Source organism: Cricetulus griseus, chromosome 2 (assembly GCF_003668045.3).
Source record: "Cricetulus griseus strain 17A/GY chromosome 2, alternate assembly CriGri-PICRH-1.0, whole genome shotgun sequence".
NCBI lineage: Eukaryota > Metazoa > Chordata > Mammalia > Rodentia > Cricetidae > Cricetulus > Cricetulus griseus.
Genome location: NC_048595.1, coordinates 390936703 through 391000301, shown reverse-complemented (window position 1 = coordinate 391000301; position 63599 = coordinate 390936703). Strand labels below are relative to the sequence as shown.

General features: G+C 39.8%; 1 protein-coding gene across 1 annotated transcript; it reads left to right on the top strand.

Annotated features, from left to right (window-relative positions):
• Nucleotides 1-22649: 22649 nt before the first annotated feature.
• On the top strand, nt 22650-23185 carry LOC113833533 (39S ribosomal protein L30, mitochondrial-like). The gene has a single exon (XM_035439206.1). The coding sequence runs from the start codon at nt 22688-22690 to the stop codon at nt 23168-23170; it is 483 nt and encodes a 160-aa protein (XP_035295097.1). The 5' UTR covers nt 22650-22687; the 3' UTR covers nt 23171-23185.
• Nucleotides 23186-63599: the final 40414 nt, after the last annotated feature.

The following is a 63599-nucleotide window of genomic DNA, read 5'->3' as shown; positions in this document are numbered from 1 at the left end:
ATAAATAATGGCCTGTGTGGGCTGGAATTGGAAACTGAGGATTAGTGGGTGAGAGCAGGTGGAGAATCTTCTGCATTTTGTCCACAAATGTTAATTTTTTGAGAAAGGATAATGAAAATAGGGGGAAAAGTGAAAAAAGCAGATAGAAGATTGAGACCAAATGAGGGTTTGCCATAATGTCCGAAGGTCCATACATTTATAAAGAACTGACTTAAAAACACTATGTAATTGAGCTGTAGATGTTATGCTGTCAAAACACCAACATACAGACTATGCTCTTGAACAGAGCAATGCATTTATAACCCTTGTGGTGGTTTGAATGAGAATGGCCCCATTGGCTCATGTTTGAATGCTTAGTTCCAGTATAGTGGAACTCTTTGGGAGTGGCTTGTTGGAAGTGTGTCACTGGGAGTGGGATTTGAGGTTTTAAAAGCCTATGACATCCCTCCCCAGTTAGCTCTCTCTAACTCTTTCTTGTGGATCTGGATGGATCTCTCATCTACTGCTCCAGTGCCATGCTGCTTGCCTATTGCCGTGTTTCCCACCATGGTATCATGGACTTAAACCCTCTGAGACTCTGGGCCCCAAAGTAAGTGCTTTCTTTTATAGGTTTCCTTGGTCACAGTGTTTCATCAAAGCAATTGAAAAGTAACTAAGACCCCCTTGTCTAGAAATATAAGACACTCTGAACAAAGGATAGCCCGATGGTAGTAATAAGCTATAGGCTTACATCTAACATTTCTTGTGATCCAGGTAAAGTCAAGTTTTCTCCAGGTTTCATTCTCAGATGTTTCTCAATGTACCTGTGTTTTCAGAGTTCACATCTGCAGATCTGTTTGTGAAAGACTTTAAATTCTAATAAAACATTCCCAAGTAGGAAAAAGACACATTGTGAAGCTTTCATGTCAATCAAAAAGGCTACCACTAAAACGTTTAAAGTCAGAGGAAATTCACAGTATACTTTTTCCTCTCTAGTTCAGGTCTGCCTGTAGAACTTTCAGGGACATCCTTCAAATGCCAGAGTTACCAAGGAGGATACTTTCAGCCACAGGACGGAATGTCAGCACGGTAGGGTTATGCATATATCCAAATAGCATCCAATGTGCTAGCTAAGGAAACATTTTCACCCCAAATGCCAGTGCCTTTTTCTTTATTGTTGGATGGTGGCTTCAGTTCCTAAATAGTTGTTCTCTAGTTCCTTTAACATCAGAGGAGCTCAGATAGGCAAACAATTTGAAAGAGGAAATATTCATTTTGACAGCAGAATGAAACATTCCACATACAGGTGACTTTGAAAGCAACTGGTGAACCTAAGAATGAAGAGCCAGAAAGAATTGCCCCTGAAAACAAATATATGAACATGTGAGTTGATCTGTAGTTAATCTAATTTAGTAAATCTTTGTATATGAGTCCAAACCACTATTTTCCTTCATCTCTTATCCAACTATTATTTTAGAAATTATTTTCTTTAATAACCAAATTATACGTTTTATCTGAGAATTATTATAACATCTAGTTTAAGTTGTGCATAATAATTTCCAAAATAATTATTATCTATTCCTGAGCACCCATCTCAATTGTAACTTAATCTTTCTTCCAGTGGTTATTAATGTGTTTCTAATCACAGAGATCATATGCAAACAAGGACATGGTTGGTTAATTCATTATTTTTAGTACAGCATCTACCTAAACAGGTGCTTAGTAATTCTTATGAGTGAAAAAATAAGGATAAAATACAATTATACTTATGTGATTCCCTATGAACTACTATAACTGAATTTATTCTATCTAGATAAAAGAGTAACTGGAGGTAGAGAGATGCTGAGCTCATAAACTGATTAATTCATTCAACAAATATTTATTTATACTGCCCATAGTCTTCTAACACATAGTAAACACTGGTAAGGGCTGTAGACAGATGGACAGGCTTTTCCTGTACCTGAGAAGGAGCTGTCTGGTGGTAACCACTTAGGAACTTAGCAACCGTCAATTTCTGATTCTTTGTGCACAACTATAATTATATGTTCAGAGTGGTCACTGTGTTGAAGGTTCTCACAGTCTATTTGTCACACAAAGAAACACTTGCAAAACAGTCACACTTTGCACTTTGTTTAACAAATATTTATTGACTGTCCACTGTGGGGTGACTACTTTTCTAGGAACTCAAGACACAGAAATGGACATGACAAATAAAGAGCGTTTATGGAGGTGGCAAAGACAAAATGAGTGAAAATAAAACCCCCAATAAAAATTGGGGGCTGGCCTTTCCGAATGGAGATGGAAGAGGAGTGGATGGGGATGGGGGTGTAGATGGGAGTCTTGGGAGGGGGGAACGGGAGGAAATGAGGACAGGGAAACTGGTTAGTATGTAAAGTAAATGAAAAAAAATAATTAAATAAAATAACAAAAAGAAAAAAATTGGGGCCTGAGGACCCAGCTTGTTTGGGGGCTGGGGCACACAGCTAGCTCAGTTGGTACAACAACCAGAGTTCAATCTTCGGAACCACCACCCCCAACAACAACAAACAGCCAGTATGGCAACATGTGTTTGCAATTTCAGTACTGCAGAAGTAGAGACAAGTGACTCCATGGAGCTCACTGGCTAGGCAGCCTAGTCTGCTCTGTGAGTCCTTGGGACAGTGAGAGATCCTGTCTTTACAAACAAGGTAGATAGCACCCGAGAAAAGGAACACAAGACGGTCTTCTGAAAAAATTAGACTAAATGGAAATTAGTGACTACAAAGAAAATTCAGGGAGGGACTCCCTTGAGATGATGACATTAAACTCAGAAGTGGTGAATTAGAAGCAGCCATTGGGAAAATCATGGCAGTCTTCTGAAAGAGCATTGGCTCCACGGCAGCAGTCAAGACATGACCTTAGCATTGTCAAGGGTGATAAAGAAGGTTATGGGTTATGCCCAGGAAATGGGTTATATGGAATAAGATTCATAAAAACCCATCTTCCACTCACAGTCAATAGAGAATCCACACAACTTATTTACCAGTGGAATTTACAGACGAGCATAAAATAAGCATAAAATATGCAAACTGCACTTGTGCTTGATTGAAAGACAGGATCAACTAATTCCATGGAGAAAGTGAAAGTAATTATTTTACAATCAGCTGGGCAATTCCTTCAGACCAACACATCCCCTTGGAGACTCTGAGGTGGAAGTAAGGGTCAGTAATGCTGAGATTCTGAGATTATCAATTCAGGAAGACATCTCAGGATCTGGAAAAAGACGAAACCAGAATTTTCAGTTTTAGGGGATGGTTATCGGCTGTTAACACCTCCCAGATCTTTCAGAAGGAAAAAGGGACTGTCATGCTGGGTGTTTAGTTTTTAATGTGGTAAAAACATAGGAGAAGGCCATTAGGGAGCAACTGCGATGGAGTTTATCCCTGGGTGAGGGCACTCACAGACTCTCTCTGTCTGGCAGCGGCTGACACAAGGCTGTGTCACCAATGGACACACACAAGCTCTCAGACCATAGAACCAGTTTCCAACATCAGCATCCCCTGGTAGGGACAAGTAATGGCAGAATCATCTCACTCTTTGCTTGAGTGAGCAAACTTGTCTTCTGTGTTAAGTCAAGGATTTTGGAGAATTCAGAAGGAAGGCAAGGTCTAAAGCATGTGTGGAACTTAATACTGAAATGGTAGATAGGAATGTTCGAAATGAAGTGTGTGTGTGTGTGTGTGTGTGTGTGTGTGTGTGTGTGTGTGTGTGTGTGGTTTGTTGGTGTATGCGTGTGATGGGGTGACCCTATGCCTTCCTCAAGTTTGTATAGCAGTCTGTAAGTATTCCAAATGCAACTAGTCTGAAAACATGTTTATTTTTTGAAAGTGTACCGGGAGGCATTTGCCCCTATGGTTTGCATAATTCTACTTGCATCATTTCCTCCATCTAAAACTCGCACTAAGTTGTCTCTAAGTTTGAAGCACTCAGCAAACAATGGCAAAACTATTGTCAGAAAGGGGCACCTGAATTTCAGGACAAATATGGGAATCTGTATTTCTGGATTGCAAGCATAGCTGTAGATTGAACCCCTGTTGTCAGAGTCAACTTAATGAAACAAAGAGGTCAGTAGTGATGCCAGGAGAACAGGAATAAAGAATTGTGTGAAATACAGAAACCTATGTAAGACATGATATTGAAAGAAGCTATAAAAAGAAAGAAAACAGGTATTACATTATATAATCTATTTTTTAGAAATCTTGAAAATGCTAAGTTGAAATTTGATCTGGTACTGTGAATTCAAAGTAGAAGAGATTTTTATTGGTTAGAATTAAGCTTGGTAACATTTTTATCTGCTCTGAGGTGAGCTTTGAAGCTCACCCCCACTCTCTGCATCTCCAGACACCCTTCTTTGTTCTCGTCTCCAAAATGAGCACTGTGAGCACTGTGCTCTGCCAGGAGTGACAGATGCTGTCCAGGATGGCCTCTGGACAGCTTTTGAGTAAGGATTTGCTCTATTATCACCAAAGTGGTCATCTGCTAAAGCATTTCTTGTGAAGACGCAGACAGTCCCTGGCAGGAGTAATGCATTCCATTATCAAACTGTGATTAACATTCATTATCAGCATAGCTATCTATTTTCCTGGCAGGATGAATACCCCATGGTTCATATTTATGGAAAGTTAGGTAAGTCACTGGCCTGGTTTATGCATTGTTTGAGATTCTGTAATAAAAAGCAACAGGAACCAAAGCTGGCAAACAAAGTCAAGGCAAACATTATACCAGCAGCTGATATAATTTGTCTTTTGGGGAACTGGCAACCAGGAACTCCCACCATGGTCACCACTGCTGGGAGAGGGACAAGTAGTTTCCCTATCTTTATGTTATTTCATTCAAGAGAGAGAGTGCCCCAGAAGATCAAATCATCTGCTACATTTAATTTCCTTCCTTTTCTCCTGATAAAACTGGGGATGGTCATAGGAAGCATTTGGCAGGAAGAGCCAAGAAACTTTTGGTTTCTACAGTAGCAAACAATCATTTGCATCAATCAGGACTACACATAACAAGAGGAGTTAATAGGAAAAGAACAGATTCATGTTGATATTAGTGAAGTACAAAAGAGTCTGAGCGGCTGGTGAAACCCACAGAAACAGCTGGCCTGAACAAGGGGGAGCTCATTGACTCCAGACTGCTGTCTGGGAGGCCAGCACCGGACTAATCCAGACCCCTGAACATGGATGTCAATGAGGAGGCCTCTGCACTCTAGGAGGCTCCTGGTAGTGGATTAGTATTTTCCCCTGGTGTAAGAAGGGACTTTGAGAGCCCATCCCACGTCTCGGCCTGGACACATGGGGGAGGGCCTAGGCCTGACCCAGGATGATGGGTGGACTTTGGGGAGCCTCCGTTGAGGGCCTTACCCAGCCTGGGGAGTGGAGCGTGGATGGGGTGGGGGGCACGTGGGAGGTAGGGGGGAGGGAGGAGGGAGGAGGGAGGAGGGATTGACATGTGAAGCAAGTTTGTTCCTAATTTGAACTAATAAAAAAATTACAAAAAAAGAAACAAAAGAGTCTAATCAGAGAAAGGAAAAATAGCAACAGCAATAATAACAGATAGCTGTAACAGAGAGTTGCTATGGAGGGTTCTTGAAGGAACAAATTGAACTCCCCAAATCACTAGCTTAGAAAGAAATTATACCTGGAAATGTGTTCATTCAACACATAGAACATAAGCAATTAAGCAACTCAGCCAATGTTTGTACACTCATACAAATGAACATAAAATATACAGCCACCAGAAACCAAATTTCAGTTAAGAATGGCAAAATAAAAATTAGTGTTTATCTGGGGCAGTATTGTCAAAAGCTTGTGTAAATTTCTCTAATGTGGACCATAGAGTAAGCCAGAAACAAGTCTCAGCAAATATGTGAAAAGTGAAATAATGCTTTCATTCTGTCTGACCACAACAGAACAAAGCTACAACTAAGCAGTAAAATCAACCACACGAGATCCACGAACTCATGAAGATTTACATCTATTGCTTTCTAGGTTTGGCTTGTTCTTGTTTCTACAAGGTCCTAAGACTCATCATTAAGTTATTTATTGGAGACATTTCTGTGTTTTTAATGTAGGCATTGGTATACTATTTTTTTGAGGCCTCATCTGAAATATAACTACTGGTATCTAAAAGCTTTCTCCTGTATTTTCTAGTAGATTCATGGTCTCAAGACTTATATTTGGGTCAAAATTACTTTGTATTTCATCTGTCACTCTTTCTTAGCCAAGAGTATCTTAAATTTGACGTAATGCTTGCTATAACACTAATTCTCTCTCTGATCTTAATAGTTAACAAACTCCAGACTCACTGAATCTTTGGCTAGTAGAAGTCTCTCTGATGGGGAATGTACTGTGTATGTATCTCTTATTAATTGTTAAATAAAATGCTGTTTGGCCAATCGGACAGCAAGTTAGACTAGACTAGGAGTCAAAAAGGATTCTGGGAAATGTAGTAGAGAAGTAGTGAACCAGGCAGGAAGTGACATAGCAAGGAGATTCATATTTAAGTGAAGGAGAAACAGGAAGGGCCCCTTTTTTTCCCTTCGCCTCCTCCATCGGCAAGATGTGATTCACCGGCAATGGAGGATGCAACAAGGCGTCCAATAAGATAAGTCTTATAAAATATATAGGTTTATGATAGTTAAGACTGAGCTAACAGATGAGAATCCTAGTCATTGGCCAAGCAGCATTGTACCTAATATAAGTTTCTGTGTATTCATTTGGGCCCTAACCCAGGCAGGCGGCTGGCATAAAGCTCACATGTGCTAGTGGGGCTCAGCAGCTTTTGGCAGAAAAATTTATGGTAACAGCTGTCTTTCTCAGTTTATCAGAGAGAGTCTCTTTTGCATTCTCCTTGTCCAAATAGCTATCAGTCAAGCCACAAGATGGACACACTGTATGCTGCAACAGGGCTTTTATGCTCTGCCAAGTACAGCATCTTCAAGTTGCTCTGAGTCTCTTGTCACATTGGCTTCTCTTTGAGTGTCTGTGTTAAGTGTCCCTCTTCCCTTGAGATACAGGGTAATTTCAATAGAGGCAGAAAAGGCCTTTGACAAAGTTCAGCATTTCTCCATGATAAAATCCTGGAAGAAACTAGGAATAGAAGAAACATAACAGATTGTATATAACAGACCAATAGTCAACATTTTACTATACAACACTCATGTAGACTCTTGTGTTTCCATTGCTATGTGCCATGGCTGAATCTGTATTGGACAAGTATCTGAAGTCCAACATAGCTGTCTTCACAGGGACTATTATCCGTGTTTGTATATCAGGTGCCTCTGTGACCAGTCAGCTTCTAAGACTACACCTTAAGGGATGACTGTATTAAGTTGAGGGCTGTTTCCTAAGAGCAGTGGGCATGGGGGAAGTAGTCATGACACTGTGATATCTACAGGTAGACAACCTGCTTTTCTACTTCCAAGGCACCACAAGTGTTCCTAGCCCTACTGAGGGGATGTTGTGTAGGTATCATGTGCACCCTTGGAACTTCAGAGTTCTCAGGCTACATAGCAAGAAAACACCAATGACTTATTTTAAAGTTTGCTCTATATGTTGGCTTTGGGTTCAGAGCTTCTAAATTTCTGGATAATTCTCAGCTGATGAAATTCATTTCTGTGCATCAAGGGCTGTAGCATACCAAACTGAAGCATCTTAGTTTATGGACATTTACTGATCTCAGGCCCTTAGGTAGTTTATCCCAACAGCTTCTCTCTCAAGATGATGCCTGACTGTTGTCCTCTGAATCATGAAGAGTGACGACATGGGAATCTCTCTGCTGCTGTCTGTCTGCTGGAGGACTCACTTTCTACCATAACCTGTAATGACATTTGAGGGTTCTGAGGGCTTTGGCTTTTCCTGATTGTCAGAGTTTCATTGAATTTACCATTTGGAAATAGCCAGCAAAGCCCTTTCTCCCGGAGGAAGATGAATGGCTTAGGCCATGTTTTCTTATTTTTGTGTGTCTTTGTTTCTGATGTTTCTACATCCTTTTACTTCATTCATGGATTCTCAAAACTTTTTCTCTATTTCTGTCTTCAGGATAAAAATCCATTTTTAATTATTCTGAATCTCTCCTCTGCTGGCTTTCACAGAAGCAGACTCTCTTCTGCCATCTTACTCAAATATCTCAAATCTTACCCTAAATAATGTAAATCTTAAAGCATTTCTACTGAGACCAGGAACAAGTCAAGGATGCCATTCATTCCATTCTTACCCAATATAGTGGTTGAAATCTTAGCAAGAACAGGGGAGGGAAATAAATGGGATGCAACAGGAAAGAGAGAAGTCCAATTATCCTTACTAGAAAATGGCATGTCCTATGCTTAAAAGAACCAGAAAATCCTTAGGCCTGGTCAACATTTTCAGAAAGTAGCAGAATGCAAAATCTATGTATCTATGTATGTAGCTATCATCTATCTTTCTATCTCTCTCTATATATCATCTATCCTCTGTCTGTCTATCTATCTATCTATCTATCTATCTATCTATCTATCTATCTATCTATCATCTACCTATCAATCCTGCTAATAAATTTCCTAAACAGATCAGGAAAAATCTAATTCACAACAGATGCAAAAATAATCTAGAAACACACCTAAGGATTTCAAAGACTCTACAATGAAAACTTCTAAAATACTGAAGAAATTGAAGATACTAGAAGATGAAAAGACCCCTGTGCAAAATTAAAACTGTGAAAATATTGCCAAAAGTGATCTACAGATTCAATACAGTCCCCATCAGAATTCCAACGTCACTCTTCAACATAACTTAAGGGAAAGAACCTGGGTAGCAAAAGTAGTCTTGAGTGGAAGGAGCAGGAAGTTGTCAAAATGCCTGGTATCAAGTTACCCTTATGAGTTAAGCAATATAATGTAAACATGTCACAGGTACAACTCTAACACAAGGACCCAAGGAACAGATAGAGGACATGGTAATCAACCCTCACAGCTGTTGTCACCTTTGACAATGGGGTCAAAGACATTTTTGAGAAAAGAGCAACGTTTCCACAAATATTACTGGGAAAACTGGATTTTTTTTCCTCCCACATAGAATGAAATTAGATTTCTCTCACCCTGTATAGAAATCAGTTGAAAGTGGACCAGGACTGTAATGGAAGACCTGAAATAATGAAGCTGCCAGAGGAGAACACAGTGAGCTTTTTTCGAAGTATTGTCAGGATGAAGAAGACTCTGAAGAGGGCACAGTGACAAAGTTAGCAGATGAGATTGAGTGGAATTTAAAAATCAAGGAAAACTAGACAGAGTGAAGAGACTGCCTACAGAGCAGAAAATCTTTTCCAAGTATGTATCAGTATACACACACACACACACACACACACACACACACACACACACACACTTCAAAAAGCCTAAAACACCGAAAAATAAAACCACATGCCATCCAGTGAGTCAGTGGGAAAATCGGTAAGTAGAGTCTTTAGTTTGCTTTCTGTTGTTGTGATAAACACCAGGACAATAGCAAGTTGGGAGGAAAGGGTTTATTTTATTTTACAAACATAGGTCATGATCTTTCATTGAGGGAAGTCAGGCCAGGAACTCAAAGTAGGAACTGAAACAGAAACTATAGAGAAATGCTGCTTATTGGCTCATTCAGCTAGTTTTCTTAAACAATCTAGACTCGCCTGCCTAGGAACAGTGCTGCCCACAGTGACCTCCCACATCAATCATTCACCATAATTTATTTCACTATCTGTTTTTCAAGAGTGGTGTACTGGTTTGTTCAGCTAGCTTTCTTTTTTTTTAAGATTTTATTTATTTATTATGTATACAACATTCTGCTTCCATGTATATCTGCACACCAGAAGAGGGCACCAGATCTCATAACGGATGGTTGTGAGCCGTGATGTGGTTGCTGGGACTTGAACTCAGGACCTCTGGAAGAGCAGTCAGTGCTCTTAACCTCTGAGCCATCTCTCCAGTCCCCAGCTAGCTTTCTTATACAGCCCAGTTTGAGGTTTCCCATACTTGCCTCCCAGAATTCCTCTGCTGGGATAATGGGTAGCTACCATGTTTCTGGGCATTTTACGTAAGAGCTAGGAATTCAAACTCTAGTCCTCATGCTTGTGGGACAAACACTTTACCCACTGAGCCGTCTCCTCCAACCATAACGACAGATCTTAAAAAAATAAGACGAGTCAATGTGAAGAATTATTAGAGATGTCAAAACTAAAATAAGAACTTGCTCCAGAGATGACAGCTGTTCTCAGAGACAGAGTGAGCTTCATCTCTATAAGCAGCACTGGAACCCATTAGAAAAACACCATTTTCAGTTTGCCTAGGACCGTGTGGTTTTTGGCCCACTAGCCATTTTGCTTTATGATTGCCAAACAAACTAACATCCAGATTAATAACGAGTGTGGAAATGATTTTCAGAGGTTTTAGAATATATATTAATACACATTGTTGGTAACTGTTGCTGTCAAAGTTGCTTGTAACCCTTGTTCTTCATGGCAGCTAAATGCTATTGGTGGTAACCATTGGCTACTGTCGAGGTTTGGTCACTATTTCTGATCCTGCCTTTATACTTTGGGGCATTGCCAGCTTCCCTTTCATGTTGCTGGCACCTTCTGTACAGCATCCCTGGGAAGTGGAAGATTGTTTCTTCCTTCTTTCCCACAGCTTGCAGTTATGTCAAGATACTTTTCATTTCTTTGCTGCCTGCTTGGCATATGGACAATATATTTTTTTCTCATGGATTATCTGGAAATTCAACTGTCTTCTTTTCACAAAAGCCAATGATGACAGCCTGGCCACACGCCAAGATCTCACTTTTATTTCCTTCTGCCTGGTTATTAACTATAAGGAGTCTATTGCTTGTAGTTCATTAGGAAAATGTTATCAACTTTAGAATTAAAGCTGTGGACATTTTTTCCATGTAGCAGAAGAGAATCTGCTCACTGGCCAGAAGCAAACAAAGAAAAGTATCCTGACTGGTAGACTGAGATGAGGAAAAGTCAGAGCTTTTGATAGAACCAAGCTAATGGTGAAGGGGACCTTTCCTTCCCGGTGATTTCCATATTTATAACAAGGTTAGTGGAGAATTAGATATTTTCACAAAACTCACAATCAATGAGCCCAAGACTTATGAAGCTTAAGTTACTTGTCCTGGGAACATAGAGAATAAGTAACACTATCTAGTCGCAAGCTGTCCTGAGAGGTAAACAAAGAAGACACAAGTTCCAGAAGGAACTTGCAGGTAAAAGGGAAGCAGTAGCTTCTAGTCTTCATCTAGTCTCCAAATGCCTCCTCTTTTTTCTTGTGAACAGAAACATTACCTTTCTCTAGTCCAAATGATTGCTAAAATGCATTTACTTTCCTGTGGGATGTGGGTGGCTTCAGGCTTTTATATCTGTCCTTATTAGATGGGATTTATTACAATTACTTCAACTTAGCCACTTTGAATAGACGAGGACACTGAGAACTTAGTCAAATTTAATAGGAAACAGGGATTTGCCTCCAAGGGTGCTGTGTGCTCCGCTCCTGGGAAGACAAGGGAGGAGAATATGTGGGTTGAAAGAGAACCCAAGATAAATTCAGACCACTCTATATTTTGGTAAAAGCCAGACAATAAGCCTAGGATAGAAATAAGTTCAGTCTAGGGTGAGTGAACAATACTATTTCTTCCCTGCTTTGTCCATTTCTTCCTGATTCTGCTAGGTTTCAGAAAGTTTTTTTTTTTCTTTTTTGCCTCAAGCTAAGGTTACATGCATGGCAGAGCACTTCTGTTCGTGCTGGTTAATAGGAAGATCTGCTGCGGTTAAGATTGACAGGGGTGAGCTGAGGTGCGTGGGAGGCTGGGGCAAGAGCTGTTCCTTGGCTTTGTTCTACCGTTAATGGGAAACAGACATCAAAACACCTCCTGAAAATGCTCATTTACCTCAATCAGATTATGTTGGGCATTACAGCATCCTTTACCCCGTCTTTATCCCGTGAGTATGAATGAAGACCCTTTGAAGAAGCCACAAGCATTTTCCCGTCACTCTTCACTTTGTGGAGACGCATCTGAACTAAAGTGGGTTACACAGGGGTGCAGGCACATCTGTGAGTTTCTGACCGTTCTTTTAGTCTGCAGTGAGGCCAACTTCAGCTAGGCACTTTCCATAGGAAAAGAAAATTCTTTATGACAATGATTTTTACTTGATGTTAAAATGTAATAAAGGAGCTACAAGTTGTTTTAATTTAATAACTCGTATCCTTGAAAACATGAAAATTGACTTAAAAATCCAAACTGTGCCTTTCCACAAAGATTCTCCATTAACTGAGTTTTCCTACCTAAAACCCTTCCTGGACCAGTGATATTACCTATGGAATGATTATTTTAAAGATTAGAGAATATAGCAAACTGCATAAAGAATAACTTGGAGAGCTGAATATACGGTTCAGTGGGGGAGAAAAGCTTGCCATTCTGTATGTATTGAGGACTTGAGTTCCAATCTCTCAAACCTACATAAGAGCCAGATGTTGTAGCATGTGTCATCCCAGTGCTGCTATGGGGAGATGAGATAAAAACCAGAGAATCCACAGTTGCTCTGTGCTAGCTAGCCTGGCATTTGCAACAGAAAACTACAAAGAGACCTTGACTCAAACAAAGGGTAGGGGTGGTAACAACACTGGAGGTTGTCCTTGGACCTCCACACATACCCGTATTTACACACATAAATGCTCACACACATACATGCTGTATATACACACACAAAGATAAATTAAACATTTATAATTTTTATTAGATAATGTTTGTAAGCTGTAGGAAGATTTTTAAAATTTTAAATTGTGGAGTAAGATGTTCTCTAATTATGTGGTGGACCAGACTGAATCAGTAGGCTCTAATTTGTGACATGAGCCAATAACGGTCCATCAGAAAGACTATAATCTATAGGCAAATAGCTGAAATGATTTGTTTGGGCGAACCCAGCACATATTTTTCCATTTTGTAAGTTTGCTTAACTTGATTGTAAATACTGCTTGCAGGGCATTTACTAGAATCATGTATATATTAAGTTTATAAGTAGGTATTCACGTAGGCCATCTGCTGCTTAGTTTGAGGCATTTAGACTTTAAGATGTACAATTCACATTGCTTTTCTAATCCAAAACAAGCAATTGACAAATGCAAGGACTGGCAGGCAACTGTTCAAATACTATCTGATACTTAGAAAAGTCCTAATCTTCGCTCCTCTGTGTCAGTCCCCTGGGCCCACGTTCTGCGCTGCCCCTTTAATTGTTGACTTGAGCATTTATATGCAGTTTAAGTCAGTTCAAAGTGACTATCCGGGAAGGGCTTCGGGCTGTTAGGTGGGGATTACAATTAAGTTCTTGTTTCCCTTACAGAAAGGGCCAATTGTGAAGTGCATCTAGGAAGAGCCTGGGTTGTGTAGGAGGTTGATGCCACGGTCTGGTCTTAGCAGGATAGCCTTTGAAAGGCTAGAAAGAGTGTAGTATACATCTTGGTAACCTTTCCACTGTTTTTCTTTTTTGAAAACAAAAAGGTATTTCATAATTCCTCAAAAGATGAGTATGAGAGAGGGTGAAATTCTCATCTTTTCTTCAGACATACTTATTTTAAAGATTACAATACAATTCATGAGGCATTTAAACTCACAGAAAATGCTTCCAACTATGGAAATGGAGTTGGCAGCAATTTTATTTAAGTCAGATAGAGGCTAATTTGTCAAGTCAGAATTTCCAGTTTTATTTTTAAATTTTTTTGAAAGTTCTGGTAGCTGGCACACTAACAATAAAATGGCACACCATCTAAACTACAAAATGTAACACTCTAGCACACAAAATACTAAGTAAAAATACTATATACACAAAAATTGAACAGGGAATTGATTTAAAAATATAATCAATGAATCCTAAAGTATGTCTCTTTAGGTTTTTTTTCCTGCAAGGCTGTTAGCTGTTTGAGACTGCACTCATCTGTAGTCTGGACCCTCCTTGGACTCATTCAGGGAAGATGTGAAATAGAGCAAGAAGGAATCAGAGGCAGAAGCACGATGGAAGAAAGCCAGAACAGGTCATAGTCAAGGCTACAAACGTTCAAGACACAGAGTATGTCAGGGATGCTAAAGGACAGAAAGGTCCAGGACCACAAAGCCTAAAAAAAATGCATCTGGTGGTTTGGAATTCACTGGTGACCCTCCTGCAAGCACTTTGAGTGGAATGGTGTGGTTGGAAACAGATTGCCAAGGCTGGAAGAGAAAATGCAAATTGGAAAATTAGAGACAAAAGAGCAGGTTAATTTTTTAAGTTCTGATGGCTTAGGAAGGGGGGTGGGATGGCAGAGGAAATTACAGGGAGAAGGGAGAGTACTGAGGAAGAAAGGCAATTGAGAATGTTTACACAGAGCAGCTAAGACATGGTGTGTGTGTGTGTGTGTGTGTGTGTGTGTGTGTGTGTGTGTGTGTGTGTGTGTGTGTGTGTGTGTGTAGGCTAGTAAGAAGGTGAGAGAGTAGTGATAAATAAAAGCTGGGGACACACATGGAGTCTTCATGACTCAGAGTCCAGTCATGCTCAGAAGTGCCTCTTTGAATTCTGTTTAAGAAGAATTTCTAAATGCTACGGAATTATGTTTCTCAAATTGACTCATGGGCCCAGAAGATGGTTCAGCATGTAAAAGCACTTCCAGTGAAGTACTTTTAGAACTGAGTTCCATCCTCAGGACCCACAGTGGAAGCAGACTCTTCCAAGTTGTCCTCTGATGTTCACATGAGCATGGTGGCACAGCGTCCAAGTAGGTGCTGTCATTACTGCCCACACTTTGTACACCCAAGAATTTATTTAGGCGCTAAAAGCTGGGAGTCAAATGCTTCAACCGATGTTCCCATGTTCTTGCATTTTCTACCTGTATAAGCGATGATGAGTTTCCCACATTGGTCTGGCTCAAAGTCAGCTGTTAGATTTCAGACTTTAGAGTAATATTTGTCTTTTTTGTTTGTTTTGTCAGTAGTAGCACGCTGGCCTATCTCTCTTAGTACATAGCATGACATACGACAACAGAAACTGAATATTTTTTTAAAATTTATTTATTAGTTCTAGTTAGGGAACAAGATTGTTTCAAGTCCCTTCTCCCTCTCCCTCCCCTCACCCCCAACCCTCCTCCTCCAACCCCATCCACCCACCACTCCCCCGGCAGGGTAGGGCCCTCAACGGGGGGCTCTCCAAGTCCACCAAATCTTCCTGTGCGGGTCCTGGGCCCTTCCCCTTGTGTCCAGGGCCAGAGTGTAACCCTTCACGTGGGATGGGCTCTCAAAGTCCCTTCTTGCACCAGGAAAAATTCTAATCCACCACCAGAGGCTCCCTGAAGTGCAGTGGCCTCCTTTTTGACATCCATGTTCAGGGGTCTAGATCAGTCTTATACTGGCCTCCCCGACAGCATCTGGGGTCCATGTGCTCTCCCTTGTTCAGGCTAACTGTTCCTGTGGGTTGCTCCAACCTGGTACAAACCCCTTTGCTCTTCATTCCTCCCTCTCTTCAACTAAATTCCCGATTTCAGCTCAGTGTATATCTGTGGATGTCTATCTCTGCTTCCATCAGCCACTGGATGAGGGCTCTCACTCAGGATGGTTTCTTCTAGTTCCATCCATTTGCCTGAGAATTTCAAGATTCCATTGCTTTTTTTCTGCTGAGTAGTACTCCATTGTATAAATGTACTACATTTTCTCAATCCATTCTTCAGTTGAGGGGCATCTAGGTTGCTTCCAGTTTAGGCTACTACAAACAATGCTGCTATAAACATGGTTGAACATATGTCCTTGTTGTATGAACATGCACTATTTGGGTATATACCCAAGAGAGGAATGGCTGGATCTTGAGATAGACTGATTCCCATTTTTCTGAGCAACCGCCATACTGATTTCCAAAGTGGTCTTACAAGTTCGCACTCCCACCAGCAATGGAGGAGTGTTCATTTTTCTCCACATCCTCTCCAACATAGATTGTCATTGGTATTTTTTATTTTAGCCATTCTGACAGGCGTGAGATGGTATCTCAGAGTTGTTTTGAGTTGCATTTCTCTGATGGCCAATGATTTTGAGCACTTTCTTAAGTGTCTTTCAGCCATTTCAGATTCCTCTGTTGAGAATTCTCTATTTAGTTCTGCACCCCACTTTTTAATTTCATTGTTTGGTGTTTTGGTGGCTAGCTTCTTGAGCTCCTTATATATTTTGGAAATCAGTCCTCTGTCAGATGTGGGATTGGTGAAGATCTTTTCCCATTCTGAGGGTGGTCGTTTTGTCCTACTGACTGTTTCCTTTGCCTTGCAGAAGCTTCTCAGTTTCAGGAGGTCCCATTGATTAATTGCAGACCTCAATGTCTGTGCTACTGGTGTAATGTTCAGGAAGTGGTCTCCTGTGCCACTTTGTTCAAGGGTAATTCCCACTTTCTCTTCTAGAAGATTCAGTGTGGCTGGATTTATGGTGAGATCTTTGATCCATTTGCACATAAGTTTTGTGCATGGTGACAGGTATGGATCTATCTACAATTCTCTGCATGTCCGAATCCAATTGTACCAGCACCATTTGTTGAAGATGCTATCTTTTTTTCCATTGTATAGATTTAGCACCTTTGTCAAAAATAAGGTATTTGTAGGTGCGTGGGTTAATATCAGGGTTTTCAATTCGATTCTATTGGTCTATCTGTCTATTTTTGTGCCAATACCAAGCTGTTTTCAGAACTATGGCTCTATAGTAGAGCTTGAAGTCAGGGATGGTGATGCCTCCAGAAGATTCTTTATTGTAAAGAGTTGTTTTGGCTATCCTGGGTTTTTTATTTTTCCATATAAAGTTAAGTATTGTTCTTTCAATGTCTGTGAAAAACTGTGTTGGTATTTTGATGGGGATTGCATTGAATCTGTAGATTGCTTTTGGCAGGATTGCCATTTTACTATGTTAATTCTACCTATCCAAGAGCATGGGAGATCTTTCCATTTTCTGGTATCTTCTTTAATTTCTTTCTTTAAAGTCTCAAAGTTCTTATTGTACAGATCTTTCACTTTTTTGGTTAGTGTTACCCCAAGATATTTTATGTTGCTTGTGGATATTGTGAAAGGTGATGTTTCCCTGATTTCTTTCTCATTGGATTTATCATCTGTATATAGTAGGGCTACTGATTTTTTTGAGTTAATTTTGTATCCTGCTACCTTGCTGAAGGTGTTTATCAGCCGTAGGAGTTCCCTGATAGAGTTTTTTGGGTCACTAATGTAGACTATCATGTCATCTGCAAATAGTGAAAGTTTGACTTCTTCCTTTCCAATTTGTATCCCTTTGATCCCCTTTTCTTGTCTTATTGCTCTAGCCAGAACTTCAAGTACAATATTGAAGAGATATGGAGAGAGTGGACTGCCTTGTCTTGTTCCTGATTTTAGAGGAAACGCTTTGAGTTTCTCTCCATTTAGTTTGATGTTGGCTATTGGTTTGGTGTATATTGCGTTTATCATGTTTAGATATGTTCGTTTTATTCCTGTTCTCTCCAAGATCTTTATCATGAAGGGGTGTTGGATTTTGTCAAAGGCTTTTTCAGCGTCTAGTGAGATGATCATGTGGTTTTTCTTTTTCAGTTTGTTTATATGGTGGATTACATTGATAGATTTTCGTATGTTGAACCCTCCTTGCATCCCTGGGATGAAACCTACTTGATCATGATGGATGACTTTTCTGATATGTTCTTGGATTCGGTTCGCCAATATTTTATTGAGTATTTTAACATCGATGTTCATGAGGGATATCGGTCTGTAGTTCTCTTTCTTAGTCCTATCTTTGTGTGGCTTGGGTATCAACGTGATTGTAGCCTTGTAGAAAGAGTTTGGCAATATCCCATCTGCTTCTATTGTGCGGAACAGTTTGAGGAGTACTGGAATTAGCTCTTGTTTGAATTTCTGGTAGAAATCTGCAGTGAAACCATCTGGCCCTGGGCTTTTTGGTTGGGAGGCTTCTGATGACTGCTTCTATTTCATTAGGGGTTATAGGTCGATTTAAATTGTTTATCTGATCTTGGTTTAATTTTGGTAAGTGATATTTATCCAGAAAGCTGTCCATTTCCTTTAGATTTTCCAATTTTGTGGAATACAGGTTGTCAAAGTATGACCTAAAGATTCTCTGGATTTCTCAGTGTCCGTTGTTATATCTCCCTTTTCATTTCTGATTTTGTTAATTAGCATGCTCTCTCTCTGCCTTTTGGTTAGTTTGGCTAGAGGTTTGTCTATCTTATTGATCTTCTCAAAGAACCAACTCTTTGTTTCATTGATTCTTTGTACTGTTTTCCTAGTTTCTACTTTGTTGATTTCGGCTCTCAGGTTGATTATTTCCTGGCATCTACTCCTCCTTGGTGTGTTTGCTTCTTTTTGCTCTAAAGCTTTCAGTGTTCTGTCAATTCTCTAATGTGACTTTCCTCCAGTTTCTTCATGTGAGCACTTAGTGCTATGAACTTCCCTCTTAGCACTGCTTTCAGGGTGTCCCATAAGTTCGGGTATGTCATGTCTACATTCTCATTAAATTCTAGGAAGTCTTTAATTTCTTTTTTTATTTCTTCCTCAACCCAGGAATGGTACAATTGGGTGTTACTCATTTTCCACGCGAATGTAAGTTTTCTGCAATTCGTATTGCTGTTGAATTCTAGCTTTAATGCATGGTGGTCTGATAAGATACAGGGGGTTATTTCAATTCTTTTGTAACTGTGGAGGTTTGCTTTGCTGCCAACTATGTGGTCAATTTTTGAGAAGGTTCCATGTGGCGCTGAGAAGAAGGTATATTCTTTTGTGTTTGGATGGAATGTTCTATAGATATCTGTTAAACCCAGTTGTGTCATAACTTCTGTCAGATCCTTTGTTTCTTTGTTAAGTTTCTGTCTAGTGGTTCTGTCCAGTGGTGTAAGGGGGGTGTTGAAGTCTCCTACTATAAGTGTGTGTGGTTTTATGTGTGGTTTGAGCTTTAGTAATGTTTCTTTTACAAATGTGGGTGCTTTCGTATTAGGGGCATAGATGTTCAGGATTGAGACTTCATCTTGATGGACTTTTCCTGTGATGAGTATGAAATGCCCTTCTTCATCTCTTTTGATTGCTTTCAGTTTAAAGTCTAATTTGTTAGATATTAGGATTGCTACCCCAGCTTGTTTCTTGAGCCCATTTGATTGGAAAATTTTTTCCCATCCTTTTACTCTAAGGTATCACCTGTCTTTGAAGTTGAGGTGTGTTTCTTGTAAACAGCAGAAGGATGGATTCTGTCTTCGGATCATTCTGTTAGCCTCTATCTTTTTATGGGTAAGTTAAGACCATTGACATTTAGGGATATTAATGTCCATTGTTCATTGGTTCTTCTTTGTTTTGGATTTATTGTTGGTGGTGTCATTGTGTGTGGATTTTGCCCTCCTGTTTCTTTTTGTGTTTGGTAAAATTAGATTGTCTATTGCCAGTGTTTTTGTGAGTGTAGTTATGTTCGTTGGGTTGGAGTTTCCTTCCAGAGCCTTCTGTAGTGCTGGATTTGTGGATATGTATTGTTTAAATCTGTTTTTGTCGTGGAATATCTTGTTTTCTCCATCTATAGTGATTGAAAGTTTTGCTGGGTACAGTAGTCTGGGTTGACATCCATGCTCCCTTAGTGCTTGTAGGGTATCTATCCAAGACCTTCTGGCTTTCAGAGTTTCCATTGAGAAGTCGGGTGTGATTCTGATTGGTTTGCCTTTATATGTTACTTGGCCTTTTTCCCTTGCTGCTCTTAATATTTTCTCTTTATTCTGTAGATTTGGTGTTTTGATTATTATGTGTCGGGGGGACTTCTTTTTGTGGTCCAGTCTGTTTGGTGTCCTGTAAGTTTCTTAAACTTTCATAGGCATATCCTTCTGTAGGTTGGGGAAGTTTTATTCTATGATTTTGTTGAACATGTTTTCTGTACCTTTGAGCAGTGTTTTTTCACCTTCTTCTACACCTGTTATTCTTAGGTTTGGCCTTTTTACGGTGTCCCATATTTCCTGGATATTTTGTGTTAGGGATTTGTTGGACTTGAGGTTTTCTTTGGTTGATGAATGTATATCCTCTAGCGAGTCTTCAGTAGCTGAGATTCTCTCTTCCATCTCTTGAATTCTATTAGTTATACTCACATCTTTAGTTCCTGATCGTTTATCCAGCCTTTCCATTTCCAGCATGGTCTCATTCTGTGTTTTCTTTATTGTGTCTATTTCAGCTTTCATGCTTTGAACTGTTTCAAGAGCTTCCTTCACTTGTTTGGATGTTTTTTCTTGGCTTCCTTTAGATTCTTTAAGAGATTTATTTATTTCTTGAATTTTTTGGTTTGTCTTTTCCTCCATTTCGTTTAATTTTTTTTGTTTGCTTTTTCTTGTATTTCTTTAAGGGATTTTCTTGTTTCCTCTTTAAAGGTCTCTATCATCTTGCTAAGATAATTTTTGAGGTCCATCTCTTCTTCATGCTCTGTGTTGGGTTTTTCAGATCTTGCTGGAGTGGAGTCCCTAGATTCTGGTGGTGTCATATTGGTCTTTCTGTTGCTGAGTGAAATCTTATTCTGTCTTCTCCCCATATCTTCTTTTAGTGGGTGCAGGTGGGTCTCTCTATCTCCTCTTGTGACCCAGTGGTGTGTGGGGGCCAGGAATTCAATGTCCACAACTCTGGATGGTCTTGACTCTCCTGGTAGTCTCCTCACTAGTTCCTGGGTCGGTCGGCGGAATGGAAGCGTGGGGTGCTAGCAGATTCGGGGCGCAGGGGGCTCCTCCCTGCCTGGGCGTGTCTACCCCAAGCCTTCAGGCGCAGGCGGGGGTGGGGGGTGGGGGTGTCGGGGTGAATGATGTTTTGGGCGGGAGTTGGGAAAGGGCAGAGACTCACTCTCCTAGTTCCTGGGTCGGTCGGCGGAATGCCAGAAACTGAATATTTTAAAATGTATTTATTATTTTTATTTTATATGTATGAGAATTTTACCCATATGTATAAATGTGCACCACATGGTTGCAGTAACCATAGAGGCCAGAAATGGGATCAGACCCCATAGAAGTGGAGTTACAGATGGTTCTGAGTGGCCATGTGGATGCTAGGGTCCTCTGCATGCACAGAAAGTGTCCTTTACCACTGAGATCTCTCCAGCCCCATCAGAAGCAAACATTTCATCTATCTTTGTATCTTTAGCTTTCTTGGCAAACTGAATAGAACCACTCAATCATTGGCTCTTCGAATGGGATCCCATTTTCAGAGAAAAAATGATTCCAATTATAAAACACACAGGGCACCTGAGTTAGACCCTCAGTGTCTCAGATGACCAGATTTTCAGTAACATTTGGATTTAGAATAAGTCCACTGTGCTGTATATTCCTCCAGAAGTGTTACTATCACATCCCACCTACCAGTTGGACAGCCTGTATGGCCAAGTGCTTTGTCCTGCTACATAAGCCACCACTAGTTCGAGTTATGCCTGTGGTCTCAGTTTATTTTAGCATAGGGTCTAACCTAAAAAGACTAAAGGAAGGACATCTAGGAGAGACTAAAAATAAGCTTCCAGGTCACCTCCCTTGTGGAGACATGGAAAATAGTTCTTAATTCTCACAGCAAAGTGTGACTTGTGTCCAATCCAAAAAGGCTTATTTGGATTTTGGTGTTTATCTGTAAGCATGGAGCACCTCCCATCACCTTCCACTGAGACTCCAGTTTTCCCCAGTCAAATGGAAAAAAATATGGCTTAAGTTCTAGTTGAACTATACTGCAAATTTATGATAACCTGGGTTGATCTAGAAAAATCTATTGCAACTCGAGCATGGAGTAGAAGCATACCAATCAGGAAGGGCATTCTCTGGACTTACAGGTCATCTCTCAGGGTCTGTTAAGAGTCTGTCTCCAAACCTTTGGATTTCTCAGCATTTGGATAGCCCAGTTCTGAGCCAACCCTTTATTACACATATATGTATTTATTTATTGCTGTTTTTAACTTCGTCCCTGCAGAACTCATGCTGAAACTTGATCTGCACTGTGACCACATTAAGAGGTGTGGCCTTTGGAGGAAGTGACGACATTGTGAGTGTCAGCTTCCACAGAAGGGATTTTTTGTAAAGGGTGGATGTCGGAAGGGCACTCCCCGCCCACTTGTGAGATTGATTGCCTTTCCCCTTCTTTCAGGTGAGGATGCATGTCACCCTAGAAGCAGAAAGCAGACCCATGAGACATTGATGCTCTGGTGTCTCTGACCCTGGAGCTCACAGTCTCTAGAGCAATGTGCAAATACATTTTGATGATTTTATGAAACAATCTATGGTCATTTCGTTATAGCAGCCTGACAGGAGCTCACATGCCCTATGGTGTGTGAGGAAGAATGGAGGGAAATTATTGAATTACCGGTTTTAATTTTGTGTATAAAGTATCTCATTAACAGCTGTATTTCAAATACTGCCATTATTTCATCACTAAAGATAATTTTTATCCACAAAATATGTAGAAAGACTCAGTGGTAGCCTAAGGATGTTCTCAAGAGGAGACATTAGCATATATGCAATGCAAATATACACCCTGAGCAAAAATACTATCATATTAATACATTGAAAATGTACAAGCTTATGTTATGGCCCCTTTACAAGTTAGTTTTGCTTTAACAATTATTAGTTTGAAAATCTGTGTTTGGGAGACTGGACAGGGTGGTCCCAGCCTCTAAAGAGAAGAATTACTACACTCATGGCTGGCATTTTGCGTTCAGTGTTTCAGAGGCCTCCAGGCAGACTGCAGACTGTGAATAAAGGTGTGGAGTCTCTCATTGGTACAGATTGGATTCGTCACAAATTTACCAGATCAAGAATTCCAGATAAAGTGTTTCAGCCTACTCCTGAAGATCATGAAAAATATGGTGGGGACCCCCAGCATCCTCATAAACTGCACATTGTCACAAGAATAAAAAGGACAAAAAGGCGTCCATACTGGGAAAAAGATACAATCAAGATGCTTGGACTACAGAAGGCACATAGCCCTCAAATTCACAAGAACATCTCTTCAGTGAACGTAAAGTTGAAAGTGGTTAAACACTTGATACAAATCCAGCCCCTGAAGCTGCCACAAGGACTTCCCGCAGAAGAGACCATGTCTAGCACGTGCCTCAAGAGCAATGGGGAATTGGTGGCACAGTGGCATCTAAAGCCTGTGGAGCAGGAAGCCAAGTCCTGATGCCACACAGCTGCAGATTACAAGTTGCAGTTACTGAGGAACTCATTAAATAATATTTCAGTCCAAAAAAAATCTGTGTTGTGTATATATCATATAATAAACTCACCTATTGAAAATTTTCCTGTATTACTTTTTTATGGTTTGATATAGAAAATATGATTTCACTTAGAAGTATTGTATTCTGGGGGAACTAAGAGTTCAAGAAACTCCATCATGGTGGCTTTGGCTGCAGTTTGACTGATTACCCATGAAGGCTCTAGGAGTGGAGCTCAGGGGTCCTTAAACTGATCATGATATGACACAAATAGGTTTGGGGAAGGCCTGAGTGTCAACCACATTTAAAGAGACTTATCATGAGAAGAAAGTTCACTAGACTCTGAGGGAGTGTTTCGGAGCCCTTGGGCAGGAAGAACTTATGGTCCTAATGTATATTGCTTGTGTCTGAAATAGAAATAGGAAGACTATTGTGGACATCTTCTCTGGGATTCTGTGTTAAGGCACAGAAGTTAAATTAATAGGCATGGAAGACTATAAATGAATAAATCTGTTACACCAGTCTCGGGAGGTCTTAGAACAATGGACAGTTTGGGGAAGGTGCCAAATTTGATGTGGGTAGAATTTGGAAATTGTGTGGGAGAGGTTTTAGTGTAAACTGATGTTTCCTGTCCTCACTGCCTGCTCCCCTTCCTGGTAGCTGCTTCCAGATTAGCACACAGAGGCTTATATTAATTACAGCTTTACCTGTTCTCTAGCATGTCTGGCTTCCTGGGCAACTGGCTCCCGTCTCTCTGACTCCACCCTTCTTCCCCACAATATTTTCAGTTTGGCTTTCCTGCTGAGCCTTATTGTGTCTTGTATAGGATAAAAAGCTTTTTTTATTAACCGATGAGAGTGATACATAGTCACAGTGTATAGAAGGATTATTCCACAGCAGGGGAGGAAGTGAGAACTAAGTCATAGAGGAGGGTGTGAGCATAGGTTCTATAAGCCCCAGAGGTGGCAGTACCAGCTTTAGTGGAACTTGTTTTTACAGATGAGGAAAGCAGTCCTTGACTTTATAGGGTAGGGCTGAATGAGACAGGTCTAGGAAGCCAGGCTGCAGAGCAAGTGTGTGAACTGTGCAGAATGAGATGAACAGATCTCTGAGGAGAAGAGAGACTGACTTTCAGTTTCTGAGAAATTGCATATCGAGTGCTCTCTTTATTAGACACCGCACAGTGAGCATATCATGAGGAATCACCGCATCAGATCAGATCTGTGCTGTAATATGTGTGATAGCTTAGTGCTCTTGGAAAAGGAACCTGTCTGCTGACTTCAGTGGTATAAACACGCCCAGAGAAGACAGTTGCAAGCTATCCACATCAAATTCCCGAACATGGGCTTTGAGAAGAGAGGCTCGTAGCTCACTTCTCCAGGTTGGGTGAGCTGGCTCCGGATCACTCTGGATAATCCTGGCCTTCATGAATCTTAGAAGTGATACTATAGGAAGATCCTTGGAGTAACGTCCCTGAGGGCCAGCTGGCAAAGGAAGGAGGTACCAGGCTCAGTTTGTTTTCTCTCTGCCATGCTGGAGTGGCAGTGATGGGAATGGGAGAGAAGTGTACATCATTGTGAAGGAAAAATTAGTGGAGTCTGGACAAACATCTACAAATGGTGAGAGAAAAATCTACTGGGTTCCGAAGGTTGAATTCGGTAGTAGGTGGCTATGTTTTTAGAAACAGGCTGGTGCAGTATGAATTCTAATTGGTCTTAATAATAATAAAACTCCGAGTCAGATATTGGGGTAAATGCTAAAAGATTGGAGAGACAAGGGAGCAAGCCTCAGCCAACTCTTACGTTGCTAACTTCTCTGCCAGAAAAAAGGCCAAGCTCCTGTCTCCTCCTGCTTTATATTCTTCTCTCTGCCAGCCATATTACTTCCCATACAGACCACCTTGACTTCTATGGTTAACTAGTGACTAGCTCTGCCTTCTGATCTTCAGGCAAGCTTTATTTGTTAGAGCACAAACAAAATACCACCACAGGCTGGTATGTAGCTGTCCCAATTCTTAGCCGCTATCAACTGACACTTCATCAGCTGAGGTTTCTTTGCTTCTTGTTTTGGGTTAACCTGATCCCAGGCTCTGGGACTAATTTAGGTCTATGCTAAGAAAGTCCTCAAGAGCTATGTGAGATGCAGCTGTGTGATAGAATGTACTGGGTCCTGTGTTCAGGAGCTGGAGTTTTGGTTTTAAGTCCCAGCTCTCTCATTTACTATCAGGACACACAGAAGTTTCCTTTCAGCTCGCAGCTGTTAGTTTCCTCATCTGAAATAATTAGGATCATGTCATAGCACATGAATGATCATATTTTATATTCATATATAGTATCTCATTAATCCCTCAACATTGCATTCTGCAGATGGTGATTTGGGCATTGCCCATACTCTCTATTAGTCATGGTGAAATGTAGGTCAGGGGATCTTGAAGACTTGCCCAGGATTCATAGCTAATGTCTGAAATAGAAACCTAGATGCTTTAGCCATGAACATTAACTATAATTTTTATATTTTGAGTTCCACCTCCATGAACCAAGGATTTTATATGGGTCAAGTATTTTGCTTGTATAACTTGAGCTTTTCTCACAGTTGAATTGGAGTTACTATCGTTGTTTAACCAAATCAAGGCTTAGAATTTAGGTAAGTTGTCTATATTTAGAGGCACACTAAGAGCCGAAAGCCACATTTTTTTGTGGCACACTGTGTGTCTCTTTTAAGGGGTGGTATTTCAAATATTATAAATGGAAGCAAAAGAACTTAGGGGAAAAATGTGAATTCTATATCCTTATGTCTTGGCATGGTTTATCTTCAATAAATAATCAAGTTTTAATTAACATTTAGAGTTAAGCACTTAGAAATTTACAAGACTACAATTAGGTAGGGAGATTTCAGTCTGCTGTATTTAATAAATCCATAGTTTTACTACTCCAACATCAACATATAAGATCATATTTACTCTGGGAAGCTGGCAGAGTGGATGAAGGTGCCTGTCTTCTGGATGAGTCTGGTGACTCAAGTTTTGTCATCAGCACCCATAAGGAGATGGAAGGAGAGAACTGACTACACAAAAGTTATTCTTTATTATCCACATACACAATATGCCATGTGCCTCTCTCTCTCTACCTCCCTCCCTTCATCCCCTCTTTATCTCTCTATCTCTGTTTCTCTCTCTCCTACACATACAATTTTTTAAAAAGATGGTAAAAATTTAATTAATTTATTTTAACAAAAGAAAGAATGCATAATGAGAAGTGGAATTGAAGTTAATATTACATCATTAATGGCATACAATTTATGACTTTTTGCATTTAAAAATACATATAAAAACAGAATTTTTAATTATATGAAATTCTGTGGTTTCTTTTTATATGATTCTGGGAGTCATGGACTTGACCACTATCTAAAGAAATTTGAAAAGTTGACTCCCAAATGAAGAAATAAGTTTAAATGATGCATTTAGCAGATTGTTAATTTCAATTGATTCCAAAGAAAGGATTCCAGGAGCTGCAAGAGAAAAATGTTGTCTGAACAAAGCCCATTCAGACCCCCAACACATGAGAACAAACTCCAGCTCATTTAGAACACTAGGTTTGGTTGTCTAATTTTCAGTTTTTCCTGTAATTTCAACTAAGTAGGAATCCAAGAAATATATGCAATTTTAAGATTTTATAATTATAGGGCTGTGTGCAAAATTATAAGAGATTCAAAATAAGTGGGTAAGATGAACACATTTCTTTTGGGATATTGGGGGCAAAATAGTTCTATGGCTTAGGCCCAAATTTGTAACGGATGCTTTGAATGTTTGGCTATATGTTTTTATACAAATGCCTCTTTTCAAAAATTCATTTTGACACTGGGATAACTTTATTTGATCTGCTTGGCCAGATTTAGTGAAAATTCCAGTAGTCAAACAGGCATGTGTTAATACAACATGTTTCACTCCTTAGATACCCTAAGTACTATGCAGCAGGCTAAGGGATGATGCCAATATTTTATCTTCACAGGTTTCTGTGCAATTGTTCAGAAGGCAATTTATTGAAAAGAACTAAAAAGATTGCTGCTCAGTAAGTTGCATTCTGAGTGCTCATTAAGGCAGGGTACACTGAGGTGCTCAAACGGCAGCAAGACAGAGGTTGACTTTCATGTTCTGCATGTGGAACAAGAGGAAGACCTGCCATGATGGGAGAAAAGTTTTACAGGAAGAACATTCGAGAAAACCCTGCATGTGTGTCTTGAAGGCCTCCTATGTGAAGGCTTTTGCTGCCACTTAGCCGGCTACTGAGGACACTCACATAAACTGAGCAGCAGATGGCCCTGTGTGTGGAGTGAGGCCTCCACATAGTATTGTACCTCTTGTCAGCATGAATGTCTTCCCTCCTGACCTACTGTGATTTGCTCTTCTGATTTTCCTTACATATATATGAACATACATACATATTCTTCACACATTTCTTCTGATTTTTTGTTTAGTAAACAATCCTCTGATTTATATGGCATAATATGAGTGTATTATGTATTACTCTCACAATATCCTCTCTTAAAAAGTTGCTCAAATATTATAAAAACAGCAGATTACTGAGCTCAGACAGAATCCTGTCTTTTAACATCATCAGTTGTAGATAATGGCTCCATTATCTACAACTTCTGGATAAGTGAGGTTGCTTAAATCTAAGTTTGATAGTCTTCAGATTTTAAAGCCAAATTCTAAATTGTTATTTTAACTTAATTCTGTCATAGTTTGAATGTCATTGGCCCCCATTATCTCATAGGGGTGGTACTATTAAGAGGTGTGGCTTTGTTGGAGTGGGTATGGCCTTGTTGGAGGACGTGTGTCATTGTGGAGATAGGCTTTGAGGGTTCCTATGCTCAGAATACCACCCACTGAGTCAGCCGACTTCCTGTTGCCTATAAGACATAGCACTCTCAGCTCCAGCATCATGTCTGCCTGCACACCACCATGCTCCCCATCGTGATGACAATGGACTGAACCTCAGAAACCATAATCGAGCCACGCCAATTAAATGTTTTCTTTATGAGTTGCTGTGGTCATGGTATCTCTTCACACCAATAAAAACCCTAACTAAGACACATTCTAAAAGATTTCCTCAGCAATATTTTTCTTCAGAATTTACCCAAAACAGCCCATGAAGTTTGCAAGATTTTCTTTTTAAAAATGCATTAGTTCTTTGAGAGTTTTACAGTATGTTTTGGTCATATTCACTCTTCTCCCAACCCTTCCCAGATCCCTCCCCCCAACTTTATGTCTTTGTTCTTTTAAATCCTCGAGATCAATTTGTACTGCCAAATATTCTTGTATGTGTGGTCTTTCACTGAAGGACCATCAATTTACAAGGAGCTACACTCTTAGAGAAATCTTTTTCTTCTCCCCAGGCAGTTAACAATTGCTAATAGTTGCCATGGTTGGTGGAATTTCATTCCCATCTCCCTCTTCATGTTGGAATTTGGTCTGACTTGGGCTTGCCCAGGTTTTGAGTCCCTCCTCGAAGATAGCTCTGAATTCCCACTACCACCCATCTTTAATCTCACTTATTATGACTTGATTCCATTTGAGGCCCCCACTCACCGTACTCATTGTGAGGGAAGCTAATCAAGCCAGTGTCTTTCTGGTTAAACTTATATAATATTTGGAATGACTATTCCTTGCAAGAACACATTCGGCAAAACCTTTTCTCATAGCTCACATGTCTGCTATCATAGTTGAGTTGTTACTTAGTTAATAAAAAAGAAAAAGGGAGCAAGATTTTATATAGTTCATCATGAGACTCAACTGATTGATAGAGTGGTCTGAGAGGTACTTCTTACAGGATAAAATTTTATAACAATATCAAATTTGTAGTTTCCCTGTTTATCTTAAATTTTGCTATGGCCGAAAGCTGAGGAGAATATTCTCTAAGATTCCTATATTCCACAGTGAAGGAGCTTCCAGAATTCGGGATAACACTTGTTACATAGCTAGCTCATACCCAATACCATAATTGTTTTTTATTTCTCAAGTAAGCATAAAAGGGACTTTGGGACTGGCACTGTCCATAAAGAGAACCTGAAGGGGAAGGAGGCTGTTTTTATTCATTAGTTCAAGAATGTATGCTCTAGGAATGGAGAGATGGCTCATCATTTCCCAGCACTGGCTGCTCTCCTAAAGAATATGAGCTCAATTCCCAGCACCCATATGGCAGCTCACAACTATCTATAACTTAGAAGATCTGACACATCCTCTTCTGGCCTTTGTGGAGGACTAGGCATGTGTGTGGTGGGCATACATATACACAGGCAAACACTCATACACATAAAATAAAATAGTATTTTAATGAAAGCGTGTTCTAAGGCTGCCACTTAAGGACATTGAATGTTAATGAGAAAGGAAAACTAGAGTTTTGGTTCCTAGTTGGAAGTCAGCTAATCAGTAGTTTTCTTGAACTTACTTTGAGCTACCTAAGCAGAGAAAGGTAGAAATAGACGGAAATGTGAGGCTTACAGGCTCTCATGTGTGTATTAGTAAGCAAGCTGCTGCTGTCTTCTGTGGTTGGTGCTAAAGAGTGAGGCAGAGAACAAGATGGAGTTGATTTTCCACTTCAGGGAACCTTTTCAGGACTTACAAGGAGCCAGGATTTCACTAACCACCATCCTGAGGTCATGGACACTAAGCAGTGAACATGCTGTGTCTTCAAAGAGGGATGGCTGTAGGGAATCAGGAAGGATCTGGCTAAGCCAAGCACTTTTCACCTCCTTTGGTTCTGAAAGTTGCTAGATGGGTCAACTTCTAGCAAAGGACGTATTACCATGACCAGTGTTTGCTGACCAGTGTTGTCCAGTTTTCTTGATTCCTAATTTGTCAAGCTCAGATGTGTCGAAGGATAGAACTTTTTGGTACCAATGGGAGGCAGATTATTTGGCTTTGTACAGATCTTCTGCTTGCTAACTATGATCTTGGGAAGCTTTGGTTTAATGTGCCCCAGTCTCTCCATTTGTTAAGGACAATAAAATGTTATATCATTTTGTGAAGTGGAAATGGACATGATTCTTACAAACTAGTCTGGAACCTAGGTTTTCTTCCAATAGAGGATATTGTTTTGCTCTATTCACATAGTCACAGCCTGCCACTTAATGATTTCATATTATACTATGCCATGCATGTGTAGCACACACAGTTGAGACTCTGTCAATGCCCCCTTCCCAGCCTTTTTGAAGTAAATGAACCTCCTGTCTAAGCTCCCAACCATTGATTCAGATCCTGATTCTAACTCAGATCTATGATTCTCAAAGATACTTAAGCACTGTTTGGAGGAGCTTCTAAAAATACATATCTTCACTTTTTATCCACAGAAATTCAGTTTCAATATGTCTGCAGGATGTGGCCTACAGATTATGCTTTTGTGGATGCCAGCATAGAGAAGGGTTGTAGCATCCTGATGGTGGAGTGAATTCATCTTGCAGCATCCTCTTGAATAATGACAATGGTCTAAAATGACCAAATATTTATTGAGCATCTACTGTACAGTAGCTATTATTATAAGCATTGCAAGCATATACTTGTAAATAAAAAAATATTTCTACTGTGATAGAGAGAATAATAAGCAATCAACACATAGGACAGCTCTACTTTCTGAGATCTCTCTTCTTCCCCCTGTTGCCTAGCTCATCCATGAGCACGATGTATCCTTCCCCAACCTTCTCAACAAGTCAACTCACCTAGTTGTTCTCTTAGCATAGTGCTTTCTTCTTGGACCGGTTATGGTTGCTATTTGACAAGGTTTGTACCCATTTGTCTGTCTTTTCTCCACACTGGCTGGCTGCTTTTCATCACACACAGTTTGCTCATGTGCTGTTTGCTTATTTACCTTTGCATTCAAATCATCAAGCATTTAAGAGTTACAGACTGACAGGATGAACACAGGACAGGATTGGTTTTACCATAGCAAACGAAGGCAGAGGAGCTTAAGGAACCAGGTGATTTCCGGTCCTAGAAAGCCAGGAGAGCTGAAGAGTGAACAAAAGTAAGCTATGGGAAAGGATGGTGGGTGTGTCAAGAATGATTTGGTAAGTGGCTTGGTGGGTGGGATATGTGGTTGCTGCAGTCATGGAATAATTGAATTCATTGCAGTTAGAATATTACTTAGGTTGAATACAGAGTGCATAGTTTGATGTAAAAAGGGCTAATAGCAATTTTTAATATGCCACACTCTTCCAGGAAACTCTCAATGCAGCCAAAGCTTTTAAATGAATAGTGATCTGTACACATTCGTTACTTTCTTATTCAAAATGAAAATGTATTTAGGAGTTTGATCACTGGTCTTACATGTTAAAAAGGTAGTCCCCATTTCATGAGTGTCAGAATATAAGACTAATTATGGCTTTCTGAAATTTGCCTTTTTCGTGGATTCAAAAAGGTCACTTGCAAAATATTGACCATGCATCTCTCTCCTACCTTTTTCTAGTAGATCCCAGTAAAATAACACTTCATATCCAGAATTGTAAGTATAGAACACATAGTGAGAAAAACATTGGAGAATAATTTCTGCTAGTTTACAACCCAATAGAAGCTAAGGAAGGGATTCAATCTGTTTGTGACTTCCTCCTCTGTGGCTTCCTAATTGGTTATCTACCAATGCTTACCATTCATCACCTCTCATCCCTGAAGGAGAATAGGAAGGAGAATGGTCTGGACAGAGATGTGGTAGGAAGGAAACCATGTATGTATTTCACTGATAAACAGTCCTCTGCAATTCCTTCCAACTGAGCAGTTTGGAGTGGCCACTATGTGAAAGGACTCTGTGTGAACTAAGATTTTTTAGTACTTGCTATGCTTTCTGGGCTTGAAGACCCAGGTTTTCCTCCTGGGAGCTCACTGGTTAGTGGTAGCTATTTTATACTAGACCTTTTATACTAGACCTGAACATGTGACTTGCTTTTAGATGAATTACTCTCAATGATGCATTTTATATGGTCTTCACACTGTTTTAATAAGACCTTAAATTCATTTGGTTCATTTAAAATTTTTCCCATGAAAATTTGGAGCCTTGGGTTCTCTCAAAATGTCATAAAGTCTGTTTTTTTTTTTCTTCCGAGAAAAACACCTTTTTATGGCAAAAAAACCCTCATAGGAAGGACCCATGAAACAGGCCCTTTTAGATGAGGCAAACCTCATAGTGCTGTCACTCAGAGAATACACCTGCCCAACACGGGCAGGCTCATGCATTTGCTACAGCAGTCCTGCCCATCAGCAGCTGCCAATATCATTCTGCAGAAGGTCCCCAGGTGGCAGTGTTTTCAGTCCTCTCACTAAGGAGTAGAAGGTCTGGCCTGTCCCTCTCCAAGGTACTAATAGTTCTTCCTTGGGACTATCCCATGTTTCTTCAGTTCTGCATACAGTGCCTGTGACCCACCCTGTTGGTCAGAGATCCTGGTGGGTCTGCACCTGAGTAAGACAGCATTTCAAAAAGTTCCTTAAGGCAGAAAAAAATCTTTTATTATATTGCACGAAAGGGAAATGGCATTTCTAAATGATACCTCAGGTAGATAATGCTGGATATTATCCTCAGAATAAGGAAGATCTACCTATTTAAAAATATTTATCCTTTGTAGGGGGAAATGCTGACCATGCCGGAGTGAGGGCTGGCATAGGTGATGCTGTCCATGCCCACTTGGGGGCTGGCACAGGTGAAGCTGTCCACGCCCACTTGGGCGTGGTCAGAGTGATGTAGCAAGGCGTTTAATATGAGGGTCGCCCGCATGCGGCTCTCTCTGCTCCCTCTCCCGCATGGTTGCACAGGACTGGCTCTGTTGTGTGCTCCATCGTGTGAGTACTTCCTAATAAACAATCTGTTTTTCAAACTAGTTCTGACTCCTTTGCTATCCGCATTAATTGTGTTTCACATTAATCCTTCACCCAGAATGATGAGGCCTGTGGGTCCTATAATTTCATTATTATGAAAAACATTCAAATGAGTCTCCACAAAACAAAATTACAAGTCTATTTTTTTCCTCAGCAACACTACTACATCCTTGTTACCCCTGTAAGAAAGGAATAACAACAGTATGAGGAAATCTGAAGATGTTCTTCTAGCATTTGAAATTGAGTCTGGAAACTTCAATAGATTAGTTAAACAATTAATAGTCAACTACAGGATATTTTCCACAATAATCATCACCTGTAAGCAATGATATTTTTGGAGTCAAGATGATAATAACATTAAAAACTCTCACAAATCTTAGAGTATCTGCACTCCAGGTCTCTTTCCTTGATCGGTGTTTTCATGACCTTTTGAAATAAGGTACCCACCTCTCCAACAGCTATGTTAGAAATACCATGTCAAGACTCTACATGGCTTCACCTAGTTCTTATTTCATAACAAAATATTATATAACAGAACTGAAGATGGTCTGACTCAGGCAGCATGCTTCATTTTTGCACATTAAACTCTTGACAGAAGTTTTAAAATTGCATTGTGTTCAACCAGCTCCCATTCTGCCATCGGGCTTTGATCTGTGGGATTTCTTATCTGTGGTCTACAGAAAATGAATTAAAACCCTCCCTTTCATCTCTTTGAGCCTTTCCCTGTGGATCTCTTGCTTGGCTGTACTCCTTTTTAGACTAATATTGTCCCTTCCATTGGTTCCTGGTAAGGATTCTTTTCTCTGTGGTGAACTGGTTCCTTTATCCATTTCTACAAAAGAACCCAGCAGATGTCACTTCACATTTGTCAAGCCCAAACCACATAATCTTTTTAGCATGGGATATTTTACAATGTCATCTTGGGGCTTTCTTTTTAGCCATCTTTAATTAATCTCCTAAATTGCTTAGTAAATGAACTACATGATCAAGAAACATTGGGGAAACCTTGAGGGGAAGGGACACACACACACACACACACACACACATTCCTTCTCCATCTCAGTCCCATAATGGGGAACATTTAATGAATGACCCATGGCAGTTAACTCCATTGCTGTAATTAACTCTATAATTTTAAACTTAGGACACCTATATTATAAATTTAGTCACCTAGCTTAAAATATTTAAATAATTTAGTTTTGTCTTTCAGGATGCTATAAGAAAGTATAAACATCACTGTAAGATGGTATTTCTTGAGGCAGAACTAACTACTACTGTAAGATATTATCTTGGTGATAGGAAAGAAAAGAAGTTGAAATATAATTATCCTTGCTTTTGGGCATTACTTTCACTTTTTGACAGTCAGTACTTAATCTAAATACTTATTAAAACATAGTTAATACCTCCCCCTCTTTCCTGGGAGAATATGTAATTTATCATAAATGCACAAGTAATTTAAAAATACATTATTTCTTAGATAACCACCAAAGTTGAAATGAATCCTGTAATTGAGAGCTTAAAAATTGGTTCTACTTGAAAAACCATAGTAATGTGTTCTGAGTATTATGCTGACATCTTAAAACATTAGTGCTATATTTTTTAAAACAAAATCTTCAAAGCCAACTTCTTCATCAGATAAACGATTTATCCATTCTGACCTGGACATAACAAACAGCTGGTATTTCTTCTAATCACTGTGCATGTCATGTGTTTCTCCTTGAGTTTCCTCTGTGCCAACTGCTACAGGAAACTTACAAAGAGCCTTTTGGTGAGATGACTTTGAACAATTATAAGACTGACACACGAGCACACTGATACTAAGTACTAACAACTTAAAAGTCAACCAGCTCACACTGAAAGTGCCTACCATTGGGAGAAAAAACCTACAAATGCTGAATTTCTAGAAGATTCTATTTGACTGTTTGTGTCTTTGTTGAGGTTGTTATTATGACTTCTTAAAATTAATAGGCATTTCATAAGAAGCTTTAACTGAAAGTAAAATTTTCCGATCAGGCTATTGACTTCTAAATGCAAAGAATGAAAAGCAAATGTTGGCAACTCATAAAGCAATCATGTAGAACTAGTAGACATATAATAAGTAAGGGCCAGTTTAATATACTAACTTTATAAAGGTTACTTAGTTTAAGTTATGGAGTAAATTCATGCCATGGTTTGTTTGGTTAGAAGGGGCCTCTTTGCTTTGTCCCATTGCAATATAAGTATCTACAAGACTGTATGTTATTAGCTAAGCTCTGCATGTCAGAGCATAAGGCAGTGTCAAAAAAGCCAAAAGCAAAAGGGCAGCAAGTTGAAGGTATCACCAAGTATTTTGATTAGTGAGATTTACTGGGTGAGGAATTCTGTTTGAGTTTTTTTTTTTTCTGAAGTGCTACAATGAAACATAAACCTAATTAATCTTAATCAATAAAAATTAGGAGTTAGATATCAGGGTAAAGACCTTGAAGATTAGAGTATCTGTTGCAATCACAGTTGTTTCCTATCTGTCTCTGTTTGTCTATCCAAAAGGTACTGAGATCCTGTCTCTACCCCACCTTATCACTTCCTGTCGCTATCTCTGGAGTGCTGGTATTAATAGTGTAAGCCACCATTACCCAGCTTCTATGGGTAACTAGTGGCTAGCTCCACCCTTTGATCTCCAGGCAAGCTTTATTTGTCAGAACACAAACAAAATTTCACACAACACTACAGAGACAAAGAAAAGACTTTTCTAGGATTTATGACTTTTCTATGAACAGATTGTTTATCTTTTTGTAAGGATTTCTTGTATGTTCTTGTATGATGGTCTGGTCAGTTGCTTTTAGAGTTATCTATTTATTGTTCTTAATAAAATTATCCAGATATTTTCTTTGGGGAGATATTTTTTAAAGATTTATCTATTTTTATTTTATGTGTCTGTGCACCACATGTGTATCTGGTGCCTGTAGGGGTCAGAAGAGAATCCCCTGGAACTGGAGTCCAGACAGTGGGAGCTGCCATGTGGGTTCTGGGAATTCAATCCAGGTCCTTTGCAAGAGCAACAAGTGTTCTTAACTGCTGAGCAATTTCTCCAGCTCCATTATCCAAATATTTTTGATGAATTGCTAACATTGAACACCGAAAGAAGATAAATATCTATTTTTTGTGACATACAAAAATATTTGAGTTTCAGTTTATATGGGTTGTTCAACTGATGATGTCCTGTGTTTTGTTGATCTTCTTGGTGTTTTTCAGGTCTGATTTGTGGGCTGGTCCAGCATTTCCACATATTTCCACATAGTTAAATTGTATCTTCCTTTCCAATGTTACACATTAGCAAACAACGTGTCATGTGAGTGCATGGACTGCAGCCTACCTGGAGTTCCATGGGGAAGTTTGCTAAGCTTTGCCTGGGTTCTAAGAAACAAGAGTTCTAAAAGATCCCAAACCAGTCCTCAAAGTCCCACATGGACCCTGGGCTCAGGCCTCGCTGCAAGCAATGTAAGAATGTATCTCATTTTTTTGAGGACTAAGGAGGTGTCATTGAGTGGTCAGTGCTCATTCCCTAGACTCAACTCCCCCACTGCATGACACCCAGAGCCCCACTCTGACAAGCCTGAAGAAGGGCATAACAAAAGAGTAACTCAACAACAGTGATATTGATTCCTATTTTATAGTAACCATTTTATATTTTCAATGCTTCATGGACACATTATATGTATGCAGTGACACATGTATGTATATGTGATTTATTTATTAGTGTCTTGAGTATGGAAGCACACATACAACAAATTTTCATTTAGGGGGAATATTACTCCTGACAAAAGCATCCAATTAGTCTGTTTGGCAACTAAGTTATGGAACTGCTTCTAGAGCGTGGGTGATCCAAAGGCGGGGCCCTGACGGGGACAGGTGTGAGATCAGACACTTAGCTCTTCAATCTGTATTAGGAAGAATAGTCAATAAAATTCTTTTGATGAAGGTGTTAACTTCTGAAACCCAAAGCTTAAAGAGGACTACAAAATTTCTAATTACTTGAAGGATATTTTAATGAGCATCTTTTCTGTGACAAACTTGACATTTCCATGAGATCATGATACACATTCACCAAGATAACTCAGAAGGCTATGCTGCATGCCTGCCTCCAACATTGTATCAGCCTGTAGAATTGTCTTACACCAGTTAGTCTCAGGGGTTAAACTGGGAGAGAGACAGAACCTCAAATGTCAGTTTCATTGATAGAATAAGGAGAAAAAAGAAAAGAATCAGGACTCCTGGGATTGATTTATGGAGGTGGGCAGTGAGACTTTATGAAGTGGAAACTTAACAGATGGTTCCCACTTTTCTCATCTTCACAGTTGCTCCTCCTCGAGCCATTCTGGAGCATACACTCTGTACTAACACAAAGGCAAAGGCACTCTTCAGAAGATCTGCTGGCGTCAATACACTTGTGATCTTAGCACAATGACCGCTCTGGCATCCCTGGTCTCTAGATTCATTGTTATGGATATTGCAAGTGACGGGCTTTTATTCTCCAAGCAAGACCATCTCGTAGACATGATTTATCAGAGACTTGGGGAGTCACAGGTGTGCCTCTTGAGCTTCCTGTCTAGACAGGACTTATGAAATCATTACTCAATTGCCTTCCAAATTCATTTAAGTGAATCATGAGCTGATTTAATAAACTGCTGTCATTAATATTTTTTATTCTTAAAATCAGGAAAAGTTTTTAAAAGTAAATTTTAGAAACCAGTTAACTTTGCATTTTTCCTTATGCTTTAACTCACTTAAACATATGACTGAAATAAAATGGAGTTTAGAAAACATACACTTTATTCCTTAATGTCCTTAACCTTATTTGCTAATTTTGTCTAAAATCTAAAACAGATTTCTTGAAGTTCAATATTATTAAGTCCAGAACTTGGTACTGAAAAGTCTCGGCAGTCCCCCAAACTAAGCATCTTGCAATTGGAGAACCGTGCATGATTATTTGTTTTGAATTTGTGTTTAGTAAGCCATCTGCCCAGTAAAGACAGTCAGTTCCCCATCTCATGCCACTTGCCAAAAGTCCCTGTTTATACCAATGTCTATCTATAGGAACAAATGATTGCCTGACAGACTGATCTGTCTGAGAAGGTGCAGAAGTCTAATTTTTGCCTAGAAAATTCCATTCAGTGTGTGATGGGGGAAATAAGAACTCACAGAGACTGTGGCAGCATTCACAGGGCTTGCACAGGTCTAAGCCTAATGGGGTCATAGGACTGAGAGGGGAAGTAGACACAAGCCCCATCCCTAACCCAGAAGCTGTCTCCAACTGACTACTGCTTGCAAAGGAAAAATTAATTTTCTTCAAGAAAGTCTTACTGGGGCTACAAAACACATTTAAGGATAGGCTCCATGTCCAATTTAGATGGCCAACACAAGATGAACTCAATGGTATTTTTGGAGGGTTTATGTCTCACATTGTTTTGTTTGGACATTTTAAAAAATCCTACAGGGTCTTTTGCTTATATATATCTATACATATATATTATATACTATATTTATGCCATATACTATATAGAGTATATATATTTCTGTGAGATTTCTGTGTGCATGTAGAGTGTATGTCTTTGTGTCTGTGTTTCTTACACTTTTTTATTCTGGCTCTCTTTTTTCTCTTTGACTTTGTCCCATTCTGTCTTGTTTGTTCATTCAGTCACCTGTTTTTTTAATGAGAGGAAAATAAAGGGTGTGGATTTGGGTTGGTAGAGAGGTGGGGAGGATTTGGGGAGGGGAACTGTGATCAGAATATATTGTGTAAGAAAACCTATTTTCCATTAAAAATGTGTTATGATATACATAATCCTCCTTCCTGAGGCTTTTTTCCAGTATGAGGCACCCATCCTTCACCACTAGTTCTCAGGTAATAAGGATTCCTGTCCCCCACTATTCTAGCCCCATTTACTGATTTATTCCTTACTCTTTGAGGACTTGTTTCTCATAACTTTTGTTTTACATGAACTTGGTTATTTCAAAGGGTCCAAGGACCCCCTAGACATTAGAATAAAAATTATTAGCCAGCAAAGACTTTTTCTGATCCACTGATCTCTTTAAGAATTCCTCCTAGAATTCTCTTTGTTTCAGGCTGTCTCACCCAATCTCTTCCTGCCCAGCTTTCAGCCAACCAGCTTTTTTATTTAATCAATGAGAGTAATACATATTCACATTATAGAGAAGAGTTAGCCCATAGCATAGAGTCACAGCTTGTATTAGCATATTAAAATTTCCTAAATGCCGATGTAAACCTATCAGTTGTGATTTCCTCCTCTTCTTAGTTTATCCTGAGGATTTCTGGGGAGATTAGGAAGTCCAGAGACGCATGTTACATTTTCCTCTGTGTTATTATTGAATTGTGAATTCTTCACAACTGGGTTGTTTTCGCTCTGTAATCAGGGACTGGATTTGATGGCCCATCCCTTCACTGCCTCCAGGACATTGGTGGATGTGCTGTACTGTGGAGCTTCTCAATCACTGTCTGAGGAGTCAGTGGTTGACAAGTTTTAAATATTCAGAGAAAAGTATATCAGACACATTGAAGTGCAGGGGAAATTCTAAGAGGGAAATAGTATATGAATTTTAAAAACTGATACAGTCAGAAAAATCACACTAAACTTCAAGGAACATAATTTAAAATTTAAATGGAATGGGTTTATTTTAAAGATTCAAAATATTGAAGAGAAACGTAACATTAGTTATTCATCTGTGTCTTGACTCACTAAACTGAAATGATATTAAGAACATTGAATTTAATGATAAATGATAACTAATGTCAGATCCATTGCATGCTTACCAGGATCTGGGTAAGAGAGTCAAATAAATATTTGATGGAATAGCAAATTAGGGGGGGAAATCTAGAAAGTGGCTGTTGGGTCACAATGCATATTAATTTGTGAGGGCTGCCATGACAACATACCATAGCAGAGAGTACAGGTCCAAAATTAAGATGTTGGAGAGTTGGTTCCTTTGAGGCCTGTGAGGGGGAAGGTTGTTTCAAGCCTGTCTTCTTGACTTGAAGATTGCTTCCATAGATTTCTTTTTGTTCATATTAACTTCCTTCCATACATGTCATGTGTCCAAATCTCCCCACACATGAGGACTCCATTCATAGTTATTAGGACCTACTTTAATGGTCCCATTTTAACTTAGCTACCTCTGTGAACACTTACTCAACTGCCAAATAAGATAATATTTTATAATACTAAGAAATACAACTTTATGAATTTAACTCACAACAAGGTCAGCGATAATGGAGTAAGAATAGCAAGAATTGATGGGCCATCAGGATGGCTCAGAAGGGAAATTCACCTGCCCATCTGGATGACCTGAGTACAATCCTTGAAAACTATATGGGAGGGAGAACTAACTAACTGCATGAGCACTCACACAGACACAGACACAGTCACACAGACACACAGACACACACAGATATACAGACACACACAGACATACAGACACACACAACACAGACACACACAACACAGACATACACAACACAGACACAGACACCTACACGCAGACACAGACATGCACACACAGAGACACAGACACATACCTATAGATAGACACAGACTTACACACACAGACACAGACACACATGAGTAAATATAAGATTTGAAAGAGGTTGGTTGGATAGGCTTCAGGTTATCAAGATCTGTGGATAACAGCAATCCATCCACTTACACATGTTGAGTTTGAGATGAAACAATGCAGCTGTTTCAGTGCAAAGTAAGGAATACACACAGGAAGAAACAGGATTGATATGGAGAAAGACGGGATTTTGTAGTCATGAGCATGCATACTCATATACTAGGTACTAAACGTGTACTGAGAAGCTACTCTATATCCAAATTTGTACTTTGGTGTCATTAAAGCTAAGGTATGGGATCAAGATTCCTAAAGAAAGATGAAGACAACATGACCAATATGGAAACAAAAACAAACAAACCAAACAAACTCCCAAGCTACTGCAAAAGAAACTTTCAAAGATGAAAAAAAAAAAAAAAAACACACCCTTCAAGAGCTGGATTATCATCCAGTCAGGCATGGTGGCACATGACTTAAATCTCAGCACTTGGGAATCAGAGGCAGGAGGATCTCTGTAAGTTTGAGATCAGCCTGGTCTACAGAGTGAGTTCCAGGACAGCCTGGGCCACACAGAGAAACTCTGTCACAACCAAACAAGCAAACAAAAAATGAGGTACAATCCAAGAAATGAAGTGAGAGGATGCCATGAGGGAGAGGACACTTCTGCTATCAAATTCTATTGGAAGACAATGATGTTAAGGATTGGAACCAGTGAGACTGCTTCAGGGAAATCCCCGGCCTCTTCAGTAGTGTAAGTAATGATGGGATAGGAAGATGAACAGAGGTATTTGTAGAAGGGCGTTTCCTGACATCCTATATGGGTTTGTGGTTGTGAGATGAAAATAGTTGCAGTCAAACCATGGCATGGCAGGAGGCAGGCAGGAAGCTGGAGAAATATCTCCCATCATCTGGCCACCTATGATACGTCTCATTGACAAGCCCAACTGGAGATCAGAGGGACAGGAGCTGTTGATGCAGCTCACACAGAGTAGCTTCTCTGAGCTGGGGGCAGGGTGGAGAGTAGGTGGGGCAATGAAGACTCTTTCATTCAGGTTTTTAACATTGTCATACTTGGTGATTTGGGACTGGGGAGGTAGGAAAAGCAGCATTGTGGGAAGTGTAGAAAGCAGCTTGCAGCAGGCTGAGAGGCAGTGAAAGGAATGGAACTATTGATGCATCTGGTCTATCCAAGACTCTGAAACTGGGAAGGGAAAGAAGAAAAATAAGGTCTCAGGTACTGGAAAGTAGTGCCAGGAGTTCAAATGAGACAAAGAAGGTGCAATAGTTAAGCTGAGTACAAGGAGTGACCATGGGGACACAACCTGCCGGGGCAATGCCTAAGAGAAATAACTTGCTTGAGATCCAGAATGGAGAAAAGAGCCCCTGCTGACCTACACATGTCCTCCTGACTGGGTTCTAGACGTATGAAATTATGAGAACATGGAAGAGGAGAGGATGCAATTGAAGGCTTGGCCACAATTTTCTCCAGCTGAAAGCTGTGGCCACTTCCTTACACTATGACACAGCAAAATGATGATTCACAAGGAGGTAAATGCTTGTGGACTGGCTCCCTGGGCAACAGATTGGCTTTTCTGAACAAGCCATGCTTTCTATAGCCTCATCCCCAAGGAACAGTTGATAGTTGCAGATTGCTTGATATGCAGGGAGATTCAACTTTTGTTTCTATTTTAGAATTTAATTCAAATTTCCCTCTCATTTTGTTGGTCTTTCTCTAGCCATCCACAGGTGGGAGAAATGGACACATTGGTTGGTTGCTGTTAATCAAAAGCTCTGAGACACAGAAGATCCACTGAGAACTTGATGCCAGAAGAATAGGCACTGCAAAACACCATGGTTTTCGTAAACAATATTTTTATTGCTTTTTCAAGCTATTAAGTTTTCTCAAAGAATGATGTTATTAACAAGCTTTTTACAATTGAATTTTTTGTGTTTGGTGTTTGCGGTAGATGAGTTTAATTCAGCTCAACTTTATGTGCCTGGGGAATGAATTCAAATGATTATATTCAGAAGAACTTTGAGCAATCAAAGTCATAAATGTGTAAGATTTTGTTGCTGCAAAATAGCAATGCAACGTTTTTGGACAGTAACAGCAATTTGAATAGCCTAGCATGGATTTAGAGTTGGCACCACAGTTGGTCTGTTTCTGCCTCACTTAACTTGGCCTTTAAGATTTGAACACAATCTCCCTGTCCTTGACTTTATCTACCTCTTTAAAAAAATGATTTCTGTGCAAAGTTAATTATAATTTACATGCAATAGATTTGCTAAATTGCTTCCAGATCTGCACTTTTAAAAAGAAGAAGCAGACAAGAAAGAAACCCTTTTCCTTGAAAAGGAATCTTTGTTTCTCTCCAAATGTACACTTTGTTTAGCTATATGCTCAGTAAATTTTCTCTAAGTTGGGAGACAGTGTCTAGTAAACTTGGAAAGATCTAGAATGGGCATTGCTGGGCACAGTGCCTCAGTGTTTCATTATTTTCTCCAGCTATTATAGGAATGTGAATTTATTTTTAGAAATTGGGCAAATACAATTTGCTGGGAAATATTTACCATAAACCTAAAGCAAAGGAGGCAAATACAATCCCCCTCCTGTTTCAGGGCCGATTGATTGTCAGTGGCTGCCTTGGGGCCATGCTGGGAAATATTTTTGAGGGTGGGGAATGTGGCTTCAGAGAGCTATTGAGTAAAGACCTCTGCTATTCACACAGAATGTTGGTCTATGATGTAGTTTACCTCCCAAGCACTGCCTTATCACAAATGAGTGAATGGAATTTCTAATTTAAAAACCATGCCTGTGTGGGCAGAGGAGAGATGACCTCTCCCACATCCACTCCTACCCATCAATGCCTGAGGCAGGTGGGAGAGCTGGCCCTGAGGTCATAAGAGCAGGAGAGCTGTCCCTACCCCCAGCAGCTACAGCAGTCAGGGGAGTGGCCCCTAAGCCACCCTTGGGCAACACAGTAGAGCTGATCCTGAAGGTGTTTAGGTGTGGGAGATCTGACCCTGAGGACCTGGAAGATCTGTCCCTGCCCCTTGCTCATGACTATCGAGGGCAGTGCAGGAGAGGTCACCCTGGTGGTGAGGACAAGGGAGAGCTTGCAGGCTGACTAACCCTGCAACTACCCAGGCCCAGAACCAGGGTTATGTGTTGGCCCACCCCAACATTCACCCTATCTGTGATCTGCTGGAGCATGTGAAGGAACAAGTCCTGCAGACACAAGCTGTGGGATCTTCACAACACAGGGCAATGACAGGATAACCAAGAGTTATCCTGTGAGGACCCAGCATTGATAGTGTAGCAGAAACTAGAGGCCTCCAACCAGACCAATGACTCTGTGATGGACACTTGCAAGGAAAGCTTCAGGGACAAAAGGGTTTACTGCATGACTCACCGTGTCATAAGCAGCTTCTATGACGAGACTGATTTTTCCTTTTCATGTTTTTTCTTTCTTCCTTTTCCTCTTTATTTTATTTTATTTTATTTTATGGGGGAGGTTGCAAGGGCAGGGGGTGGACACAAAGGGAAGGAGAAATGAATGGTATGGAGATGCAGAATGTGACAGACAAAGAAAAAGTAAAAAGTAAATTAAAAATACATGCCTGTGATAAATAAAAATTTGAGCAGAAAAGTGTACAGATGGCTACATGGACTTCCATGAACATCCAAACATAATTCTTTATTCACTAAGATATTGCTGTCCATTAAGAATTCAGAGGAATTTTATGTGAGACATTTTAAGCTACTACACTCTAGTAGCTCCATTCTTGGTGACCACATCAAAGACACCTGAACCTTTCCCTAGATCAACAGTTATAACAGAACCTAGAAGCAGGTTTCATTCTCAATGACATATCAGACCTTACCTGTTAGGACATGTAAAAGCTTTAAAATTAGCCATGGTTATTTTGGCAAGGAGATAGAGGAAGGAAGATTTGTATTCATCTGAATTGGTTGTGAAATGGTAGGCAGCTACTCACATTCCCATCAAAAGTAGAAGGGATCAACAGACTGTTACATAGTCACGCAAAGGGGATTATTGGGCAGTGAAAAGAGGTCATATTAATGCAAACATTCACATGGGGGTGGGTGGCAGAGTTAATATGCTCAGTGGAAAAAAAGCTGGAAATGGGAGAATGCTTGTTTCATATTCCACTTACAACAATTCTAGAAAATGCAAATGATACAGGACAGAAAACAGACAATTGCCTATGGTAAAAGGAAGGGCAGGATGGATGACAAATGGACACACCGACACTCTCAGAGGTGATGTTGTCATTGTTATTCTTGATATATCGAGGCTTTCACACATATCTGGTTACACTAGACTGGGAAAATTGTGAATTTTGCACATTTGATTTGCATTATTTATAACTTGATATAGTTACACAACAAAGGTCACAGATGTGTGTCCACTATTGTTCTGTACCAAGCAGGAACACAACGGTGATTTTTCTAAACATTAGCATTGTTATAACCTGCAAGGTGGAGCATCTAAACGATTGGCAGTGAGTACAGTTTCACTGATTATAACACTTCCATCAGCAAACAGCCTAGTCTTTGATCTCTCTATCCTCAGAGATTCTTGATTTGTTTATTTTTTCTAAGAACCAATTCTTTGTTTCATTGATTCTTTTATTTTTCTTCTAATCTCTAGTTCACTAATTTCTGCCCAGATTTGTTGTTGATTTCTACCAAATACATACTAGTCCTGGTTAAATTTGTTTCCAAGCCTCCAAAGCTTTAAGAAAAACTCAAAAACATGTTTGATGGGGCCACAGTTACCTTAGTAAGAAAATCAGACAAGGACACTACAACAAAAGAAAATTGTCAGCCAATGGTCCTGGTGAACTCAGAGGGAAAAAATCTCACAGATATGTTAGAAAACTGAATTGAGTGGCATACATACTGAAGGACCATTCATCAGGATTAAATAGGATCTGTCCCAACAGAGCATGGATGCAACGTACCCAAACCTAAGTGAGGTGCTTCTTATTAACAAAAATGGATAAAATGTGGACACTTCAGAAGATGCAGAAAATAATCTGACAAAATCCAACAGTATTTAAAAATACCCCCACATACTACACACAGGAAAATGTACCTCAATAAAATGAAATATGACCGTATATGGGAAGCCTGCCTCTCATACTGTGATCAGTGGGAAAAGTTGAAAGACTTTCCTCCAATACCTGGGAAAAGATGAGTATGACTATACTCACCCCTTGTAAACACTGGGGAACTTTCCTGACAGCCAGAGAAAGTAAGTAAAGGGAAAAACATTGGGAAGGAAGAGGTTAAGTCATCCATGTCTGCAAACATGTAGGGAACCATGAAGATTCTACCAAAAACCAAAACAAAACACCTATCAACTAGTAAAATAAATTGGTAAAGCTTCATGCTATAAAATTAACACACAAAATGCAGAACATCTCCACACATTAGCAATGCACAATCTAAAATGCAATGAAGAAAACAATTTCATTTTTTAAAAAAATGTAGCAGTAAATGTAGTGGATAAGGTAATGATACATATCCTGAACTCTATACAATTTACATTAATAATTAAAGAAGATATAACCAATCAAAGATGTACAGTGTTCATGAATTAGAATTGATACTGCTAAAATGTTGTCACTAATTATCTAAATATTTGATACATTCTACATTAAGCTTTGAAAATGTTTTTTTCCTATGGAGTGGATACAACAACCACAAAAGCTCTACAAAAGTTTAAAATTCCTAAAGAAATCATTAGCAAGAGGAATAAAACTGGGGCATCATACTACCTGATCCTAGATATATTGCAAAGCTATAGTAATCAAAATGATATTATACTGGCATTTACAAAAGACACAGTTGAATGGAAAAGACTAGGGAACCTAGAAATAAATCCATGCACTTACATTCAGTTGATTGTTTATACACCTGTCAAGAACACACAACATGGGAAGGAAGTGTATTCAATATGTGGTGCTGTGAAAACTAAATATTCAGCTGTAGAAAGATGAATGTATATCCTTATGCCATGCCACATTAAGAAACCAACTCAAAGACTTAAGCAAGCAATGGCATTACTCTGTGAAGTTTACTAGAAGTAAACAGAGAGAAAAATCCCCAACATTGACAATGGGATTATATTACATGGAAAAGTTTTTGTATAGCTAAAGAAACATTCAACTGAATGAAGAGACAAACTAAAGAGTGTGAGAAATTCATATAGCAAGGGGGTAGTTTCCTGAGCACATAATAAATCTAACTCAATAACATGGAAGCCAATAAACCAATTAAAAAATGGGCATAAGACATGGATGTGTACAGTACATACACGGTCAGTGGGTTCATCAGAAGCACTCGATATCCCAAATCATCAAGGAATTGAAAATTAAAACAATAGTGAAATATTATCTCATACCTGTTAGAAGGGATATTATCAAAAGGATGACGAAACTTTCAAGTTTGGTCAAGGATTGGAGCAAAATGGGTGGACAGTTTTCTACCCGTGGTGGGACTATAAATTAGTATATTGTGAGTGCTAGAATGGAAACTCCTCAAAAAACAAAAATAAGTAGCTGGAGAGATGGTTCAACATGTCAGAACACTAGCTGTCCTTGCAGAAGACCTGGGTTCAATTCCCAGCCTCTACATGACCACTTATAGCAGTTCTAGATGATCTGATGCCCTCTCCAGGCAGTCATGGACTCCAATCAGGTGGTAGACATACATACACTCAGGGAAAGGCTCACAAGCATAAAATAAAAGTAAACCTTTAAAAACAAACAAACACAAATAAAAGTAGAACTACCACTTAATACAGAAATCCCTCTGCTGGATATACATCCACTTCTAAAATTTATCTTACATGGTAGCATGCGTCCTTAATGCATTTTTCACTCAAGCTTTCTAAAGTTCTGAATCCCCCACTTGTTACCTCTCTCCTCCTCATTCCTGGTTAAGTATTTCTATCCCCAATATCTCCCTTACACCTTAGAGCCATACCTACCTACTACATTGCCCATGCGTCTCTCATGTATCCTCTTCCCTTCCTCTCATGATTCTTTTCAGTTTCCTGCCTCTATGCACATTCATTTTCACATAAACACAAACAAACATGTGAATTAGAAGCTAGAATCCACATATGACAGATACACAAATGTTTGTCTCTCAGAGCCTGGGTTGCCCCACTTAATATGATACTGTCTATATCAACCTGAAAATTTCATATTTAATGACTGAATAAAATTCGATTGTGTAGATATATTACACTTTTGCTATCCATTCATCTGTTTATGATTATCTCAAGCGACTCCATTTCTTTGCTTTTTGTAAATAGGGCAACAATAAATGTGCGTAAACAAGAGTCTTTGTAACAGGATATAGAGTCTGTTTGGGATATTCCTGGGAGAGGTATAGCTGGTTTATATGGAAGTTCTATTTTAGCCTTTGGAGACCCTTTGGAGATACATAGACACATGTATATATATATATATATATATATATATATATATATATATATGTGTGTGTGTGTGTGTGTGTGTGTGTGTGTGTGTGTGTGTGTGTATGTTTACATACCCAGTGCATCCATAACAACACCAATACACATTTACTTACATACTCACCACTCGCCTGCATCTAAGCACATATACAATCTACCCACACTCTCCCACGCACATTTGAACACTGATACACATTTATACAGACATACCCACACATTCACTAACATAAGCATACATTCATTTGGATATTCACTCATCCTATGCTCATATACACACCTGTGTACATACATAAACTGTCATTCACACATTCACATACAGTCACACTTATACACACTCACATTACTCGCCTTGCCATCATGCACAAACACAGACATGTGTTCATATGCACACAGAGTCATACACACATTCACATACAGGCACAAATACATACAATCACATCACACCCACATCCAGCCACCTCACATTCATCCCCACACATGCATACTTACACAAACACATTCACCCCATACTTATACATGGATGCACACACAGTCATACAAACATTCATATATGCAGCATCTCACAAACACACACACTCACACAATTCATCTACCTCACTTTATACACGAGGGTGCACACACCCACACTTAGACACATATTCACCTACCCCACACTGATATACACTGGTATATATACACAATCACCTATTCCCAAGCTCATACAGATGTACACACACATACACACACACACACACACACACACACACACCCCTGCTACTTTTATCCTTTCAGGAAAGAAAAGAAGGCTCATAACTTGGAGGGCCCTCACACCATATTTAAAAACAACCTACAATTAGTTTTAGAGCTCTTACTTTATCTAGACTAACTGAGTGGTAAAAGCTTTGAAAAAGCCCAGCTGTTGCAGTCAGGACTTTCATGCACTTGAGTAATGAGACATGCTTAGAAACGCCATTTCCTGCCTGCACCAAGAGAACATGAGTTGCTGGTGCTGACATTCTGCCTCAGCAGTTGGCTGACAACTTCTGGCTGAGGATCTCTTAGTCCTTTCAACCTTTTCCTATGTGGTTTATTTTATTTTTATTTTTTATTTTATTTTTTTGCTATCCTTCATCCAATGCCTCAGAAACACAAACTCTCACAGAAGCCCTGTGACTGACTGACTGGAGTCCACTGGAAAACCTTGTCCGTTTGTATTGAGTTTGAACTCCTCTGCGTGCAGTGGAGAGGCTGAAGCTGCTGGATTCCCTAGAACAGAGGCTGGTTGTATATAGCTTTATTGTCCACAGCAATCAGACGTTTCAAATTCCAAAGTGTTGTTATAATTTTTAAATAATACATCACTGAAATTTCATCTTAGTGTAGAACATTCCAGTCCTCCACAAACATTTATGAGCTCCATTTTTTTGTGCTTATTAAATAGCAATCTTTCTGGCACATGAACAGTACTGTGCATTCTAGCCAAATAAACCACTGTCAGAAGAAATTAGTAAACATAATGCATATTTCACACAGCGCTACAAACATTTAATTTGTACTTTCTGGAAACAAGATCATATGATGGGAGCATACGAAATTTGGTTGTCTTGAATTTCTGAGTCTTAGTGTAACTGAAGGTCGATTTGTTTGGTATGTGGCCTTTTGACTGCCACCAGACCTGGTGACGTGACACACAGGCTCTTCTGCAGCTGTGGAAAGTATTACAGTAGTTTGACCCTGCCAACAGTGAGTACTCTAAAGAACATGAAATGCTCCAGGGCACTGCTCTGTGTGAACGAAGGCCTTTCCACTGAGCTGCCCTGTGAACAAGTGTGACCTTTGAACTCCAGGATTTGCTCAGGCTCCATGGACATGAAAGAGCAGCACGTGGGAAAGGTTTGTAAGCTCCAAGTTGCAGATAATAGCCCTAAAATAATTGTACTGGAACACAACACAGGAAGGTGGGCATCCTTCCTCTTCAATTATCAGCCTTCCAAGACTCAAACAATGAGAATATTCCTGTCAAACTGCAAGGCTCTGTGGGGGGTGACTTGAACCCTTGCTGAGGACATCAACATTGGTTTATTTTTTGGCGGGGGAGGGGGCGGGGGTGAGCTGAGGATGGAACACAGGGCCTTGTGCTTGCTAGGCAAGCACTCTCCCAACCTCGAATCAACATTGTCTACTCCTCCACTTGCACAGGAGGTATGAGGAAAGCAAGCAGTGAGTTAGTTCATGGTAGATGCCTGCTGTCACACAGTCTTTGTGAACCAGCACAGGACTCTGGTCTCAACAGTCCCTGCCTCCTAGCAATGGGATAACACCTCCCCCAGACACACCCTTTCCATTCCCAGGCACCCTGAACCCTCAGCGGAAATTCAGCAGGGTTACCAGGCAAGGTTCTAACCTGCTGGGGAGGAAAGAGGGAAAGACAGCCTCCTCCTCACATGGAACCAGAGACCACAAGCATGGCAGGAATTTATCAGTTCAACTGATCTCATTTGTTCCTAGGCAAAAACTGGATAGCCACCCAACCGAGAAATCTGCAGCTATTTTATCCCAGGCTTCTTCCCTTTTCATTTGTTTCTTTCATTTAAACCTCTCTTCAGGTCTTTCCTTTGAAATAAGTTCCGCATAACAAAGGAGGCTGGGGTTGAAAGGACTTGTAAGATAGAATTTATCATTGTACAGCTGAAGAAACGAGGGATCTGGGACATGAAGGAAACCACCTGGCTTTATTTCCAGCGCTGTACATGCTAGAGAAGTGCTCCACCACTCAGTCACATCCTGGTCTTCACTTGGTATTAGAGAGGTGGGAAACAGGACTAGCTCTGTAGGTCTCTAATTTGCAATTTAATACATTTACTATGCCCCCAACTTGTTCTCAAGACACATGCCCTCTATTCAAAAAAAAAAAAAATTGGGTTAAGTTTTTTTTTTTTCTTCCTTACATAGGCAGCTTTACCCAGTATGATTTAAAGGCATCAGCAATCCTGCTTCAAGCAAAATTCCTTGCTGCTGGCTAGGATGCAGGAAATTTCCACCAGTAGATTTTTCAAAGAGAAGGTCCACTGTTGCTTGTGAATGGACACTGAGTCAGACACAAAGATTGGCTCTATTTAAAACTCCTACAGTGATTCTGGAAAACGGATATTCTATCCCTTGATCCTAACCCTTTGGCATTCCTTAAGCCCTCATCTCGTTATATTTGAGGAAAGTCGTAGTCGTGTTCTCTGAGGATACTTGTTAATCCAGAGGAGCACACATGGGAATTTCTTAACACTATACTCTCTAAGTATGCATATTGCACAATGTTTAAAACAAAGAGATATTTGTGAGGCACATTAATGATGGCCCAGAAGTAATTAGAAGAAGACAGGGAATAAAGAAGGAAGAGATGGAGGGAGGGAAGGAAAGAAGGGATGAAGAACAGTGAAGGACGGGGAAGAACGAAGGGAAGGGAGGGAGGGGAGAGGAAAGGAAAAAAGAAAGCTAAGAAGGATGCAAAGGCTTTAAAAGCAAGGGAGGCTATGCGTGCACAGAGGAAGGCTGAGAATGGGAGCTAAGCCCAATTATGATGATTTTTATACCACAACTTTTCTTAATTTAATCTGAATATAGCCATGATCACAAGGCTTAGGGGCAGACACAGCCACACAAGAGTTGTCCAAACTAGTAAAGAGCTTTGGAATTAGAAAAGAGCTTCTTTAGTTACCAAGTAATATTCATTTCTAAGTCTGTGAGAAGTTTGATGAAATTAGAATATGGGTCTTAATAAAACAAATAACCACAGAGTGTATAGGGAGCTCTTAAGCTTCGGTCACTGCTGTACGGGGCCACAGTTTGATTATGGATGGATTATGCATGCTTGTTGCTCTTCCCTCTTAGACAGGCATAGTGGTAAATGTGTGTTCTTCTTGGAGAAATGATCAAGTAGATTTAGCTAAGGGTTTCGGTTTTCCCTCTCCACATTGTTTAAACCTTGTTTATTTTTCATCTAGTACTATCATTTAAAAAGTACTTTTCTTGGGGCTGGAGCAATGGCATTTCTACCTGTGAGAGAACCTGAGTTTGGTTCCCAGCACCCACATTCGACAGCTCTAGGAGAGCCAATGTCCTCTTCTGTATTCTGTGGGTATTGGGACATACGCTCTAAGATATACACAAATAATAACAAAAATCTTGAAAATACACTTTCACGATTGCTTGGTACTCTTTCAGTCATACACTTTGTTGCTTGACTTCTTCTCAGACTTTAATATTCATTTAACTGACCTATGGAATCTCATAACAAAAGTACAGGAAGATGGTGATATGTATGTCTGGGAGGGAGCTCAATTCTGCACTCTCAGCAAGCTGCCAAACCTGTCAATACAGCTGGCCCACAGACCAGCACTGAGTACCTACACATTTAACCAGGTTATTCTCACATCTCATGGGCCTGGGAACCAGACTGTCTCCTTTAGATATGTAAATCTTTCTTTCGGAACTAAACACAAAGAACATGAATCCAATTTACTCCTCTCCCCCCACAGTTCTCCATGGACACTTGTCATCACCAGTAAAGATAAGGGTTATCAAAAAGTGTACAGCCAAGGCCTTTTCTCTAAGATGAGATACATTTCTCTAAGACGGAGTGGATTTGGGCATGTCTATTGTGGACAGTGAAGGTTTGGTAAAGTGCGGAATCAATGCTGGAATTTTGTAAATGCTAACATGTGTCCTATACTTAGAGAGAAACAGATGACACACAAATGCTGTTTCAATAAAGTACAGAGCAGCAGAGAAAGAATTCAATATTATCATTTCTTCTGTTTTGTCAAGATTTATGCCCACTGCTTATTTTAGAACCATATAGAATGTAGATAAATCTGACTTTAAAAGCCAAGGAAAATAGGGCAATGAGATCCCAACGCTTACCCAGACTCTCATCTCTTATTCCTGCAGTTTCTAAGTAATAATCCCTTTTGAGCAACAAAACAAAACAAATTCAAAACAAAACCCCCACATTTCTGGTTTGCAGTATATAGATCAAAAAGGACCGGGAGGGTTCAATAAATTGGATTTTATGGCAGGACAAGTGTCTCATCAAAACTCATCACTTTGCGCATGAGAGGAAATTTGCCAAGCAAAAGTGTAAGAAGCAAAAAGTTTTTTTGCATATGCTAAGTGTTATATTTGACAAATTAAGTGATCAACAGTTATCAAATATTTGTTGTAACTGTGAGTATGTGTTTACTCTTCTTCTGGGGTCTATGGTTAAATCATGCATGTAGTCAATGATTTGTCTGGCTTGGATGTTCTTGATCTAGTTGGGTAAAGAGTGAAAAAGAGCACATGGATAATATTAAGACTGATGAAGGAAGGTGCCTAGTTTTGTTCTTTTGTTGTTGTTTGTCCCCCTGCCCCATTTTGATTTTGATGAGCAGATAAATCGTGATGGTAATTCACTGGCCAGAGTAGACAGAAGTTGGAACATACTGACAGGACGTAATTCATCCAGATTGCCACGTGAAGTATGACAAATGTGAGAGGCTTAGTGGGCAGTGTTTCCCATGAGTAATGGAGTTTGTAAGAGGACCTGGTTGAATGACTGTAGATTTAGGGCTCATAAGTCGATCGCTGAAGATGGCATCATTAAGAACTGTTCCCAGAGAGCTAGCCCTGCCTCTCATGTGCTGCAGCACTAGGGAGAGCGACCCTTACACCATGCCTGGACAACACAGTAGAGCTGGCCCCCGAAAGTGAGACTGTGGGAGATCTAACCCTGAGGACCTGAATGCCAGAGAATTGACCCTGCCCCTTGCTCATCACTGCAAAGGGTGAACTCACCTAGGAAGGAGAGCTCACCCTGGTGGTGAGGACAAGGAAGAGCTGGAAGGTTGACCAACCCTTTAATTATCCAGGCCCAGAATCAGGATTATGGGTTGGCCCATCCCAATATCCACCCCATCTGTGATCTGCTGGAGCATTTGAAGGAAGCAGCCTTGCAGACCAAAACCTTAGGGTCTCCACAACATAGGATAACAGCAGAATAACAAAGAGGAGTTTCAGTGAGGGCCCACCATCAATAGTATAACAGAAACCAGAGGCCTCAAACCAGACCAACGACTCTTTGCAATGAGTTCTTGCAAGTAAAGATATATGGACAAAAGGGTTTACTGTGTGACTCACTGTGTCACACTGCAGCTTCCATGACAACATCTCCCCTTTTCTCTTTCTTCTCTTAAATTTTATTTGGGAGGCGGCGCTGCAAGGGCAGAGGGCAGATACACAGAGGTGGGAAATGAATGGGATCAAGATGCACGATGTGAAAGACACAAAGAATAAATAAAAAGAAAGTTAAAGAAAATTAAAAAAAGAACTACTCCCAGTGAATTCGAGGGTAAGAATCAATGAGGACTAAAGACAAATCTGAGTAGTTCCTACATACTTAGACCCAAATGTGCATTTGAATCTTACAGAAAATATTTTACATGTCAAATTGTAAAATGGTACCTGGGTTGAATGCCCAAATAGCTTACTTTCCCACACCTTGATTCTCTTAAAATTCATGTACCAACTTAGCGGTGCACAGGCCCTTAGAATACAAGCAATAATATCTTAAGAAATGATAAACCTAAGTTATGGAAGTGGGCAGGCCCATTTGGCTGGTTTCTCACCCCATGTTAGTCATGTGTGTGTTGTGTTGTTCTCCTGCGTTAGCCTTCACAACTGCTTTGCAGCAGGTGTCTGAGTAGAAATCATAGAAACTGCATATGAACTCCCATTGCCTACCAGTCTTTAGTTAAGCATATGAATTCATTTTTTTCTTCTTGCATTCTCTGTCAGAGTTTCTATGTCTCAAAAATATCACACAAATATTTCAAGTATATATAGGATCTTCCAGATGTGGGAGATCCTATATATCCCATTAGTCAAACACCCATATGTTTAGCTAATGGGAATAACTAAAGTTAAGAATAATAAGAGGATATCTATAAGTTGAAAGCTAACATGCTAGCTTTAAGGCACTATGCATGATCAATATCAATTGAGGCAGTGGACTCCTATGAGCATTTTGCCTAAAATAATTCAAAAGAAGACAGTGGAGAATGGGGGAAGATAGTGGGATCAAGTTAAAAGAAAAAGTGGTATATAGAACACTATGTTAGCTATCAGCAAATATTTGGCTGTACCCTGAGGGTTAAAGTTGTTTGGGATGGTTTGTGGAGAGCTGGCTCATCAATTAAGGGTACACCCTGCAATAAAAATTAGTAAAGAGAAGAGCCATGAACTTAAAGGAGAACAGGGAGGGGTATATGGGACAGCTTGGAGGGAGGAAGGGAAAGGGAGAAATTTTGTGATTATAATCTAAAAAATGTAACAAAAAATTGCAAAGAGTCCATCTTGCTCTCACCCCCAGCTCCCTTCACTCACTTGCTCTCAGCCCCTCACTCCCCCCCACACACCTGCTATTCTCACTCTCCCTTGCTCTCCCTGCACAGAGGGTCTTGCTTAAGCTGCAGCTGTCCTGCTGGAAGCTGGCATGCTTAGCATTCTGGCCACCAAGCCTTCTTTGTTCTTGGGGAAGCACAATTTGTTCTATTAATTTTTCTAAATAGAAGTGAAGTCAACACAAAGGGAAGCCCTCTGCTGAAGAATTCTGGCAGGACACATCATTTCCCCCACAGGGCTTAGGTGAGAACATGTATGGGGGGAGGGAAACACCTGTCAGCATCTACAGCGTGAACGGTTTTCCCCTTGTTTTATATTTTTTGTTTCATATCCTTCAGAACTATGTAAAGTACCTTATACATGACCGGAAGCAGCAACTTGCCTATATAATTTGATAAGAAAATTAACTACCCAAAAGAAACTCATTGACCTTAGGGATTTATTTTTACCTGGTGATCTAAGCCATACAGCTCTGATTTTACAGACGTATGATCACTTCGGAGTGGCACATCGTGGAATTGTTTTTCTTTTCTAGATCATACATAAATAAACTCAGCATTCAGAGGCAGTATGACATCTCATATTTAGGGATATTGTAAATTAGCTCTTACATTCTCTACATGAAATAACAATGGACAGATACATTTTCTAGTTAATTAAGGAGAAATGTGGGCACTGAGGTGTTCATAGATAGTCTAAATGTAACCATATATGAGGGATTCCTCATCTTCTTGAGCCTACCTTGCTCTTGTTGACCTGGAAAATATCACCTGTTTTCTTTTCCTTCATGGAACCCTAAGAAAAAAGCAAGTAAACAACATATTTTCATGTTAATATTCTTTATACTATATCCAGATTACAATTACATTTAGAAAGATATTCTGCCTAATTTCTATGGATAATCTGCAAAGAACAGTAGATCAAGCATCTACAAGGCATGAATACTCACTACCCAACTAGGCATGACTTGTAAGGCACATCCTGCATTTCTCATCAGTCTATACATAGAACTCCAAATGCAAAGCCAGGCTTCTCATCCTCTACAAGTATTAGCCGCATTTGATAAGGTGTGGATGTCTTTCTTGTTATCAGCAAAATAACAACAACACAACCATTTTCACTTAATTCTTGGTGTCTTATTTTCATGAATGTAGGGCCTCTGGAAAAGCAAGGACTTTGATGTTCTCATTGGCTGCTGTAGACTCAAAAGCATCCCCAGCATCTGGCACAGATGAGAAATCAAATAAATATCACTGGAATGGATCTATTAAGGAGAGAGTTCTACTTCCCAGGACTCAGCCTATGGAGTTTGGAGACCTAGATCTTTCCTCCCACCACTTCATTTTGAAGTTGGGGCATGGAAAGCTATGTGGATATTAAGGACATAACCAGGACCAAAACACCATCTCCGAATTCCTGAACTGCCTGAACAGTGGAGGTTTTCTGTTTGGAGGGTGTTGACATTTCTTTTCACTTAAACCTGGCTGGGTCAGCTAGAGATCAGGTAATAATTACACTACATTGTAATAGATAACAGCCAGGGGATGTGAACGGTTCTAACCCGAAATGTATTTGACTTTTTTTTCTCTGTTCCTTGATGATTGATAATTTGTCTCCTGGAAATTCTCACACCAAATTTCAAAATAGTCATCATCCTGTCTACTTCCATTATCTCTTTGGTTTATTGGTGTGCTAAAAAATAAATCAGTACATTTCAGTCCTGCATTCTTCCTATCAATATAATGGTTCCAATAACATTAGCTTCTGACATTATTCTTTTTTTTTTTTAAAAAAAAAAAAACTAAATTAGAGACAAGCTTCAATCTCAGCTCCCTCTCCATCCCCTCTTCCCCTGCCCTTCACCCCCACATCCCAGCCCCTTTCTGCTCCCCAGGGGAGGGTGAGGTCTTCCATGGGGATCTTCAAAATCTCTTCTGACATTATTCTACATACTAGTTGAAACTATTTTTTTTTTTGCATTTTTCAAATATTCCCTGCCCCTCCACAATATAAACCTCCACATACAAGTTTGTCTCTCTGGCTCCTGTCATTCTGTGTTTGCCTCTTTGAAATCCCATATCTCCTATTTACACCCCACCTATGCAGACCACCCTTCCTTGTAAAATACACGTTCTTGTACATTAGATGGAGCAGTGAAAGTGTCCTATAAATAGTTTACAGTTATTTCTGGTGTGTAATCGAAAAGAAGAAGATTTCATGTTTTAGGTGCCCCACTGCCTCCTTACTTAGGAAACTCAGTTTATTCTTAGACTTTTGTGAGTTCCATTTCTTTACTCTGAATCACTGTTAACAGCTCATCATTAGACCTTATAAATAATGTTACAGACTGGATGGAAATAGTAAAATAATCCTTCCAGTGCATTCCAGGTCATTTGCCACATTCTCACTCTGCTTGTCTCTCTGTGTGCCTGGACACTCCCATCTCAGAGACGCTCTTTCCATACTGAGGGTTCCCAGGGTCTCAGCTCTCTCTGCCAGTGCTCACGAATTCTTTTCTCTCTACATAAAATCCTTTCCCTCTATTTCTCAATTACCTGTATCAATTTATCTTTTAACATTTAGTGGGAATACCACCTCCATAGTGCTATATTTCCTAACTTCCCCTTTGTCTTACGTTAAATATCGCGTCTTACAGCATAGTACTTTGTGTTTATTTCTGGTCACATCATGTAGTCATTGATAAAATATACATATACTCTGTAGTCAACTTACCAAGTCTATTAGACAAGAAGCTAAGCCTCACTTCTGTTTCTACAGAGTCTAAAACAATATCTGGTACACAGTAGGAGTTCAGTAATTATTCAGTGCAGATGAGAGAATGCAGCAGCAAAATGAATCAAATGATTTATTATTAGTATTATTCTGCTAAATGAGAAAAGCATGGGAAGTGTAGAGATTCCTCCCCTAGGATTTAAAAGGCTTTATTTAGGGAAACAATAAGAAGTACATCTGGGAAATATGAAATGGCAGAAAAAATTAGCATTGTTCCAACTTTATGTATTTCAGTATAACACACACATGCTATGATTTAGCAACTTAAAGTAAGGTGAAAATAGACAATAGACAATATACTCCATCTGTTCTCATGAGAAATTGGAAATTTGTCGTAACTGACTGTCCTTTACACATTTTAGCATTGTATTTGCAATAAGAATAAAGACCAAGAGCAGTTGATTACAGACTTTAACATAAACATTGTCTGTTGGTAGGACCAGACTGGAATATAAGAGAGGGTTGGCTACAGTTAATATATGAGAGTTTGTTACTTCATTGTGCTTTTCCTCACTCTACCATAGTCCTTCATTTCACATCCTACCTAGTTGGAATGAGGACACAATATGAAAGTTGAAGTGACTTTGGGGGAGGTAGATGTGACAGGTGATAGTTAAGAATATGTGTTCAGACACACATAAATGTGTGGTGGTAAATTGTTTATGATCTAATAAAGCTTGCATGGAGACTAGAAGGCAAAGCTAGCCATAGCCATAGAGGCTAGGCAGTGGTGGAACACACTTTTAATCCCAGGACTCAGAAGACAAAGTTCTCTATGAATTCAAGGCCACCTTGGGTTATATGAGAGTGAATCAGTCAAAAAGAGAAACAGAGCTCATATCTTTAATTTGAGCACTAGAGAGGTGGATACAGGAGTGATATGGCTGGGCTGAGAGAGGAATATAAGGGAGGAGAAGGGAATTTAGAGGATTGCAGTCTGAGAATTTGTGGAGGCAGGATCTCCCTTTTCAGTCTGAAGATTTCATAGAGGTAAGAACTCTCTAGTGGTGGGCTGCTTTGCTTCTCTGATCTTCAGTTTGAACCCCAATATCTGCCTCTGGGCTTATATTATTTGTGCTACATACATGCATATGCTTGTTCATATACATGACTGACATGGATCTTGTGTGATAATAATAACTTCTATCTGGTAAGTGTGTGGTCTCTTTGTTCCCCCTTCAAATTCACATTTGCAGTTCTGAACCAAAGGGATGGCATCAGTGGAGATGGGAATGGTAAATCCGTGAGGGTGGAGTCTTCATGAATGAGGTTAGCCCTCTTCTGAAAGGTGGCCCTAAGGACTACCTTCCCTCTTCCACCATGTAAAGATACAGCTAAGGCAGTGCTTATGAAAAGGAAAAGCAGGTGCTCACCAGATACCGAGTTTATAAGGACTGTCATTGAACTTCTCAGCCTCTAGAACTGTGAGAGAGATAAAAAGTTTTGTTGTTTACAAGTTACCCAACCCATGTCATTTTTTTACAGCATCCCAAGGGATGACAAAAATTTACCGAGTATCGAGAAAATCATACCAAATCTTACTTTGTATACTATCCCCTCAAGGATGGCATTGTCAGCATGTCACATGCTGTGATTCAGCAATGTGGAATATCCCCTGTGAAGAGCTACGTTAGACAGTCATTAGAATTACTGGTTGAACCTTCTGCTCTGTAAACGTGGAATTATTTACAAGCTGTCATTTTCCAGATGGGACAGTTGTTAGTGGTAGAGGCTAATGGACTCACCAGCAGCAGTACTTCTTTTAAACAAGTGTAAGATAAATACTGGCTTATTGTGCTTGGAGAAAACCAATGAGAGCAATAACAAGCTTGAAGGACAACACTTCCAGTTATGATGTTTAAGGTTTTATTTACCTGGGTTTGTTGGCACACACTTACAATCCCTTAATTCAAGGTTATCCTTGGCTATATATGGACTAAAGCTGACTTAGTCTCGAAACATACAAAGGCAGAAGTTTCTATTTAGTAGTAAACAATCTTTAGATGACTCCTTACATTTTGGAGATGGAGAATTCTCTCCTCGTTCCTACTGAGTTGTTATGGAGCAGACAAATGACTAAAATCACTGATTGTTTAGGTGTGAGAGAATTTACTTCACTCAAATACTGCTTTTAGGTGTTCTTAGTCTAACCACAACAGAAAAGCAGTGATGATATGCTTTCACATCTTGCTTAAGGAAAAAGTAACAAAGGAATTGGATTATATTTCATACAGGAATTGTACTTCACTTTGGCATCCCAAGAGGGTGTTATTTAAGATTCATTTAGCCAGTCTTCAGAAATGTGTTGAGCAGTGCTTTTCCTTGTCAGGGCTATACAGCTCAAACCACAAGTGACAGGTGTGGGGAGGGGTTTTCTTCTTGAAAGAGTGTATGTTCTACTTTCATAGCCCTCCTGGGAACAGGCATCAGGTGAGAAAATGCAGAGGCAGATAATGGAGGCTGGGTATAGAGAGGGGACTTTGCTGTCCGCTCCGTTTCTTTAGTACTATAGATGGTTGATAAAAGGTCTGTGACACTGTTCCCAGAGTCCTTTACATTGGTTGGAAGTAAAAAGAGGTCTGTTGACCTTGGCCACTTGTAGCACAGTGTCCTATTGCCATACTGCAGGGCACTGAGCATCCAAACAGAGGTGTATCGGAGCCTGCTCTCAAATGCAGAGGATGGCATGTTGCCTGCAGCCCAGAAAAGTGTGTGGGATGTAAAGGAGGTGGTCTGCAAAGCGTGAGGAGCCAGGGTGAGTGTGGATGAGTGACAAACATATTTATACACCAGGCAGCATTACTTAGCTTGGTGAATTTATAGTTTGCCCATCCAGCTAATCTGAAATGGTATTACCCTGAATATTTTTTTTAATGATTCCACATGGAATTTCCTAATAGTATGGCTGTCACAGGAAAATCTAGTATGAGTTTTTTAAAGATTATTTTTATTTTGTGTATGTTTTGCTTGCACATATGTATGCACACCAGGTAAGTGCCTGATGCCTACTGGGGTCAGTAGAAAGCAATTCAACCCCCTGGACTTGGAGCTACTGGTTGGTTGTGAGCCACAATGTGGGAACTGAAGCAGGGCTTTCTTTAAGTAAGAACAGTTAGTGATCTTAAGTGCTCAGCTATCTCTTCATTCCCCGCTGTGCAGTTTGAAGGCATAACCCAAGGCAGAAGCTAAGCACTGACTATCACTGCTGAACAGTGGGTACTTGTTCCTGATCTGCTGGCCCAAGTTGTCAATGTGGGTCAAAAATTGGCTTGCAGATCTCCCTGTGTCTTTCTGCAGTGCGAAGGAGCCCTGCACATACAGGTATTCAGCTCCACAGAGGATTGAGCCCTTTCTGCACGTGCCCTGCACCTCAAGATTGTACACAGGAGAGATGGGTACGGCAGCGTTTAGTTTATACTTGGAACTTCCATGTTGTCTGTTTGGATTACAGTGTGTCCTCAGTCACCCCTACTTTACACACTAGAACTGTCAGTCAGTTCAACTGTAGAACTTCAGTCCCATCCTAGAAAGGGGGTGGTGGTGGAGAGAATGCCTTTCAGAAGCCACTTCATTATTCCCACAATCTCATAAAATCTAGTCCTCTTTGTTACTTCTTTGTCCTGTAGCATGTTATGCTCTCTCTCTCTCTCTCTCTCTCTCTCTCTCTCTCTCTCTCTCTCTCTCTCATCAAATCAGGATACACGGGAAAACTTAAAGAGAAAAGAGGTGGACCTGAGTTGCCAATGTATCCAGCAAAGGAATTTCCTAATAGTATGGCTGTCTGTAATTAGTAAGAATGATTAACCAATGTATGAGTCATAGCACTCCCTTGGGAGTCTAATCATTAATCATACTAGTTGGGATTGTATATGTGTTTAAAAAAACATTCAATAGTATGCCAGGTGTAGTCTGTAATATATGACTCCAAGTGTCTGGCAGCTTAAGTTTGAATTGCTAAATTTAAATGAACAAACTCATGCCCAAATGTGTCATGATGTGATAGCTATTCACATTCCCAAAAGATTTTAGTTTAAATTTGTAAACTGAGATTGTTCCATGATAGTCAGTCTTTTAAAATCACATTCTTATCACACAATCATCTCACATTATGCTGAACAAGCCTTTGACAAAATCCAACATCCCTTCATGATAAAGGTCTGGGAGAGATCAGGGACAACAGGAACATACCTACACATAATAAAAGCAAAATACAGCAAACCAATAGCCAACATCAAACTAAATGGAGAGAAACTCAACTGGATTCCTCTAAAATCAGAAACAAGACAAGGCTGTCCACTCTCTCCATACCTCTTCAATATTGTACTTGAGGTTCTAGCTTGAGCAATAATAGAAGAGATAAAGGGGATAAAAATTGGAAAAGAAGAAGGCAAACTTTCACTATTTGCAGATGATATGGCAGTTTATATAAGTGACCCAAAAACTTCTACCAGGGAACTGATAAACACCTTCAGCAAAGTGACAGGATACAAGATTAACTAAAAAAAAAATCAGTAGCCCTACTATAAACAGACAATAAATGGGCTGAGAACAAAATCAGAGAAACATCACCCTTTACAATAGCCACAAACAACATAAAATATCTTGGGGTAACAGCAACCAAACAAGTAAAAGACCTGTATAGCAAGAACTTTGAGTTTTTAAAGAAAGAAATTAAAGAAGATACCAGAAAATGGAAAGATCTCCCATGCCCTTGGATAGGTAGCATCAACATATTAAAAATAGCAATCCTGCCAAAAGCAATCTACAGATTCAATGCAATCCCCATCAAAATCCCAGCACAAGTCTTCACAGACCTTGAAAGAACAATTCTCAACTTTATATGGACAAACGAAAGACCCAGGATAGTCAAAACAACCCTGTACCATAAAGGAACTTCTGGAGGCATCACCATCCCTGACTTCAAGCTCTATTATAGAGCTATAGTCCTGAAAACAGCTTGTCATTGGTACAAAAATAGACAGGTAGACCAATGGAGTCAAATTGAAAACCCTGATGTGGACCCACACACCTATGAACACCTCACTTTTGACAAAGAAGCTAAAATTATACAATGTAAAAAGAAAACATCTTCAACAAATGGTGCTGGCATAACTGGATGCTGGTGTGTAGAAGACTGCAGATAGATCTATATCTATCGCCATGCACAAAACTTAAGTCCAAATGGATCAAAGACCTCAACATAAATCCAGCCACACT

Coding starts and splice junctions, on each gene's coding strand:
- LOC113833533 (XM_035439206.1), top strand. CDS start 22,688: ATGGCTGGCATTTTGCGTTCAGTGTTTCAGAGGCCTCCAGGCAGACTG.